This window comes from Pongo pygmaeus, chromosome 4 (genome assembly GCF_028885625.2).
Source record: "Pongo pygmaeus isolate AG05252 chromosome 4, NHGRI_mPonPyg2-v2.0_pri, whole genome shotgun sequence".
NCBI classification, from domain to species: domain Eukaryota; kingdom Metazoa; phylum Chordata; class Mammalia; order Primates; family Hominidae; genus Pongo; species Pongo pygmaeus.
In genome coordinates this window covers 156865800-156937888 of record NC_072377.2, presented here as the reverse complement: position 1 = coordinate 156937888, position 72089 = coordinate 156865800, and positions in this window count along the sequence as shown.

Here is a 72089-nt window from a genome sequence, read left to right as displayed (position 1 = left end):
AGTCTCACTCTGTCACCCAGGCTGGAGTGCAGTGGCACGATCTCAGCTCACTGCAACCTCCTCCTCCCAGGTTCAAGTGATCCTCTGAGTAGCTGAGACTACAGGTGCATGCCACCACACCCAGCTGATTTTTGTATTTTTAGTAGAGATGGGGCTTCACCATGTTGGCCAGGCTGGTCTCAAACTCCTGGCCTCAAGTGATTCACCTGCCTCAGCCTCCCAAAGTGTTGGGATTACAGGTGTGAACCACGGCGCCTGGCCCCTTATTTTATCTTTATAGTTTTGATTGCAATCTGTGTTAACTAACTTGCTTTTGTCAGCTTTCCTATGGAAAATAGGCTCAAGAAAGTAAGGGCCTATCTGTCTTGATCACTATTACCTTCCCCATGCCTGGCACAGAGCCTAACACCTAGCAGGGTTTGCAATAATCATATTTGTATAAACAAATAAATCATCATAATGCGGGCACTTACCTGTCAGCCTTCCTTGGGAAAAGCAGAAAAAAAAGTCAGCATTCACTCAGTATCTCCCTTAGTTAAGTCAACCACAAAGCAGGAGGAGAAGGGGCTAGGAAAAGAAATAGAGAGTTTGCTTCTATGAGAATTTTCAGATGCCTGTAGTGTGAAACCTTGTGCATGCTTCTGTGAGCAACAGAATCATCAGGTAACCCTCAGCAAGATGTAGCTCCTGTCTTCAAAGAGCTTCTCATCTGGCTGGAGAAAGTTAACATAAGGAGCAGTGGGGGCAGAGAGAAACCCGAGGAATGGCCACTCCAGAATTACACTGCCTGTTCGCAAACACTATCAGCATCTTATAGCAAAATAATTTGTGAACCTAATAGAGAACAAAGAGAGAAAAAGAACAGACGCATCTATACCATACCAAGGGAGAAAAGAAGCAATTAAACTGACATCCCTTATTCAACAGCCTGCAGGCTCTTCAGAGAGGCTTGGGGTTGGTGCTGGGTCTCTTTCTTCCTCGGTAACTTAGTCTCATTTTCCCCTTCTGGCATCTTATTGCAGTGATAGGTTTGTTATTATGGCTCTGAAGTCAGAGCGACACAAGAACAGGGGAAACGAGAGGAAGGAAAAAGAAAGCTGAACATGAAGAGATGGTTTCTTGCCCAAGAGCTCTTGCCACATTAAGATACAGAGGGAAAAATATTTCCTCTCACTCATATTTGCCTTTCTCCTTCTTTGGCATGCTCTGAAACGAGCTACAGGGTAACAGAAGAGGCTTTCTTTGAGAACATGTCTGTTCAGTTCCCTGAAAGAATTAAATTACATTCAAGAGGCACATACTTACTTTGCTATTAGGTGAGGGAAGGAGGAGGGAGCTTATATATATTAAGTGCCCATTTTCTGCCAGGTCCTGTCTAGGGGCCCGGAAAATGCTGGAAGAGGACACAGACATGCCCCTGTTCTCATGGTGCTTATATGCTAGTGGGAGAAAAGACGGCTATCAAATAAAATAAAATAGATCACACAGATAAATAAAAATATAAGACTCAGGAAAGTTTGAAGTTGCATCCTGCTTGGGAGATCTTTCACCTGGAAAATTGACCTTGCAGGAAACACTCCTCTGTGTCTGCAGATCAGTAAACAGGAGACTGGGGTGTATAAAGACCCTGAGAATGGATGAGTTGCAGCTGCTCGGGAGACTTAGGGGACCTCTACCTCAGTCAGCTGACACAACTAGCCACAGGGACTTGAAGGGCTGGGACTTCCAGTGAAAAAAATGCTGCTCTGCCCTCTGCTTTGTGTAGCTGTCTTCATGAACTTAAACTCTTACTTATTTTAATTGCATTAAAGAAACGCGCATTCTTTGCCTGGGTCTGTTAGTATCTCTTCAATCACAGCCACCCCTGAGACAATCCTATAAAGATAATTTCAAAGAGTGGCAAAGGCCCAAGAAGGGAACAAAACCAAGTGCAGTGACATTGAGTGCCTAGGAAGATGGGAGCAACATAAACAAGGATGCTCAGGGGAGGCCTCCCTAAAAACATGATGACAAGTGGCAGCCAGGCCAAGATCAGACAGAGGGTACACATCTGCTAAGTGCCTCAATGCAAATGCCTTGAGGTAGAAACAAGACTAACATTTGAACAACAAAGGGAAGGTCATGTGGCAAAGGAAGTGTCGCTCCAAGTGTAGTCCCACGCCATGCCATGAGAATTTAGTAGAGACGCACATTCTCACCTTCTTGCCCAAGAACCAGAAACTCCAGGAGTGGAGCTCAGCTATGAGTGTTTAACAAGTGCTCCAAGTTATTCTGAGGCACATTCAAATATGAGAACCACTAGGCTAGAATATAGTGACAAACAGGGACTTGTATAAAGGGTTGAGCCAACGCACCCTTTATAAGCCAGTTGCCAGATTGTAACAATAAGCAAGTTATGGCATCTCAGTTTTTCATCATTGAATCTTTGGCACTTACCATGCTGCCTACTACAGAGTAGATGCCCAATACTCATTTATTAAACAAATAAATTAATATATATAGAGAGAGCCTCTACTTGAATGATCTGATGCCAGTTACAACAATGATATGCAAGATCAATGGTACTTTATAATATGAAAATGAAGACGAGAAATAAGAGAAAAAATAGAAACCATTTCAGGCAGATGTACTGAGATTAGCAAGAAATGAGAGGCAATGATGTCTTGTAGCAAAGGGGGTCAGAAAAACTAAAAAACAGACAGAAGATCTCAACGGACACAAAAGTTTCAGCATTTAGTCTTGGGGTAAACTGTGTGGTTCATTAATCCCCTAGGGAACTACTATATTAATGACATAGAACAATAACTATCATTTGTTTATTGTCTCCAAGCAAACAAGAAATGTTATGTTATATTGATTCAATCCATCTAAAATACAAAAATAATAGCCTCTACTTAAATGGAAAAATCTTCAGTTTTATGGAAAATTCCACTATCCACAATGCTTCATTTCCTGAGGCCTCTTAGATAGCCAAGGTTTTTACTGTATTGCTATTATTTTTATGACCAGAGTTTTCACAACCCATAGTAGGTGATATTGGTACTAACCAGATGAATCTTAAAGCCAGTTTGAGGCCTCCCCTGAATGCCTTCTGAGCACAGGGCAGCTGGGAAACCCAAGCCAGCCAAACACCTCTAGCTGTCAAGAAGTCAGACAGGGCATGAGTCATTCTGAATACTGGCCTCTCTATTGAACTTCTCCTTAACAGAGTGGATTTTAATAGACTCTCCTCTCCTTCTCCTTCCTCTCCTTGCAATTAGTAAGTTCCTGGTATGAAAGCACCTCCTGGCACATCCAGGGAAGACATGTGAACAATCCGGAGAAGCCTGGACATCCCCTGATCACTTCCCAGGCAGGAAGCTCTTGAACGTCTAATCCAAATCCTGCCTATGGCATAAAATCCATTTCTTCTCATTGCATTTGTAAGTACCCTCAGCTAAGGGTAAGCTGGCAGGGAGGGGGAAGCTCATTATAGATGTGGTGGTTGTTCTCAATTGATTTTACTTACTTCTCTACATTTCCAAATCTTGAGTACATATCTTACTATTTTTTCTACCACTGTTCCCTTCTCAACAGTCAATGTTTTATTAAGGACTCACTTCTTGCATTAGTGAGAGTATCTGGAAGTAATTTTTTTGGGTGTGTTTTACACATACATGCACATACACACAAACAAAAAAGGAAGAGATCAGTAAGTAGATTTGCACTTTAATCTTCAAAGCTATCTATACATGGACTTGGCTGTCTATAGAGGTAGAGCATTTCCTATAACCAGGAGGTAAGATTCCTTCTGATGAGTAGTTGAAAGAACAGATAAAGTATTAGACTAGAGAAACCTCCTTGCTTAACTGCTATGATGTTCTGTGATGCAATGAGACACCCCCCTTGAATAGGAATTGAGGCAGGAGCTGGAAGGAAAAATGGGAGCAGCATAGTTTTGCTAGGTTTATGGGTATCAAAGGCACACTAGTATTCAGAGAGCCCATCATTGGCAGTGCAGGGCAGCATCATTCTCATCATTGCAAACATATATCCAGCAACAAGCGTGCCAGGCACTGTGTGAGTCCTCCTCACATCATACCTAATAGACGACTATTATTACGTTTGTGTTAACTGAGGAGGAAATTGAAGCACAATTGAAGTAAATAATGGAGACAAGACTCAAACCCAGGCTGCCTGACTCCAGAGCCAGTGCTCTTCACTGCCTCCATCATGCTGCTTCCCAAAAGGGCTATAATAACTAATTGCAGTTTTAGTATTTTACCTTTTAAAAAGAGAGCACAATCTCTTTCATCCTTACAGAAGACTCCTGAGGCCAGGAAGTTATCACTAAATGACAAATTGGGGACAGAGGGTCAGGAAGGGGGAGGACTTGTTTATCTCTAGCCAGTAGTCTGAAGCAGAGCCTCCTGGTGCTCTGCCCACACGTCCTCCTCTTGCTCCCACACTGCCTGGCTTCTCTACAACTCCTAAGCCAAGTATTTAGGCAGGAAGACAGCACCTTGTTAATCTTGTGCCTGCAAACTGGCCACTCATTCGTACACACCGAGGTCCCAGATATACCCTATTTATAGCCACCAACTTCCCAGGTTTTTTAAAAAAAAAAAAAAAAAAAAGCATCAGAAGGAAAAAGGGATTAAGAAAGATGATGCTCAGGCTGCAAACCTAATAAAAATTTCTGATGCATCCTTTCCTTTCATCGCCTAAGTCTACCATTCCTCAAACACTAGAAACAATAATAGATCCCCCATTTTACTGATGAGAAAACTGAGGATTGAGAGTCTACATCGTTGGTCTCCTTCCTGCCCCGCCTCCCCTAACATATCTATCTTTTTCTCCCCTGACTGTGGTGGTAACTTCTTCAGTGGCATCTTTTGCCCCTCCTCTGCTGCATTGATTTCATTGGCACGGATGCAGGACCATGCTTCCCGGATGGCTGTCTGATCATTCATGGCCCTCTCCTCCTCAAAGACTTTCAATAGCTTCCTGCTACTTACAGAATCAAATCCCCAACTCCCTAGCCTGCTCTTCAGTTTCTCCATGATTTGGCCACACCTATATTTTGACCTATTTTTATTACATCTACCTAAGCTCCAGTCACAGTAGTACCCAAGGAAAGAGCCCGAGTAAGTCCTAAGCACACCCTCTTCATGATGTTGATTCCTTTGTGTGGAACCCCTTGCCACATGCCACTGTGCTTGAAACTGTGCTCAAATGCCACCCATCATGAAAAGTTCTCATTCACTCTCAGTCTAAATCTCTCCTCCTATGCCACCCTCATCTCCCGAGAGTCCACTTTGTATTCTAATCACAGGTTTGAAAATGGCATGCTCCATTCTCTTAAGGAGTTTGTCACACATGGGGCTGACTTTTGCTTTCTTACACCCTCTTCCCTCCCACCACCACAGTAGGTGCTAATAAATGCTTGTTGAATTGAATTAAATTGAGAGGTCATCTGGGGAATAAGAGTTGGAAATTTATCATAACTTGGACTCTGAGACGATGGAGAAGTTGAAGGACCAATGACCTCTCTCTCTTCAGAACTCAATTATCTGCATAAGAACAAACGTCTCAGATATCTAGCTATTAATTTGCTCACAATCATCTCAGTCTCCAAAGTTCACAAATGTCCCTTTCAATTTCTCAGCCACATCATTCACAGGAAATGAGATTCTCTTTTCATTCACTGAATCATGGTGGCCCTTGTACCAATCTCCCTTCCCTCACTGTACCCCCCAAAGCTCCTATGTGTTCTTATTCTTTTCCAGTTTGCCACAATTAACCACCCGAGCATCAAAATGCCCAACACCACTACTTTCTTGGGGCCTGTTCTGGGACCCACACTTCCTGCTCAGCATCATAAATCAATAGCTGGAGACCACAGGTTTTATTGACATCTCAAGTCAAAGAAATCTATTCTAATTAATCCTCCACACCAAAATGATAGCCTTCAGCCATCTTACAGGCAGGAGTCAACAAACCTAGAGTGAAAGAAAAGATGCAGGCCCAGCTTCTCATGAAATCAATACGACCTCACTCTGAGCTCTGTTCTGGGTCACAAAGAAGAGGCAGCATTTGTGGCTGAGATCACTGCAGAAGTCCCTGCCATTAATCTGACAGCTAGGATGAGCAGAGCTCAGGAGCCCTGTTGCACCACAGACCAAGAGGACTAAGAGCCAGCCCCTTTAGAGGCCTTTAACCCTTTGATACACATTTATTCACTATTAACAGAGATTTATTAGAGTTGGTGTAAAAGTAATTGCAGTTTTTGCTATTAAAAGTAATGGAAAAAAAACCACAATTAATTTGCATCAACCTAATACATAAATCATGTGTTTCCGTGTGCTTAGCATGCACACATCAAGCAGGAAATGGAGAAATCTGGGACTGAATGAGACAATAGGAGAGAAGACACATTATTATCAATGCTGTTCTGCTACAGGGTAGTTGGACCGTCCAATGTTCAGTGATCAGCACATTGTGCAGCTTCAGGGATGGCTCAGCCAATCCCTGATGATGGAGTGGGGTGGGCCTCCTAGCAGGGCCTCCATCATTACGGCTGATGAAGAATTAGGAGACTGGCAATGCCCACAGTCAGTGGGGAAGTGATGCTGTTGTCTCAGGTGGCTCATCACATAGAAAGAGGTTGTGAAGCATGTGTTTGGAGCCTCACATACCTGGTTTTAAGTCACTCCTTTCTACCTAGATGACTGTAAGCAAGTTACTCAACTTCTGAGTTTGTTTCCTCTTCTGGATGATTGGGGAAACAGTGGCAGTACTTAGTTAGCCAGCTTGTGAAACTGTATTCCAGGTGGAACAGTGAGTAAAATACTGTGATGTGTTTTTCCCCTTCAATCCCCTAAGTCCAAGATCTAGGTCAAAACATTTGAAGACTCCTGAAAATGAGAAGTATAAAAACAACAACAACAAACTCAGAAAAAAATGACAGCAAGATTTCCTCACTTTTAGCCTTGTTTCAAGAACAATATAGGAAAGACTAGGAAGAATGCAAATCAGCACACACACCCTCCACCCTACCACTAAGCTCAATGTTCTCCCAGCTCAGTGGGGAGAAAACTGTTGAAAGAAAAAGAAAGACTTCAGACACTTATAATGGGCCCTATGCCCCTTTCCTTACCACCCTTCTCATCTCCCAATTTCTCTGGAGTTCTGGGAGGACAGAAAACCCCTCATATCAACCTCTATGCCATTCTGAGGGCAGCAGAAATGAGAAAGCCACATGCAGTGAAAGACAGACAGGACCAAGTGACAGCCCAGCATGGTCCCAGCAGCCAAGCACTACAGGTACTGACGACAAAGCCCAGGTCATGGCAAATATGCCTGTCTGAGGATGCCACCACCTTGCCACATCAACTCCAGGGGAAAGGAAGGAAAGAAGGAAAGAGGGAAATCCTGAATTTGTCTGAGTTTAAGCCTGTAAGTCCCAAATAACTGAAATGCCTGAGTTCCTCTGGCAGTAATGAGAATCCATGTTATGCCTTCTGGTGGAATAGACTTCAAGAAGGAAAGTAGATTCAGTTTTAGGAAAATAAAGTTATGTTCTTGTAACCTGAGTTCATGGCATATATGCCTACACATTTATATATACACATATATTTAAAATAATGGTAAAATAAAATAATAAATGTAATGAATTTATTTACATGCATTGAACATTTCCTGTGTGCCAGGCACTGTTCCCACTGCTTTATATAGGTCACATCATTTGTTTCTTACAGTTGAAGACCTGTGAGTTTGGTATGATTATCCTCCTTTGGGGAATGAATGAGCTGAAGCATAGAGAGGTTTGATCATCTGCCCAGGGCTGTATCACAGAAGTGGAGAGTTCAGAATATAAACTCAGCCCATCTGGTTGCAGAGCCCATGTCTTTCATCACTCTGGCTATCTCGCTTCAACCTATTATAGCATGTTGACTTGTAATTTATTGAGTGCTGACTGTGAGCTGGACACTATACTAAAAGCATTACTCTTATGACATTTTTACTCTTTATAATAACCCCAGGAGAAAAGTGTTATTGTCTTTTTTAAAATTTGTTTAGTCATCCAGAAACATTATCTTTAAAAAAAGAAAAAAAAAAAAAAAAGATAAGGAAGCTCACACTCTGAAACCGAATGTACCTGGCTCCAAAAAGTGAAATGTGCTCTCAACCCCTTCCTACACAACTTCAATACAAACACATGTAGAGGGCTGAGCTCACCATCAGGTTTACAGTAAGGGCACGACATGTGGAGCTGCCTATATGAGGGTCATGATGATACAAACATGATATGAGTTCTCAGAAATTCCACATCCAATGGCAAAGCCAGAGGGAAGGAATAGATAAGAATAAGGGTCAAGTCCCACGAAGAAGAGGCCTAGTAAGTATTAGCTGGGTATCCAGTCATGCATAGAGTGTTCCAAGACAGCCTCAGGCCCTGGAAGGCAGTCAGAGTGCTTTGCAGATGCAGTAAATCCTGGGTGAAGAGGAAACGTCAATATTCAGAGCTCACCTGAAGGTCTATAGCCAACAGGACTTGACTCAAGGAATCATGGCATGGTGGACCTGAGGTTTCTGGCTACAGCCCAATCCAGATAATTCAGGGCAGTGGCACCACTGAGGCTGAAAGCAGAGGACATCAGTGGGACTCATTTCACAGATAAGAAAATTGAGGTTCAGAGAATGTAAGTAATTAACATGGTCATGCAACTGGTAAATGGCAGACATAGAGACACAAACTTGGCTCTCTCTGACTCCAAACTCTATGCTTTTTCTTACCCCTGCATTTTTCCAAAGCAGAGTAAATGCCATTTGTGGCATGACTCAAAGAAAGGGGAGTAAAGGTACACTCTGCCATTCTCTTGTCACTCAGAAGGCCCATCTCTGTGATCAGCAAATATTTTAAGTAGTCTGGGCTCGCCTACCTCCAGATCATGCTGAAGTCAGATCTCAGATCTCCCTCCCCCTCCCCAACAAGGGATTAGCTAAAGAAATAAAGTCCCATTTCACAAGCTGCTAAATCCTGTTTTATCAGTCCTGCCAGGGTTTTCCTGGGTTTAATTACCTGCTAGCTCTGCATGGTGGGAAAGTTGTTGGGCTATGACTTTGTTTTGCCTGTCCTTCTCCCTGATGTGATTCCACTCCTGGGTATACTCCCCAAGGTTTGCACAAGAATGCTGACTGCTGCAGGGCTCATGGTGGAAAAAAAGAAAAAGAAAAACCCATCAATCAGAGATAGATGAATAAAACACTATATGGCAGATAAAATGAATATATACTAGATCTATACATACCAGTGTGAATAAATCTCAAAAATAATGTTCAATGCAAAAGGGAGACTGCAAAAGGATATGTATAGTAGGGCAGTATTTCTATAAAGTTTACAAATATGCAAAGCAATACTATGCATTGAATAGAGACTTGAACATGCAGAAAATTCATAAAGTCATACATGAAAATGATAACCTACATTTAGGATGGTGATGAACTCCAAGGAAGAAAAGGAGGGAATGAAATTGAGAAGAGGTCCCCAGAGTGATTTGAATCTATTTGTAATCCATTACTGTTTATTTAAAAAGCATTAAACAAATACAGCAAAATGTTAGATCTGTTAAAGCTCAATTGGGGGTACATATGTACTCATGTTATTATTCTTTAAGTTTGAAATATATTATTATAAAACAAATTTTTAAAAAAAGAATGGGGTTGGCCGGGTTCAGTGGCTCATGCCTGTAATCCCAGCACTTTGGGAGGCCGAGGTGGGCGGATCACGAAGTCAGGAGATCGAGACCATCCTGGCTAACATGGTGAAACCCCGTCTCTACTGAAAATACAAAAAAATTAGCCAGGTGTGGTGGCGGGCACCTGTAGTCCCAGCTACTCGGGAGGCTGAGGCAGGAGAATGGCATGAACCTGGGAGGCAGAAGTTGCAGTGAGCCGAGATCATGCCACTGGACACCAGCCTGGGCGACAGAGAGAGACTCCATCTCAAAAAAAAAAAAAAAAAAAAAAAAAAGAATGAGGTTAAATCTTTAGTGTTTATAATAAGGAGTGTGGACTCTAGTTTGAAAGTAATGAAGGTTTTTTGTGCAAGGAGAGATGTGATCAAACAGCCCTGTGTAGACAGGGAGATAATGCTAACATGGAATTATGAAGGCCTGGTCAGTGCCATAGCATAGTGTAAACAAACAAAAAAAAGGGCAGACTGCAAATCCCCCTGTAGTGCCTGATGATGAAAGTACCACCGAGATCAGGCCTTCCCATCTCCCAGCCCCACCTCTGAGAAATCTGTCCTCCTCTTTGCACCATTCCAATGGCATCCTTCCACCCAGGGCTGTAAACTTCCCGTGGCAGCAAGCTGGGCCAATCCTGACATTTCACCACCAAGCTCTATACTGATTGGTCCAAGAATGGGCAATAGCCCAAAGTTCAGCCAACCAGAGACAATCCTTTTCCTGGGCTGCCTTCTTTGAATAAGAACCAAAAGAAGGTGGTCCTTTTCTCTGGTGGTGGAACTTAAAAGAGATGGGTGCAAAGCTCTATGTGGCCCTTTCCCACCCAAAAGGAAAGCTAGTCAGGGGTGGTAGAGAATAAAGCCTCCCCACAGAGAGTAGCTGTGCTAAGAGATTCCTGGACCATGATGAGTTCCAGTTCTGGGTGCCCCCTACAACATTCTTGTCTTGTGTGAGTATGAGCTGCAGAGCCTGTGCCCAGCAGTGCTACCGTGGCATCCCTTCTGGACCAGTTCTGCTGTGTGACTTTGGCCACTGATCCACAGCCTCCTCGTTCTCTGGTGCTCTAGGACACTCTGTGAGCTACCCAACTCCATCTAATAAAATCCTTCGCTACTTTACTGCTTAAATTAACAAGCACTGGTTTCTGTTGTTTACAACTAAGAATGCTGATGCTAAGAGGTAATACCACCACTGTTCTCCCAGGAGACCCCAGAAAGAAAACATCTCAAAACAATGCTAAGCCAATCAGGGCTGAGAATAATCAGGATCTCACTGTTTCCAAGGAGGACTCTTGTTCCCTGAGACCAAGCCACCTCTTCCAAGAAATACCTTCACAAGGTCATCCCTCTACAGAACATGGAACATCTCACCACCATTTCTGCAGGCAGCTCTTTCATATTTACAAAGCCTGTTTATGTCTGCTATGTCATTTTATCCTCAGAGTAACTCTGGGCAATGAGCAGGGCAGGCCTGAGACTGTAAGTCTCATTTAATTGAAGAGGAAGCCAAATATTGGAGAAATGACATCTCTGAGTCGCACGGCAACTTGACAGCTGTGCCTGGAACAGAATCCAGGCCTCCTGATGCCATCCCAATATGCTTAAAAGGAAATAAGAATTAATAGCTAAGAAAATCAACATTACTAATACTTTCAGGGCACTTATTATATGCCAGACATTGCTCTAAGTGCTTTACATGCATTAACTCATTTAGTTCTTCTCACAGCCCTATGAGGTGGGTGCTACTGTGGCTTTCATTTTACAGATAAGGGAACTAAGGTACAGAGAGTTTAAGGTACTTGCCTGAGGTCACACAGCAGGTAAGTGGCAGAGCTATGGCTCAAACCAGAATTCATACTCTCAATCACTACACTAAATAGGGCAGGAGAAGCAGTCTTTCTGGGGTCCAGGTTCCTTGGCCTTTACACTCCTTGGAATGAGAGGAAGTTCTAGAAGTTTGGGCTGTGAGTGTACCCTGATCCCACACAGCTTAGGCTGATCTAAATGCAGGTGCCTCACGCTAAAAGCCTGGAAGGGAAGTGTGCTAACAGAGCAGGTGCTGAATTGCAGAAAAGTTAAATATGAAATGGGAGCATCGAAGGCTGCAATAAGAGCAAGGAGGGTAAAAACCAATTTCAAAACAGAGCCCTAGGCAATGATTTGGAGAGAAAAACTAATATATGTGGTATCACATAATAACTGTACAATGCCTTCCATTTACCTCACCCTTTCCTTTGGAGGAAGCCTAAGAAGTTCACAATTGCTATTACAATTCTTCCTTCTTGAAGTTCGTGACCTGCTGAGGTTGGCTGTGGCCTTTGTCCTTATATGCAGGGAAAAAAGAAAGCACCAAAAGGTCAATGCAGAAATCACGGAGTGGCAAAGTATCTATCAAAGCCAACTGTCTGGGCTCGAAAGCTGATAGGCAGAAGCTAGTACAGTGAAAATCAATTCAGCAAAGGATTGTTCACATAAAACTGTCAGACAAATACCCAAATTCACACTAGGAGAACCACCCACTGCCATTTTACCTCCAGGACAGATGCAGGAGAAGGAGATAGAGGAGAACAAGCAGGGTGAAGACAAGGGGCAGAAGATAAACAGCAAGAATGGGCCATATGTGACAAAATTAAGAGACAATAAAGTTCTGGTCAGACAAAGCCCATTCATTCACAGATAAAGCCATGAGCAAGCCAAGATAACATATCCTCAGGGAATTAATGACTCGCTCATCTGGCAAATCCGTCATTCGGCATACTGGCTGTCATCCAACTGGCCTGGAGGCCCCACCGGGGTCCCCTCTACAGTATAGAAAAAAGCAGAGGAACTGTCACTAACCCTCCCTCCTTTCTTTCTCCACCAGCTTTGCCTTGGACAACAAATAGTCCGTGCCTTCTTCCCACCAAACCAGCTCTCTGGAAATGATCTGTTCATTGTTATTACCCAGCCCTGGTATTATTTATTTTTCTCTTTTTACTCATTTTATACCCAGCCAAATAGGACTATCCACTCCTCTTCATATGATCTCTGTGTCCCCATCCTGCCACCTTTACTCATGTTGTTCCTTATATCTGCAATGACTTCTCTCATCCTCTTGGATAACTGATCCGTTTCAGCGTACAAACTAAGTTACCAAAGGAATTCAATTTAGGTGACAGTTGCACAATTCTGTAATATAATAATAATCATTGAATTTCATACTTAAAGTGGATGAATTTTATAAGTAAATTATATCTCAGTAAAGCTTTTCTTTTAAGTCACCTAAGGGTTGTAAATGTCCACCATGTAATTTTGAAGACCACACTATCTAATCTTGAAGATCCCACTATCTAAAGGCTATATGATGGAAATGTCATGAGAATTTCTAAGGGACACAAAAATTATTTTTTAAATGTTCAGATGACATGTGATGCTTCTTCAAAAGAAATAGCTTTATCCAAAGCAAATTATTTGCAAAGATAGAGCTTCTCATGCCTTGCTCCTGAAACAGAAATGATACCCACAACCCAGTTAGGTATACATTTTAAAAATAAAATGGGCTTGGAAAAGAATTGTTTTCAGTCCAGACCCCAAGATTTACTAGCTGTGTGACTTTGGACAAATGAATTACTTTTTCCTAACCTATAAAGTAGGCATAATAGCATCTACCTAAGTTAAGAGAATTACATCAAGCATGTTTATAAAGCACCCAGCCCAATGCTTGGCATAATGCAAGCCGAGAAACACTACAAAGGTATTCTATGTTTGCTCTCTTCCCTCCTTCCCTGGAAACCAGAGTCAGAATGAGCATGAAGTGAATGAAATAGGTAAAGGCAGTCCCCAGTTTTGCCACTTCCCATTTCTTTCCGGTCTATATCTTTAACAGTCTGTCTAGAGACACTTCCAGTTCTCTCTACCTTTCCCAAATCAGCTTTTTTATTCCAAAGTTTCTTCTGTGTCAAAACAGGCAAAAGCAAATGATATATGAAATTTTTATTTACCAAACATGTGTTGCACATCAAATTCACCAAATACCTGTCAAGCATCTATCCCTGTACATCCAGAGTGGTACTTGGAACCAGGCTAGGAACGCTCAGCACATGGCGGTTCAGGACTTCACTTTACCACAATCTCCTTTCAGACTCAGTCTCATGGAACGCATCATAACTTGAAAGCAAGGATCGTCACTTTTCTTGCTCAGTTGGGTTACTCTTGAGGGTAGAAATTCACAGAAACAAACCAAACTTAAATAATCAAACTAGATTATTTAAGTCTTTCCTGGGAAAGAGGAGCAGTCTTTATTTTAATGCTTCATTCAGATATACACCAGAAAAACACTAGACTGGCAGTCTGGAATTCTAAGTCCTATCTTGCACCTATTGTTAATAATCATGTAATTTTCAGCAAGTCCCTTTTTCTCTCTAAACCTCAGATTTCTCATCTGCAAAATAGGAATTTAGAATGGGATCTGGATAGCTCTGGGTCTTATACTGGGTTGAATAGTATACCTCCCAAAATTTCTGTTCACCTGGGATAAATGTGCAAATGTAATCAAGTTAAGATGAGGGTGGATTTCTGGAACACAAGGCTTGGGAAGAAAAGCAGGGATGCAGACCTTGCTGATCCTAGAGGCCTAGTGCTACTGAGAGTGGTCTGTGTTGAGGGGCTGTACTCCAGCTTTGAATTATTGATCTGTGGGGAGCTAGGCACAGTAATGGATTACAAATAGATGCAAATCACTCTGGGGACCTCTTCTCAATTTCAATCCCTCTTTTTCTTCCCTGGAGTTCATCACCATCCTAAATGTAGATTATCATTTTCATGTATGATTTTATGAATTTTTGGCATGTTCAAGTTTCTATTCAATTGAACTAGGATGGATTCTAATCCTGTAATTGGTATCCTAATAAAAGGAAGCAAATTTGGGCACAGACAAATAGGGAAAGAAGCCACATGAAGATAGAGGCAGAGCCTGGAGTAATGCACCTACAAGCCAAGGAACACCAAGGGTTGATGTCAACCAACAGAAACGCAGAGGCAAAAAAGAATTCTTTCCTAGACCTTTTGGAGAGGGCATGGCCCTGCTAACACCTCAATGTTGGACTTCTAGTTCCCAGCACTATGAAAGGAAAAGGGTTTGTTGCTTTAAGCCTTTCAGTTTGTGGTACTTTATTAAAGCAGTCCAAGGAAACTAATATAAGTCTCCTTAGATTACATGCTAACTCCAGCTGATCAGTAGTGTCTGCTTGGAGTGGTGTGTTGAGAAGTATTCTGAGGCTACATAGAATACGGGGATCAATTCTTGACATCTGCCTGAAAAAGAAAAGGAAGTAATGGCAAGGATGCCTTGTTTTTGCCGTTCCTAAGCTATAGATAATCATTAAGATGTCTTTATGCACTGATAATACATAATTCTATCATATTAAATCCACATGCCCTGACAGGAGTAAAGGCATTGTGAATAGGAGAAGTGTGGACAGAGGGTCATGCCTTCCACCTAACCACTGCCTCCAACTTCTACCAGATAGGACCAGCACCCTTCTATTGTGGCAATGGCCTGTGATTCTGTCACCATCTTGGCTTTGCCTTCAGCACAACAGATCTGAGATTAAATTGACAAGGACCTGAATCCATTTTCCAACTGCCACTAGGTAAAGAGTATGACCAGAGCAAATTTGATTTATTGCAGCAATGTGGCTGATAAATGAAATATCTCAAATGCAGCAAAATTCACAGAAGGACCAGTACTTAACCGAGAAATATTTAAAAGAAGCCAGTCTTCTAGAACCTTTTAGGGGCCCAGATAACACCAATAACAGCTCACTCAGGTGCACCCCACCATGTCTGCCTCTCCTCTGCTAAACTCTCCTTGATGCCTGGTTAGGCTACTGCTAGACAGCACCTGGGATCCAAAACAAAGGTCAAAATGGTGATGCTTTGTTGGCAAGGACTGGAGTAGAGTTCCCCCTTCACACAAAGTAACCTATTTTTTGGGACATGGTCTTCCCCTACTGTGGCAACTCAATCTACTGAGCTCTTCACTTGCCCACATGCCCCAGGAAGCACTAATCACATTATATATGAACCTGCAGGTTGTAGAGAGCTAGTGAGCACTGTCAAGGGTCAAACCTCCCCGATGCCCTTCTCTGGCCCAGCACCCAGCACTTGTGGATGAGTCATGGGTGGCAGCTCCCTGTTTCTTCCTCCACCCAGACAAGTGCTCCCAGCTCTCTTGCCCATTGAGGGAAAGAGAACCTTTCTTTCTCGGAAATGTTGGCCCCTCTGTACTGCCAGCAATAAAACTTTCTACTACCAACCCACCAGGCTCTCTCTAAATAAAGTCTTCTTTCCCGTTCTCTTTTGTCTGCCTTGACAAAAATTCCTGCCAAAGAAGTCAGTTCTGCCCAATCCTAAATCCATTCATGTTTCTCCATCCTTTCAGCCAGCTCCCTGGCCAGAGCTGCACCCTTCTCTCTCCAGACCCCCTAGGTTAGCCCCCTTGCTGCCTCCCGGCCTTCTGCTGTGCCCACAACAGCCTTGCAAAACTGAGCATATGATTCTGTCATGTCCCCTATTCAAAATCATTCCACGGCTTCTGAATAAAGACCAAATTCTAGAGTAAATGACCAGGTTTCCTCAACCCCAATCCATTGAAAACAATTGAAAAGTTGTAAAACAACAATGAATTGCTTGAAAATGAATTAAAAAGACATACAAAATACTAGTTTCAGCAGACATAAAGTTGCTCTGTCAAGTTGCACTACAAGCTTACTCTCCATTCTGTGCCTAGCTCTCCACAGGTCTATAATTCACAGTTGGAGTGCGGCCCCCGCACGGAGACCACTCTGAGTAGCACTGGGCCTCTAGGATCAGCAAGGTCGGCATCCTTGCTTGCCCTCCCAAGCCTTTTATTGCAGAAATTAACCCCCTCACTCCCTTACTTTCCTCTGTTTCCTGCTACCTGCTTCCTTCTGACTCATGGCTTTTTAACATGCTGTTCCCTCTACTTGGAACTCTTGCCTTTCCTCATGCCTTCATTCATCTAGTTAGCTTCAGCTCATCCTTTAGGTTTTAGCTCACGTTCTCAGGAAAGGTTGCTCACTCCTCACACACACACACACACACACACACCCCTACCCCTCCACTTTCCCCCTTGCACACAGTCTTGGGGAGTTTCCATATTACTTGTTCTCACAGGATCACATCCTATTCCTTTGGCACAATTATCAAAGTTTATATATTTTTTTACCACGATTATTTGCTTAATATTTGTCTCTCCCTCCCCTTTACAAGCACCATGAGAGGAGGGACTGCCATCTCTCTCTGCTCTGCCCAGACTCCAAGCATTGGCACAGGGCTTGGGCATCTGGGAACATTCAATAACAATTTGGGGAGTGCAAAAACAAACTGACCGAGCTGCCTCTGGTTCATCTATGCCATCCTTTTCCTCCATGCAGTACAGTGCCTGCAACTTGCAGCAACTCATTTTGCTTGCCAATGCTTCATTTCTACAAACATTTCCCTTTGGTTCTTTGTGTCTGTGTGACATCCCCTCTGCATCCAACTGAGTTCACATACCCTACGCCTCCTCTCTACCCATCAGTTAGCTATCCCTTATGTTTATAGCTCTCTTTACAGTGCTAGCATTCTTTAAACAAACATTCATGTTCATATGAATTTCACATTCCAAGCAGCAGATCACTTAGATACACGTTTTACCAAATGGGGTTTTGGCTACCTCTCCCAATCACACACGCCTTCTCAAACAGGCAGTTGTAGAGGACAAAACTGAATGAATATGATGCTTCCCTAATGGCAGGGTGCCAAGCATTGACAGCAGGCCAGGAGAAAGGAATTTCCAAGGGTGGCTACTCTGCTTGCCTGAGTCCTAATACAGAGGCACAGACTTATACTTTAAGAGACAATCCTAAGAGCTTATCTCACTTCAGATAAAACAGCTATAGCTATGAAGAAAACAACCATGAACTAAGAGAACAATAACACAGTGAGCCAGTGACTCAGTGTGTGGCTTGGTCAGGTTGCCTCCCCTCTCTGGGTCTTTTTTCCTCATGCATAAGATAAGGTTGATTCGGTGGCCTCTAAATCCCCAAATTAAACATTTCCCAAATCTGCAGAATAATATAATTTTCCAAACCACATATTAGATCTCAGTGTCCTCTCTAATCACTTTATTGATTCATTCAATAAATATTTATCGAGCATCTACTCAGTTATAGTCAGGGCTGGGGTTACACAGATGAAGACAGATACAACCCCCATCCTTCTAGCTTTAGAGAGAAAGCAGATGCTAAATATATAATTAACTAATAACTACAATTAAGGCGATAAAGGATAAGTTTAGGATTTCATGAGGGTCAGTTCTCATTAGATTGTGTAAGAAAAGGGGCTACTACCTTTGGAAAGTGACTTTTGAGAAGCAGTTTTTACATGTGTCTGAAGCCAAAGAGTTCTCAAATTATCTCACTTAGCCACACAATCAATACCTGTTAGGTTAAAAGGGATAGTGTCATTGCCCCCTGTTTATACTGTTAGGATAGACTATTCCTCAGCACTCAAGGTCTGCCCCCACACCCACCCTTGCCACACCACACCTCTCTCAGGACAGCAAAACTCTCCTTCACTCATTTTGTCATAGGCTTAGTTTTCATGACTATGTCTCCCTCACCTGAGTAAGCCCCATGACCCCAATGTCCGTTTTGTGCATTACAGTATGCCCAGCATAGTCTTGGTACATATCTGGTGTTAAGAGTGTAGTTGAATGAATGAATGAATCCCCACAGATGAGGAACCCAAAGTCAAGACTTGGGCAATGTTTTCCCCAAGTCCTAAGTTAGCATATATCAAAGATGAGTCTCAAATGCAGGCCTAAGGTTGAGGAGGGCAGGTGGACAAGGATATAAACCACAGTCTGTGTTCTACCCTCCTAGCCAAGCCTCACCCCCTCTGAGAAGCATCCCTTTATCTGTTGTATAAAGAGTTCATTAAAAAAGAAAGGGTTATTCTGTTAAGTAAGAGTTAAAGATTTCTGCCCTACCCCAAGAAGGTTCTCATACAGAATACATCACCCCCAACTCTATGGATATCCAAGTCAGGCTATACAGGAGTTGTTCCCACAAAGGAAGATTCAATCCCATATTCTCAAAGCTAGTTCTCATCAGTGGACAATCAAGAGGCCCACGGACCTCTTGATTAGTGGGCCTGAGCTGGAGACAGCAGGTTTTGTGTTTTGCCCAGCCAAGAAGTCAGCACTCCTAGCATCCACTCAGTGCTGCCCAACCTGGGGAGTGAAAGCTACAAAGTCAACATGAGCTGCTTGGTTAAAATCCCATGTACCAGAAGATAAGACTGACAAAGAACCAAAGTTAATCTTGGAGCTCTCAGCATGGTCAGTGAACCAGCCTTTGCCTAGGAGCTTCTGTGAGCAGAGCTGTGTATTGAGTGTGATACAAGATAGAGGAACCAGTAAGCAAAAGGCTACCACCAGCCCTGTGGGAAACTCAGGTAGAGGCAGGTAACCTGGGCAGGGGTCCAGGCACAGGGCACCAGGCAGAGAAAAGTTTCAGAACCAAGTCTCCAAAGCAGGTGTGGGAATAGGTGCCATACCACGTCACTTTAGGGCCTGGGTTCATGTCATTTGAGCCTAAGAGTAGGTTTGGCCCTCACCATGAAGATGAAGCTGAGATCCAAAAGGATGTTCCAGGGTTGAGGGTAGGGCCACCTTATTTATTGATGTATCTCCAACATCTGGCAGAGTACCTGGCTAGTGTGTACAGACTGAGTTTTTTTGAAAAAACAGAAGGAAGCAGGTCCTGGAATTCAACCCAGGAGTTGATCATTATGGTAATTTTGGCCATTATTAATTGAGCATTTACTAAGTGTCAGCATGGTGCTAAGTACTTCACACCCAGAATGATTCTGAGAGGAATGTATTATAATCCTCACCTGGCATTTGAGCAAGTTATGGCTTAGCAATGTGAATAACTTGCATAAAGACACCAGGCCAAGAGATGGTGGAGCTGGGTTTTGACTTCAATTCTCTGATTTAAGCATCTGAGCTTTTAACTGTCATATTTTTCAGTCAACTCACTGAAATAAATTACAACTAAGGAATGAGTAGCTTTTGTGTAGAAAGAGGGAAGAAAGGCTGCTTTTCCTAGGGATTCAAAAAGCACAGGACTAGATAGGAAATGGGAATGAATATAAGGCATTATCTCTGATTCAACTTCACCATTTCCTCACAAAGAAGACTTCCCTGATTCTCCTTACAAAGTAAGGTTCCCCTGTAACACACTTTGAGCACCCCTCCATTCTTTGTAGCCCTTGCTACCATTTTAATCAAACAAGCAATGGTGAACGGAGTTGTTTAAATGTTTGTCTCCCCTTATGGATCATAGGTCCATGAGGGAAGGTGCTGTGACTATCTTGTTCCTGCTGTACCCTAGTGTGCAATACAGTGCCTAGCACATAGTAGGGCTCAGTAAGTATTTGAACATGTGAGTTATATAACTGGTTGATAGATAATGGGAGAAAAAACATTCTAATGGCATATACTAAGGAGTAATAGGAGATGAAGACAAATGGAAAAAGATTAAGACGTTACTTGAAGACCCTGGAGAAAAGTCTCATGTTGATGTTGCAGGTAACAGGGAACTACTGTAGTCCCTTGAGCTTCTCTGCATAAGGAAGACTAATAATATTGAGATGAGAAATAAATCAGTTCAGGGAGAACTGATGCTCTACCCCAAATATTATGAATACTCCAAACAGGACCAGTGCTTGAGGTGGCAAAGATCTCGTGATGGTAGCAGTGAGAACGCAGTGGAAGACATAAATCAAGGGAACATACGGATGCAGGTTCTTCCCGGAACGTTTCTCATCAAAAGTTAATAAGCAGGTAGGGACATACATCTGGGTTGGTGGAAGAGACAGGTGGTGATCAGACTTTGCCGGCTCTATAAACTCTCTTCCACCCATAGAAGATTACATTTTACTGAAACTCAGGTGATGTCAAAGAGGGACAGAAAATATATTCTGCTATCATTCGTTTCTAAGTCCTATGCATGACCAGCCAGGAGTAAAAAAGAATATGTTTCCTAAGGTTCTCAGAAGGCTCAGAGCCATTTCCCAATGAATCATTTACTTATCCATATCTCTAAACCTCTACAGTTCTAGATCAGACTTTGGAGCAGGAGTACTCCTAGGGCAAGCCTCTGATCACCATACCCCTTTCACTCTTGAATCAAGAGGGAGCCATTTAAGCAGTAAGCCTTCCAGTTAGACTCTTAAGTTGCTTGCTTGTCATACAGAAGACCTGGGTTCAAGTCCCAGCTTTGACATTTATTAGCAGTTAATCACCATGCACATTAGCTAATGATATACAAAACACCACTTAGAGATCAATGAACTAGAGCAATGGTACAGAAACATGAATCGGGCCAGGCACAGTGGCTCACGCCTGTAGTCCCAGCATTTTAGGAGCCTAAGGCAGGAGAATCACTTGAATCCTGGAGGTTGAGACCAGAAACATGAATTCTCCTTGAGGATTCTCATTCATTGGACAAATATTCATTGACCATCTATTATGTGCCAGGTACTGTGCTGGGTGCTGGAAAACAGTGATGAGCAAAACAGAGAAAGACTAATCAGGAAAGACTGACATAAAATAAAAATCTTGTATGTATATGTAAAATTGCAACTCCACCATGTGCCATGAAGGAGAGGTTCAGGATAATGTGGAAGCCTATAAAAGAAGGATTTGAACTAGTTGTGGAGGTCAAGGAAGGCTTAATCTAAGATCTGAAGGAGGAGTAGGTGCAGTTTAGGTAGAAGATGGGATGGAAAAACCACTCCAGGCAGAGATACAACCATGGACAAAGCGCCTATGATTGAAACATAGTGAGCAGGAAGTACAATAAGATGGTCAGTAAGTCTGAGCAGAGAAAACACAAGAGACAGCATAATGGAAAATGAGCTTGAGGGAGAGCCAAGGCCCGGATCCTGATAGGTCTTATAGACCAGGTCCTTGATCACGTTTTAATCCTAAAATGAAGGAGAAACCACTAAAGCAATATTCAGGTGTAAGACTGGGTAGTAGGGGCTGGACACAGGATCATTACCTACCCCAAAAAAATCCCTCTGACTGGCCTGAAAGAGGCTAGAGTAGCTGTAGGGTAACTAGCTTGGAGACTGTTGTAGCAGTCTAGCCAAGAGATAGTGCCAGATTTGACCAGAGAGGTGCTGGGCATGGCAAGAAATGGATACATTCAGTGTATATCAAAGAGGCCAAACCTACAGAACTTTCTAATGGGCCACATCAGAAAAGGTGTTTAAGAATAGCCTCAGGCTTCTGGCCTGCACAACTGGCCAGAGAGAGGGGACATTCACTCCAAGATAGAACCCTGAACATGATCAGGTTTGGGAGTTGATTATAACTCCTGCTTTTCAACACAACAATTTGCAGTGCCTTTGAAGCACCGAAGAAAAATGTTAATTAGGCAGTTATATACGCATATCTGGGGCTCAAAATACACACTTGGAAATTATTAGTGTATAATGAATTGAATTGAATCTAAAGGCAATAACAAGATTATACAAGAAGTGAGAAGTGAGGGCCTATGATTGGGTTTGCAGAACGCAAACCAATTCCTCTATTCAACTCTCATGCTTCAAGGGCTCTCCTTTTTAAAATAATAAAAGCAGTGATGATGATCAGCTTTATTTATCTGTCCTTACTATTAACTTACTCTTCCCTGTAATATGAAGATATGCCCAAGCACTCTTGTCTCCACTTTACAAATGTGGATATTAAGGCTTAGAAAATATTATATTTGCCCAAGCTCATACAGCTAGTAAATGGCTGATTTCAAGCCTAGATATATCTTATTTCAAAAATATTCCTCTTAGTTTGGCTTCTCTATATCCATCACAGTACTGACACAGAGAAATAACAAGCACTACTAAACCTGACAAATACAAGGCAGTGAGTTGAGCCAGTGGAAGGACCATTGAGGGTAATGGTAAAAGATACCAACTAAACTCCTACAACTAATGTTGGTGCAGCCCACATGCTCAGCCTCTGGTGAATGTTAGTGTCTCTGCCTTGTTTTCTCCTTACATTAGTCCCCTGGGCAATATGAAGAATGGCTGTAATGACTTCACCCCCATGCTGACCTATTATAAGAGACAACTTACACCAAACCCCATGAGAGCCCTTGTGATACAGCAGAGCAAATTTCCATCCAAATAGGGAACACTTACTCCTCTTTGGCACTGGGCAAGTTAATTAACCCATCTCTGAAAAACAGGGACAGTAACATGCTTGCACCCTGGACTATTTTTAGGATTAAATCATAGAATGCTTGAGAGGATGCCCTGAAAACTTACGTCAATGATGAAATCAAACTTATATGTGGGAAATCTTGTCTCTCTAATGGATGACGTTGAGCCACTCAGATATATTTCAAGCACCAAACCAGATTAGTGAAGAGGAAATGATTGGAAGCAGCAGGTAACAAACAGGATCTATGAGAAAAGTTGTTTTGTTTTTTAAAGATTGACATTCATTCACCTTAAAAAGAGGGATGAGAAGAAATTGACCTAATAAATTATTTCACCTGCCAGGAAAAAAAAAAAAGATGATAAATGTGAATAAAGCTTAGCCTTTTGTAAAAACTGGGAAGTGTGCCTTGGTGGCCCCAGATATCCCTCATCATCATCATTCTCACTCTCATTGCTATCACCGTGCTGGGTACTTGATAATAATTCCAGGAGTGGTCGTAAGAGTAATATCAGTAGCTAACATTTTATTGATTAGTTACCATGTGCCAGCCACTGTGGACTAAATGCTATATGTGCATTATTTCATCAAGTCTTTGTTGAGTGACTGGTATCAATCAGAGGAGGAATCTATTCCACTGAAGGATCGGAAGATATCAGGGTTAGTCAATGAATTCAAGGGAGCATGTACAAGTCACTGAGATTGTATGATAAAATAAAGGGGTACTGTGGCAGAAACTGCACTAAATGTCTGCATTTTAGAGACTCCAAAGAGAGTTGGACAGAGTGGGATTTGGGCCAAGTAAAGTTATTCTTTCAACAAACCCACACTGTACACACTCCACTCCGAATCCCCACATATCTTGAATGAATTACACAGTATTTCAAGCTCTCTTCCAGTGTTACCTAAAACAACCACCACTACCACCCAGCTAACATATAAATTCAGCCCTTAAAATCTCCCAGGCAGTGTGCTCAGTACTTTTAAGCATTCATTTAATTACCTCAACTGTGTAATAAGATAGACTGATATGAATCTGTTCATTTTAAATATAATGAATCTGAGGCTCAACAAAGTTTAATAATTTGGTCAAAGTCACACAACTGATAAATGTTAGAGCCTAAATTCACAGGCAAGGATATTTGAGTCTATCATTCAGGATCTTAATCAGGACACTTATTCCAGTTTCTCATCCAATGTGGCTGGTTTGCCCTCATTCAGGAGGAGATGCTCCATCATAAGACATACGTGTGAGATGCTTATTTTATTTTTTTTATTTTTTACTTTAATTTTTATTCTACTTTAAATTCTGGGATACATGCGCAAAACGTGCAGGTTTGTTACTGGATAAAGCGATGCTTCTGAAGAAGACGTTTTCTTCCTGAGGTTTGGATGAAAGTGAATCTGGGGGTATATGGAGTCCAGCAGAGACTGAGTTTATCAAAGAACCAAGAGAGCTATCCATGGTCTTAAGTTCTTTGTGGGCAAAGTGACTCATGGGTGATTGTCACCCACACACCATCTTCCAAAGGACCCTCACTTCTCAGAGAGATTTTTAAACTCAAGAATTAGCAAAGTGAAATATGGGCCAAGATAATCTCCCACAGGAAACTAAACAGATTCTTTTTGTAGGAAAAAAGTGAAAAGACAGCTCATATGTGAAGCAAATTCACCCAGGGAAGCAATTAAGAAACTCAACATACTATTCATAGGAACAAAGCCACAGGCCTGGATTCAAGACCTTTCTCCAGACTCATTGCTCCAGGCCTCAGTTTTCTCATCTGAATAGAGAACCAGTTCGGACTGAAAAATTTCTGAGTTGCCTTCCAGCTCTGACAATCTATGACACTGTGATAAAATGCTTTCTAAGGAAACTGACAAGTGTTTGGAAGATTTAGGAAATGTCTGCTTTGGAGAAGAGCTGAGTAAAACCACCTCAGTGCCGTTTACCTCCATCTTCCCCCAACATGCACAAAAAGCCAAACTACCCAATTCCTGGTTTCAAAAGTTTCTGTACCTGGCTTAATGTCCATATGACCCAGGTTTGAAGCCACAGTAATATGGAAAGCATTGCTTCTGCCTTCTGTGCATTGTCAGACTGTACACATCCCCGTTCTGACCACCTCTGGGGAATCAATGAGTGAAGGGAGATGCAGGGTTTATCTGTTTGGCAGATGAGATTCTGAACTGGAATTCATGGGGCCCCTGTTGGGTCTGTCATTCTTGCCTCCCCAGTATGTATTATAGCTTCCAGCAACAGCAGCTCCATTTTCCTTGGGAATCATCTATTTTCTATTCATATGGTTTAAATAGGGGCGATCCCTCTTACCAGCCAGACCTTGAGCCATCCATATAGTTCACCCACTGACCTCTGAGAGTGGTTTAGGGATGAGCATGCAATCCAGGCCAGGTCAAAAAGAACCTACCCCTGGACTTAATGTTGTAACTATTGGGAAACAGGTGCTTACTTTCTGTTGCAGCTGCTCACATACCACCCTGAAGTAAGGGTTTCCATCTTAGCTACCCCCTCAGGAAAATTTGTCTGAGAAAAGCCAACACAAAGGAAGGAAGATCCTGTACACAGAGGAATCAGATGATGGATAACAGTACAGGAGCAACTAGATTTCACCAAGCCTGAAGTTTAGCCCTTCATCTTTTCATGATAATGGTAAATAATTTTTCTTCTTTTTTGACCAGTTCAAGCTGCATTTCTTTTCCTTGTAACCCCAAAAGTCTTGAATAATACATATTTTAGTAAGAAAAGGTCTTTATTCAATTTCTACTAACTAGGTATTGTGGGTATAAGCTGAAGAAATACATGTCACTGTCGTTTTCCTTGAGCAACTGACACTATTGGCAGTTCAGGTTTCTTCAGGTTGTGACATTTTATAATTCTTGGTGGAGAAGCAATTTAAGCCACTCCACAGATGCCCAACAGCATTCGCCATCTTCTCTTCCCTGCCCTGGGTTTATCCCACCTAGGTCTTCAGTCTTCTCCCAGGGTCTCACGTCATGCCCCAGTCAATCCTCAGATTCAGAAAGGATAAGAATCTTTCCCAAGACAATGTAACTAACAAATTTCTCAAGCCAGACTTCAGAGATAGCCTTAAATCTCTTTCCCTTGCCCTGGTCCCTAAATTTGTCTTGAAACTTTCCATGTCTCCATTTCCATTCCACCGTCATAGGCCAAGCAACCATCATCTCTTGCCTAGACGACTGTGACAGCCTCCAAATGCATTCTTTCTTTCTTTCAGATTTGCTCCCCTTAAACTATCCCACTGAATGGTATTCCTAAAATATAATTATGCCTCCCTTGTTAAATTCCTCATTGGCTTCCCAGCTATACTTAGAATATTCCAAACTCCCTAGTTTTGCCCTAAAGGCTGCAGGTGATCTGACCTTGCTTCAACTGCAGCCACCCATCCCATTACTCTCCCTACCACCACCGCTGCTCTTTAGACAACAAATCTTGGTTTTCTCCGGTATTTCAAACACACTAAGCCAGCTCCTGCCTCAGAGCCTTTGCGTGTGCTATAATGCTCCACTCCCCACCTGGCTGGTTTCTTCTTTTCCTTTGGGATTCAACTTGAATGTCATTTCCTCAATAAAGATGTGGCCATCACCACCGAGTTAGTCTTATTTCTATAACCCTAGTAATTTTATTGCACCGCCCTCATCACAATTTGATGTTATCTTGTGTATTTATTTACTTGTTTATAGTAGTCAGCCCTACTAGAATATAAGCTCCATGAAATCTGAGACTTGGCCTGTTCTGTGCCCCAGGGTATTCTCAGCATCTATCAGGGTGCCAGGGTTGTGGAAGATACATACAGATAAGAAATATTTGTTGAATGGATGGATGAAAGCAGAGATGATATGATTCTAATTTAGATCTGCTTAGATTTTAAGAGACTAAATATCACTTGTGACAAGATTCCCAAACTTATAGTCAGTAATTCTATTCTTCATTGTGTTACATGAGAAACATCTCACCCATTTTGCTCTATAAAATGGGATTACTATGGTGCACTGTAAAGCTCAATTAGAAGACTGGTGGTCACAACTGAAACATCTGGAGAGGAAAAAAAAAACCCATAACATATATCAGGTATTACAACTTATTGCATGCATATCCAGGAAGCCCCTAGACTGTTGCAATCTTCAACAAACTTTGGCTGAAATATAAACAAAATAGACTTTCTAATCTCTAGTTTTTAATAAAAAAATTGAGGAAAGATGATGAATGTTAAGGCAATTGCAGTAGAAGATGTATTACCTTCCATTGTTCTCTGCTCAGATCTGTAGCTATTTCAGAAAGAGAGACTTGGTTACAAGGTAAATTTCATTTGTTTGGGATAAAGAACAATGTGACATTTTTGACAATGTACTGTAAAATATGCCACATTTTTCAAACAAAGTGAGATATAATAAAAATGAAATATAAGATTTCAGAGAAAAGCTAAGATTAGAAAAGAGCTCATAGCTCTTTTTAGACTGCACATAACATTTAGGGGAAAAAAATGTCCATACCCTCATATACAAATACAAATTAAATAATGACAAGGGTAATTAACTAATTATTTTGTGGCTTATTTAACATTTGTCTTGCACTAGACTATAAGCTTCATAAAAGCAGGGACTATGTCTGTCTATGACTCCAGTGCCTAGCAGAGAGAGTTTGTACTCGAATGAATGGAATAGTAATGTGTAATATAAGACTTTTGGGTTCTTTACAGGAGGAAATAATGCTTGGTAGAATCATTAAATTTCAAAATCATTGTGAAACTCAGTACAAGAACAATAGAGTTCACCCATGGACAAAAGATCCCTGCGGTGGGATGAGAAGGGGTTGAATGTCATCTCTCTGTTTAACCCAGCACTTAACAGTGGAGGTAGCTAAGTGCCAGACCCAGATAATTCCTAGAAAAATGTGGCCTGGGAACCCCAAGAGCAAGGGTGGAGATTATGGGAAGAAGCCAGTCCAGACTTTGCCTGTGAAGGCAGGATGAGTTGATGAAATCCTGGTTCCAAACCTGCCCCTAAATCTGGGTCACCTTAAATAAGTCACTTGCCCTCCTTGAAACTTCAGTCTCTGTAGTCTCAAAGAAGAGGAAGGTAGATCAGAGATTCAAAGCCCCCCTCAGAACATTAACAATTAGTGGTTTTACAATGTGCCAGAAACAGGAAAGCTCTGAAACCAAGCCAAACCCTGCTTTAACAGAGCCTCCTGGGCCCTTTCTGTAATGCCAGGACCCAGTAACACCCTTCCCTGCATATGGTCAGCCCAGAGCAGAGACACTGTCTAGGGGAAACAACTACTCACATCCCAGCCTTCTACTGCAGTGGTTAAAATACAGAGTCTAGAGTCAGACAACCTGGATTCAAACCCCACAACTGCCATTTACCAACTATGTGACCTTGAGCACAGCTCCAATTTCTTTATCTGCAAACTGGTGATAAATAGTGGTTATCTTCATCATGATGATATTATGAAGATTTCATGCCTAGCATATGATAAGTGCTCAATAAGTGTTTGCTAGCACCATCATCACCATCAACACTGCCACTGGGTCATAGTTTCCTCCTCTTCCTGTCGAGTGCAGCCAACCCTGAAACTTCCTCTTATTTTATTCTCAGCTCCTTCAGAACTGCATAAGCCCGAGCACATCATGCCTCTGGTATAAATCAAAAGCACATGATCTCCCTTCACTGACTGGTCCCCATAAATCAGCATCACTCCCCAAACAGAGACAGATTCAGATTTCAAATGCGTTTTCCAGTCTATCCTCTCTCTGGTGAAAGATGACTTCTCAAAGCAGAGTTTAGAGCAGAAAAGAAATTTTTAGAGATGACCCAAGTCAGCCCCCTCAGTTTACAGTTAGGAGCACTGAGGCCCAGAGAGGAAATGAGAGTTGCCCAATTAGAAACTGAGAATTGCAAAGATAAGTCTAGGACCCAGAAATCCTGATTCTCAGCCCTGCATACTGTTTACTCAGTGGCATAACAGGAGCCAAAAAAGGGATGCAATCTGTCCCAGATATATGGGCAATAAGGACATGCATTGTCTGTAGAGGATTTTGAATTTATTTATTATTTATTTATTTATTTATTTATTTTTCATTTTTGAGACAGAATCTTGCTCAGTCTTGCCCAGGCTGGAGTACAATGGCACAATCTCAGCTCACTGCAACCTCTGCCTCCCAGGTTCAGGCAATTCTCATGCCTCAGCCTCCCAAGTAGCTGGGATTGCAGATGTGAGCCACCACACCTGGCTAATTTTTGTATTTTTAGTAGAGACGGGGTTTCACCATCTTGGCCAGTCTGGTCTCAAACTCCTGACTCAGGTGATCCACCCACCTTGGCCTCCCAAAGTGCTGGGATTATAGGCATGAGCCACCACGCCCAGCCAGTAATTTTTAAAATGATCAAAAAGCATCTGCTTTCTATTATTACCAGATACCTGAAATCCTAAACAATGCCAGTGATAAAATATGCCTCCTTCCTCCCCAAAAATCTTGATTGGTCTAAGTTCAAAATAATTGCTGAGGTTACTATGGAACTTTGATAATATATAACTAAGTTTGAAATGTTTAGGCTCAGCCCCACACATTAATTTCAAAAGAAAGTTTGTGACAGTTTGAAATTTGGGCCTTGTTCCTGCCTCTAGCCCCTGTTGCACTACATATTCCAGCATTTAAACAGTAGATTTGGAATAAACAAGGATAGCACAGTGATTATAAAGCAGGGAAAACAGAAGTTGAGATCATTCAGTTCTGTCATTCTATGGAATCACTTAATGATTCTATTTTGGTTTAAAATGTAAAACACTGAGACAGGAACAAAATGTAAAGTATAATATCTTTGTTTAGTAAGTGAAAAATTTAGTGCAGATGTCAACTATTACTGAGTTTGAATAACACCTTTAAAAATAAAATGAATTCTAACCAGGCATGGTGGTGAGTAACCTGTAATCCCAGCTTCTCAGGAAGCTGAGGCTGGACGCTTGAGCTCAGGAGCTCAAGCCTGCAGTGAGCTGAGATTACAGCACTGAACTCCAGCCTAGATGACAGAGTGAGATCTCCTGTCTCTAAAAAATAAGTAAATCCTCTCCCTTTCCCTCTCCCTCTCCCTCCCTCTCCCCTTTCTTCGTTCTCCCTCTCCTTCTTTTTTCGGTCTCCCTCTGTTGCCAAAGCTGGACTGTACTGCCGTGATCTCGGCTCGCTGCAACTTCCCTGCCTCGGGCTCCTGTGATTCTCCTGCCTCGGCCTGCCAAGTGCCTGGGATTGCAGGCGCGCGCCGCCACGCCTGACTGGTTTTTGTATTTTTGGTGGAGACGGGGTTTCGCCGTGCTGACCGGGCTGGTCTGCAGCTCCTGGCCTCAAACGATCTGCCCGCCTCGGCCTCCCGAGGTGCTGAGATTGCAGACGGAGTCTCGCTCACTCAATGCTCAATGTTGCTCAGGCTGGAGTGCAGTGGCGTGATCTCGGCTCGCTACAACCTCCACCTCCCAGCCGCCTGCCTTGGCCTCCTAAAGTGCTAAGATTACAGCCTCTGCCCCGCCGCCACCCCGTCTAGGAAGTGAGGAGCGTCTCTGCCTGGCCGCCCATCCTCTGGGATGTGAGGAGCCCCTCTGCCTGGCCGCCCCATCTGGGAAGTGAGGAGCGCCTCTGCCTGGCCGCCATCCCATATAGGAAGTGAGGAGCGTCTCTGCCCGGCCGCCCATCGTCTGGGATGTGAGGAGCGCCTCTGCCCGGTCGCCCTGTCTGGGAAGTGAGGAGCGCCTCTGCCCGGCCGCCCCGTCTGGGAGGTGAGGAGCGCCTCTGCCTGGCTGCCACCCTGTTTGGGAGGAAGTGAGGAGCACCTCTGCCCGGCCGCCCCCTCTGGGAGGTGAGGAGCGCCTCTGCCCGGCCGCCCTGTCTGGGAGGTGAGGAGCACCTCTGCCTGGCTGCCCTGTCTGGGAGGTGTACCCAACAGCTCCGAAGAGACAGTGACCATCGGGAGCAGGCCATGAGGACGATGACGGTTTTGTTGAAAAGAAGCGGGGGAAGTGTGGGTAAAGGAAGGAGAGATAAGATTGTTGCTGTGTCTGTGTAGAAAGAGGTGGGCATAGGAGACTCCATTTTGTACTGACTAGGAGAAATTCTTCTGCCTTGGGATGCTGTTGATCTATGGCCTTTCCCCCAGCCCCCTGCTCTCGAAACATGTGCTGTGTCAACTCAGGGTTAAATGGATTAAGGGCGGTGCAAGATGTGCTTTGTTAAACAGATGCTTGAAGGCAGCATGCTCTTTAAGAGTCATTGCCACTCCCTAATCTCAAGTACCCAGGGACACAAACACTGCAGAAGGCCACAGGGTCCTCTGCCTAGGAAAACCAGAGACCTTTGTTCATGTGTTTATCTCCTGACCTTCTCTCCACTATTATCCTATGACCCTCCCATATCCCCCTCTCCGAGAAACACCCAAGAATCATCAATAAATACTCAATAAAAAAAAAATAAGTAAATAAGTAAAATGAATGATTCTGATGTGTCGATTGTTTTAAAACCAAAGGTTGTTTCTGATTGTTATATAGTTATTACTGAAAATAATTCTGTTGTCTAATTGAGGGAGGCAATGTTAAATGATCTTCTCCAAATATCAAATATGCTAAGTACGCCACTGTTTTTGTTACATAGTAACATATGAAGGTTAGAAGAAGCTCTTCCTGCTCACTCCTGATATTTCCTTTTACTTGGAGCAGTCTTCCTTGTTATAAAATCTAAACCTTTCACCAGCCTCTTTTGCCCCATCTCACCCCTCCCCACTCCCCTGATCTCTGCACTCCTTGCAGAGAGGAGCTTATAAATAAGGATTTGAGGACAGGTACACAAAGCTCTACAATTATTTCTCTTCCTTATTGGGCCAGGTGACCTACAGAGAACTCACGCCCATCGTCTTGGCAGTGAATTGTACAGAAGTAGGTTTTCCCAAGAAAGGGACTTGTGCCGGCCAGGATGGAGTAGCAGGGCTTTGTTATTCTGTCCATTCAGGCTACATCCTCCAGTGTTAGCTTTCCAGTAATAAAAGTGGCATTTTGATCTCACTTCTGATTTATTTCTTTGTCTTATTTCTTAATGCAGATTTCCGACACAGAACTCAAGCCAAAGAGTTACAATTTATTAGACCCCTCATACCCTAACAATCAGGATGATGATAATGATGCTAACAATAATAACTTTGTTCAAAGCCATCAATGTTTTGAATATTTACTGTGTCAGGCACTGTGATGAATTTAAATGCATGATCTGACTGAATCTCCCTGACACATCTTTGAGGCAGGTTCCATTGTTGTCTCTATGTTACAGATGAGAAAATTGAGGTTTAAAGACTAATAAACATGCCCACTTTCACGCAACTAGCAAATGGTGGCAGAGGACTTGAACTGGCTTGATCAATTCAGAGCCCAAACACCCACTACACTGTTTTGCTTAATGGTGGGAGAAAACTTCTTTATGGACCCTACTGGTTAAACTTAGAACTAATGTTCTCTGGATTCCTTGGGCCTCCAGCTATTGAGATTAGGAAAAGGGCTCATGTTCCCTTGCTTCTGTGTTCTGTTGATTTGCTCTCCCTCACCTTTCTCCAACTGACAAGTCCAGATTTAATTTGGAGATGGGCTCCGTGCTATAAACACGGAGCACAGCAGTCTGGTCGAGCCCAGCTCTGTGGCCCCACCTTTGCTGGTTATCCTGTCTAAAAGTCTTGCCTTCCAACTTGACTTGGCACTTCCCCACACTAGGACTGCCAGCTACAATATCTTCAGCCTGAAAGGGGCCAGGGCAGCACATACTGCTACAAGGTGACAAACTCAGCTCATGCCATGCCTTCTTGGCAGAACCTGACACCACTTTCTGGCACAATTTCAGGAGCACTGGAATGTGCCAATCGGCTTCTACCCAAAAAGTACATTTCCTTCCCCCCATTCAACTGGCTTATCTTGGGGCTTGAATTTCCACCATTATAACTGTAACCCTTTGATGTAAGACATCATCCCACATTAAAAAGCAAGATGTTCAGTGAAAAGTCACAGTCTAAGCCTCAGTTTCTTCCCGTACAGTGGAAGTACACACAATACCCACTTCAGAGGGTTGATGTGAGAACTAAAAGAGATCATACATGTTACAAACTTTATGTTTTGTTCCTGGCACAATATACATATACGATAGATATTAGCAGTTACCACATCACCATCACTAAATTTGGATGTGTTCATTTATATGATTTCCTTTTTCAAGTGTTTAGGTATGGAATTTGGAACTAATCCCAAGACACAGTCAATCCACCCAGGAGTTGGGAAATTTGAATTCTGACTCTGATTTGGCCATTAATTCTCTATGTTCTAGGAATGCCACAGATATTCTTTGAGCCTGTTTAATTGTCTTCATTCTCCTCATCACTGTTACATAAAAAACTTTTTATTTCTACAACCTATTTTGGTCCACAGATCTGTTTGATATTCCCTATCTTATTTAGGCTTCCCAGTAAACCTAGAGAGGGGGTAGACATGGTATTTGAGGCTCCAAGGATGTAAGAGACTTTCCCAAAGGTCACAGAGCTAGCTAAGGGCAGAACCAACACAACTTCCAGAAGGCATCACCCAGCCTCCAGCCCAAGAGTAGTTTGCCAGCATGAAAGTTAGAGAATTTCAGAGCTGGGAGAGCTTTCTAGGTAGTCTCGTTCAGTGATGGTAACTACCTAGCCCATAAGAGCATATTCTCCATTCCAAATCTATGGCAGGTATCACTAATTGAACATGAAAATAATTCCATCAATATTTCTCAGCACAGTGATCTAAGAATTTACCACTGAATCAAAGCTGCACGTGGGACAAACTCATCATTCTTTTCCCATCCAGACCAGAGGTTGGCAATCTACAGTCCAGACATATATTGCCAGCCTATGAGTTTCTATCATCTCTTAGTTTGTGGTTCTCAAGCTTTAACATGCCTACAAATCACATCTGTATCTTGTTAAAATGCAGATTCACATTCGGTAGGTCCAGGTTGTAGCCCAAGATGCTGCATTTCTACCAAGCTCCCAGGTGCCGCAGCTGCCATAGGTTCAAAGACCACATGTTGGGTGGCAAATTCCTAGGCGATGTGGTGAAGATGCTCCACCTCTCTGTATACACAAGCCTCAAACTGATACTCTTTAGGAATGTCGATCCTGTCCCAAAGCTGACCCTTGAGCACACATGTGTTGGAAAGAAGAAGAGGAGAGGGCACACAGTATGATAGTCTTCTCCCTTTCCTGTACCCCTCCGCACATACCTGCATGCACGCACTCACTCATGCACACATTCAGAGACTCTTTTCAGGCTTTTAGGGGTATTTGTATGGTTTGGCAGATAGCACAATAACCTAACCTGGGAATTAAGAAACCTGATTTCTAGCCTTGCCTCTTCAACTTTCTGTGTGATCTTGGCCAAGACACTCCAGTTTGTTTACTTCCTCCTAAAAGGATCCTACCCTGAAGCGAGCATAGTCTAAAAGCTTCTCACAAAAGCCAGCTTGCCACCTTGCGCCAAGATCCACTTTCTTCCTTGGAAGGTTAGGGGAATACAAATCTATAAGGCATAGAGGTATGGCTTGGGTACTTAGCCAATTTCCCACCAGGTTTGTGGTGGGCAGTAATGGATGAGCAGTAAGACTCAAAGTGTCTGTGCTTAAAGGACCACAGCACCCAGCCAGTCCAACCTCTTCATTGATTATCATGTTCCTCCTTGTTTATTCATCTTGTTTAAAACAAAGTACCCCAAACACCTTTGCCCTAGAGCCTCAAGCAAGGTTTAGCAATTAAAATATACTTAGAAACTCCAACAAATCTTACAAACCATAGCAGCGTTTTAATGATCCTGAAGTAAATCCTGATTTGGGAAAAAATAAATAAATAAATAAGGCTTATTTTCCCTGTCAACTTAAAAGTATCTTCACCCCAGTGGCACTGTCCTTACTGTGAGGGGAGATGCAATGATGCTGATTCCATGGGCTGGAACAGCCAGAGCCAGCTGGAAGTCAGGAGATCCGGGCTCCAGTCCAGCTCTGGCAGCATCAGACAAGTCTGATTCTCAGTTTTTTCATCCATCAAATGGAGATAATAATAGCAAACATGTATTGAGTATTTAATGTACGGCAGGCACTATTGTTTTTGTTGCTATTTAATCTTCACAAATGCCCTAATCTATTTGTACCATTTTACCTAATTTACAGATGAGAAAACCACAGCTTTGGGAGGTTTAACACCATGGCAAAGCCCCATAACAAATTGGCCATCTTTTTTTTTTTTTTTTGAGATGGGGGTCTCACTATGCTGTCCAGGCTGGTCTCAAACTCCTAGGTTCAAGCAATCCTCCCACCTCAGCCTCCTGAGTAGCTGGGATTGCAGGCATGTGCCACCATGCCTGGCTGTCAAGTTGGTCTTCTCAACTCCAAACTTTTGCTCAAATCCCTTGCATTAAACCACCTTTTCTTACTCTGCAGCATTCACAGACTTTCTGTTATGATTCAAATAATAAGGTAGATGTGAAAATCACTTCATATTCCTAAGTGCTGTATACATATTGCTGTGGTTGTTATGGTAAAGCAATCAATGCCAAGCAGAGAAATCTCACGCACAAGAGTAGGGGGGTTAAACAAGGAGGAATTGGGGTTCTTCTCAGGGAGACTTAGACATAAACATCTCTTGATTCCACTTCTCTGTAATCTCATGGCCCTAACTAATCCCTCACTCCCACCTCCCTGCCCCAACACTCCACCATCACGTACACACATATACACAGCCTCCATTACCCGCTGCTTACCTTCTGCCCTGAATATCCCCAGCTAAAGTCCACAGCAATCTCTGGCTCACCCAGAACCATGTAGGTCACACTGAAGTTTTCTCCTAGTTGGACTGATGTTGCCGAAGCTTGGATGGTGGGTTTGGGGGAAGAAGATAGGTCTGCCATGGATTAGAGGGTAGAGAAGTTAGAGACAAATATGTTGACTTGATTGTTAGAATTGTTGAATTGATGGTAGGTAGAGAGATGGAGAGATGGATGAATAGTAATACCCATCTCTTTTTATAGAGACCCTACCAAACAGGATATACTTCCACATGTCTAATTAACCCCATCACTTTAGAAATTCCCTGGGGTCACTCAGAGCTGACCTCACTTCACAATTTTACCTTTGGTTTTCATCCTTCTTCTCATAGGTGGGTAATAAGAGGCAAAAGGAAGGAAAAGTTGAAGTTTCCTTCTTTGCAAAGCAAGCTGCCTTTTAATCCAATTCTCCTGTCTCCCATTCTCTCATTATAGTTATGGATTTGGGCAGCTTCTTGCCATGGTTACACAATCTTCTGATTATATTCTGCCAGCCAGCCAGCTCCAGTTTCAGAAAGTGAATGAATAAACAAACTGCTGCACTAAACCAAAGGAGAAGACACACCCTTGGGTACAAGGAGAGTTCCCTGAAGGCCCAGTCAATTGAAACCATATTAAAAGGAGTATAGAGGCCTAAATATAGGAGGAGAAAGGGATGGCCTTATTCTAGTTGAACTGCATTCAAGAAACAAAAACTGATAGAAGTAGAATGTGGCTAGCACTTGGAAGTAGAGCAGATGATTAGGTATAAGACACTGGATAAGCCCCTTTGCTTCTGTAAGACTCAGTTTCTTTAGCTGCCACATAGCAGAATCATATTCACTAGCAATTGTAAAGGACTGACTGTGTGCCAGGTACTATGCCAAGCATTGTAACAGTTAATATGTAACACATAGATTATTTGAAAGAACTGAAGTTGTTTAGCCCAAGGAAAAGCAGACTGGGAAGGAAAAGTAAGATGAATTTAAGTATGTACTATAATGTGAAATAAATACTAAGTTTATTTTGTGTTCCTTTAGGCTTTAGAGGTGAAAGAGCATGAAATTACATCAGACCTCAGGGTGAGTACTGGATCTGCCAGTGCCTCACTTTTTGACATTAGAACATTTATTAACCCTCCTCGGCCTCAGTTTTCCGGCCTGCAAAATAGGGGTAATGCCACCTACCTCATACATTACAAGGAGGGCTCAATTAATGTAGGTAAATGGTATTAAGTACATAACACACACTAAGAGCTCAATAAATGTTTATTTCTTCTTTATCCACAGAGAATTAGAAGTAACGGACAATTGCTCCATACCATGACCTCGACCAAAGGGAGACCTGGATAGCTCAAGGATTTTGTACCATTTACTTGAATGCAACCCTCACCCTGGCTATAATTATTGTATATTCACATGCATCTATGCCAAGTTAAATTTGCGACCCACTCCAAACTTAATAATTAGGATTCTCAAACACAGGAGGGTGGGAAAAAATCCACTCATTCTATCAAAATAAATGATAGAGCTTTCTTGTCCCTTATAATCCTATTAGCTTTTGTAATAGAAGTAGACTGCTTTATAACTGGTAAGTTCCCTCAGGGGAAGGATTGCACTCATCTTTTTTACCCCAGGAATACCAGCACCAAGCACAGTGCATACATTGTGAGTGCTCTATAGATAGGTCCCTGATTAATAATGCCACTTCTCTGTCACTTTTTTACTTGGGTATCCTTTGCCCCCATTCCTCCACCTTTACTCCTAAGAACATAAACTCCAGAGCAGAGGATGATATACTCATCTAATTTCGTTTATTTTAGACATGTTAATATTACCAAATTTATATTTGCAGCCCAGACCTCACCCATGAGCTCTAGATTTACATATCCAACTTTTTGCCTAGTCTAGGTGTTTAATCCAAAATAAATAAATACTTCAAAGGACCCTGAATATGCCCCCAAAGAAATCTTAAATCTACCTTCAAACAAATGAATAAATAAAAGCCAGCCCATCCCCCATTTTCCTCATCTCAAATAATGGTACCATCATCTGTCTAATTGTTTAGATTAAAAAATCAAAAATTCATTCTTGATTCCTCATTATCAATCTACATTTAATCCATCAGCCAGTCTTGTCAGCTCTGTCAAAATAGAGCCTTCCCTCAGTATCCACAGGGGATTGGTTCTAGGACCTTCCCCAGATACAAAATCCAATCCACAGATGCTCAAGGCCTTGATATAAAATGGCAGAGAGGTCGGGTGAGGTGGCTCAAGCCTGTAACCCTAGCACTTTGGGAGGCTGAGGTGGGCAGGTGACTTGAGCTCAGGAGTTTGGGACCAGCCTGGGCAACATGGCAAAACCAAGCCAAGCATTATCGTGCACTCCTCTAGTCCCAGCTACTCGAGAGATTGAAGTAGGAGGATCACTTGACCCTGGAAGGCCAAGGCTGTAGTGAGCTGTGATTATGCCACTGCACTCCAGCCTGGGTGACACAGCAAGACACTGTTTCAAAAAAATAAAAATAAAAATAGCAGACAAAAGGCAGGACTAACTTGAAGCTCCCACTCAGACAGACAGAACAGTGTGCGTAGACTCACATTGTAAACTTTTGCTCCAAGAACTACTGTGGGAACATACCAGGAAAGCTGAGAGAATCCACAGACCCTCTGAAGGAAGGGGTGTGCCACTGCAAGCTCGGTGAGACAGCCAAAAAACTGTGAGTGCCCAGAGTGTGAGAGGAGGAATGTCTGCCCTTGAACACACATCCTCAATGGGGAACCTGAAGGTCCAGATGACAGGAGAAGCATTTGACCTTATGTGGAGGTGAGATGAATTTAGAGAACTGAGCAAAATATAGGGGTAGAGGAAGCAGCAGGAAGAGCCTTGTGGGCACTCTCAGTCCCCAGAAAAGCCATTCCTGACTTTGTCTCTCACAGTTCCTTGGGGAAGGCTGCCAGTGGAATTGCGGAAAGACCACAGGCAGAAGAAAACTTCCAGCTGAACTTTGTAACAATTTTGACCAAATGCAAAGTTTCCCCAGACAGAATCCAGGGCAGGAGGCAAACCAGAAGTGCAGATACCAGCACAGAAGCTACCACAGGCAGGGAGGCATAAAATCTGAAAGCCCTGCTTGCTTTCTCAGCAGGGACGCTTGTAGCTTGAGGGCAAGTTCTCAGCCCTGCTCACTGACTGCCTGGAAATAAACTCAGTGCTGTTGTTAGGGGTGGAAATCAGTGCTGTTGGGGCAGGGGCAGGGAGCGGCGGGTTGGTGGGCGGGGGGCAGGGGGTTGTGGCACAGTGTGAGTAAGACTAGCCTTTTAGGCTGCATGGGAGCTGGGTGAGGCCTGTCACTGCCGGCTTTCCCCTACTTCCCTGGTGACCTGTGTGACGCAGCCATAATCCCCCTGGGAATGTAACTCCATTAGCCTGAGAACTACCTTCCGATCCACAACAGCAGCCACAGCAAGTGCCGCCCAAGGAAAGTCTGAGCTCAGACATGCCTAACCTTGCTTCTACCTGATGGTCTTTCCCTACCAGCCCCAAGTAGCCAAAGACAAAGGACACAATCTCTTGTGAGCTCTATGGTCCCACCTACCACCTAAGAAACCAAAGTACTTATTCAGGCAAAAGCATCAGGTAACCTACAAAGGAAAATCTATCAAATTAACAGCAGATTTCTCAGCAGAAACTCTACAAGCTAGAAGGGATTGGTGTCCTATATTTAGCCTCTTTAAACAAAATGATTATCAGCCAAGAATTTTGTATCCAGCAAAATTAAGCTTCATAAATAAAGGAAAGATACAGTCCTTTTCAGACAAACAAATGCTGAGAGAATTCACCAACTACCACACCAGTACTACAGGCACTGCTAAAAGGAACTCTAAATCTTGAAACAAATCCTTGAAATACACCAAAATAAAATCTCCTTAAAGCACATATCTTACAGGACCTATAAAACAATAACAAAATGAAAAAAAAAAGACCCAAGTTATTCAGGCAACAGCTAACATGATAAACAGAATAGTACCTCATATCTCAATACTAACAATGAGGGTAAATGGCCTTAAAAGATACAGAATGGAAGAATGCATAAGAATTCACCTACCAAGTATCTGCTGTCTTCAATAAACTCACCTGACACATAAGGACTCACATAAACTTAAGGTAAAGGGGTAGAAAAAGATATTCCATGTAAATGAACACCAAAAGCAAGCAGGAGTATCTATCGTTAGACAAAACAGACTTTAAAGCAACAACAGTTAAAAAAGACAAAGAGGGACTTTATATAATGTTACAAGGACTAGTCCAACAGGAAAATATAACAATCCTAAATATATATGCACCTAACACTGGTGCTCACAAGTTTATAAAACAATTACTACTACACCTAAGAAATGAGATAGATGGCAACACAATAGTGAGGGACTTCAATACTCCACTGACAGCACTAGACAGGTAATCAAGACGGAAACTCAACAAAGAAACAATGGACTTAAACTATACCCTAGAACAAACAGACTTACCAGATATTTACAGAACATTCTACCCAACAACTGCAGAATATAGAATCTATTCATTAGCACTTAGAACATTCTCCAAGATAGACCATATGATAGGCCACAAAACAAGTCTCAATAAATTTAAGAAAATCAAAATTATATCAAGTACTCTCTGAGACCACAGTGGAATAAAATTGGAAATAAACTCCAAAAGGAACCCTCAAAACCATGCAAATACATAGAAATTAAATATCTTTCTCCTGAATGATCATTGGGTCAATAAAATCAAGGTGGAAATTTAACAATTATTTGAACTAAGCAATAATAGTGATACAACCTATCAAAACCTCTGAGATACAGCAAAAGCAGTGCTAAGAGGAAAGTTCATAGCATTGAATGCCTACATAAAAAATTTTGAAAAAGCACAAATGAACAATCTAAGGTCACACCTCAAGAAACTAGAGAAATAAGAACAAAGCAAACCCAAACCCAGAAGAAGAAAAGAAATAACAAAGAACAGAGCAGGACTAAATGAAATTGAAACAAAATACAAAAGATAAATGAAACAAAAAGCTGGTTCTTTGAAAAGATAAAATTGATAGACTATTAGTGAAATTAACCAAGAAAAGGAGAAGATCCAAATAAGCTCAAATTAGAAATGAAACAGGAAATATTACAACTGATAGCACAGAATACAAAAGATCATTCAAGACTACTATGAATACCTTTATGCACACAAACTAGAAAACCTAGAGGAGATGAATAAATTTCTGGAGATATACAACCCTCCTAGATTAAACCAGGAAGAAAAAGAAACTCTGAACAGACCAATAACAAGCAGCAAAATTGAATGGTAATAAAAATAATTACCAAGAAAAAAAAGTCCAAGACCAGATGTCTTCACAGGTGAATTCTATCAGACATTCATAGAAGAATCTGTACCAATCCTATTGACACTATTTCTAAAGGTAGAGAAAGAGAATCCTCCCTAAATCATTCTGTGAAGCCAGTATCACCCTAATAGCAAAACCAGAAATGGGCATAACAAGAAAGAAAACTACAGATCAATATCCCTGATGAACATAGATGTAAAAATCCTCAACAAAAATACTAGCTTACTGAACCCAACAGTATATCAAAAAGATAATCCACCATGATCAAGTGGGTTTCATACCAAGAATGCAGGGATGGTTTAACATAAGCAAATTAATAAATGTCATACACTATGTAAACAGAATTAAAAATAAAAATCACATGATCATCTCAATAGATGCAGGAAAAGCATTTGACAAAATCCAGCATCCCTTTATGATTAAAACTCAGCAAAATTGGCATACAAGGGACATACCATAAATAATGAAAGCCATTTATGACAATCCCACAGGCAACACTATACTGAATGGGGAACAGTTGAAAGCATTCTCCCTGAGAATGGGAACAAGATAAAGATGCCCACTTTTACCACTTCTATTCAACATAGTACTGGAAGTCCTAACCAGAGCAATCAGACACGAGAAAGAAATAAAGGGCATTCAAATTGGTAAAGAGGAAGTCAACCTGTCACTGTTTGCCAATGCTATGATCATATACCTAGAAAATCCTAAAGACTCATCCAAGAAGCTTCCATTAATAGATCTGATAAATGAATTCAGTAAAGTTTCTGGATACAAAATTAACGTACACAAATCAGTAGCACTGCTATCCACCAACAGAGACCAAGCTGAGAATCTAATCAAGAACTCAACTCCTTTCACAATAACTGCAAAAAAAAATAAATAAAACACTTAGGAATATATCTAATCAAGGAGGTAAAAGTCCTCTACAAAGAAAACTACAAAACACTGTTGAAAGAAACCATCGATGACACAAACAAATGGAAAGACATCCTATGCTCATGGATGGGTAGAATCAATATTGTGAAAATGACCATATTGCCAAAAACAGTACACAAATTCAATGCAATTATCATCAAAATACCACCATCATTCTTCACAGAACTAGAAAAAACAATCCTACAATTCTTATGAAACAAAAGCAGAGCCCACATAGCCAAAGCAAGACTAAGCAAAAAGAACAAATCTGGAGCCATCACATTACCTGACTTCAAACTATACTATAAGGCTATAGTCACCAAAACAGCATGGCACTGGTATAAAAAAATAGGTACACAGACCCATGGAACAGAATACAGAACCCAGAAATAAACTCAAATACTTACAGCTAACTGATCTTTGACAAAGCAAACAAAAACATAAATTGGGGAAAGGAAAACCTATTTACCAAACGGTGCTGGGATAATTGGCTAGCCACATGTAGAAGAATGAAACTGGATCCTCATCTCTCACCTTATATAAAAAAAAGTCAACTCAAGATGGATCAAACACTAAAATCTAAGACCTGAAACCATAAAAATCCTAGAAGACAACATTGGAAAAACCCTTCTAGATAACAGCTTACGCAAAGACTTCTTGACCCAGAACCCGAAAGCAAATGCAACAAAAAAAAAGATAAATAGGTGGGACTTAATTAAACTAAAGAGCTTTTGCACAGCAAAAGGAACAGTCAGCAGAGTAAACAGACACCCCACAGAGTGGGAGTAAACCTTCACAAACTATGCGTCTGAGAAAGGACTATTATCCAGAACCTACAAAGAACTCAAACAAAACAGCAAGAAAAAACAAATAATCCCATCGAAAAGTGGGCTAAGGACATGAATAAACAATTTGCAAAAGAAGATATACAAATGACCAACATACATATGAAAAAATGCTCAACATTGCTAATGATCAGGGAACTGCAAATCAAACCACAATGTGATATCACCCTACTCCTGCAAGAATGGCCATAATCAAAAAATCAAAAAATAATAGATGTGGACGTGGATGTGGTGAAAAGGGAACACTTTTACACTGTTGAAGAGAATGCAAACTGGTAGACCACTATAGAAAACAGTGTGGAGATTTCTTAAAGAACTAAAAGTAGATATACCATTTTTTCCAGCATCCCACTACTGAGTATCTAACCAAAGGCAAAGAAGTCATTGCACGAAAAAGATACTTGCATACGTATGTTTATAGTTGCATAATTTGTAATTCCAAAACTATGAAACCAGCTCATATGTCTATCAATCAACAAGTGGATAAGGAAAATGTGATATATATATATATATATATATATATACACACACACACACACACATACACATACACATACACATACACACACATACACATATACATACACACACACACCATGGAATACTACTCAGCCATAAAAAGGAACAAAATAATGGCATTTGCAGCAACGTAGATGGAGTTGGAAACCATTATTCTAAGTGAAGTAACTCAAGAATGGAAAATCAAACATCATATGTTCTCACTCATAAGTGGGAGCTAAGCTATGAGGATGCAAAGGCATAAGAATGATACAATGAATGGATTTTGGGGATGTGGGGGAAAGGGTGGGTGGAGAGTGAGGAGTAAAAGACTACACATTGGGTACAGTACACACTGCTTAGGTGATAGGTGCATCAAAATCTTGGAAATTACCACTGAAGAACTTAGCCATGTAACCAAACACCACCTGTTCCCCAAAAACCTATTAAAATAATAAAAATAAAATAGTATTTGCATATAACCTAAGCACATCCTCCCAGATACTTTAAATTACCTCTAGACTACTTCTAATACTTAGTGCAATGTAGATGCCATGTAAATAGTTGTTATACTATGTTTAGAGAATAATGACCAAAAAATAACAATAAGTTTGTCAGTAGAGACACAATTTTTTTCTGAATATTTTCAATGTGTGATTGGTTGAATCCGCGGATGCAGAACCCATGGATACAGGGGGCCAACTGTATATTCCAAACCTAGCTATTTCTCAGCAGCTTCCCCATAACATCTTAGAATATGCTACTATCATCTCACTCCTTAACTACCACAACAGCCATTAAGGGATGTCCTTGCTCCCTCCCATTCTCCCCTACAGTCCACACATCATATATAGCCAAACAATCTTCATAAAATATATCATATCATTCTCCTGTTTGAAACCTTCTCATTTGTCAACATTCGGCATTTATGGAGCTGCCTTATGTGCTAGGCACTGTTCTAGCTGTTAGAAATACAGCAGTGAAGAAACCAAACAAAAATGCCTGACCTTGGGGAGTATACGTCCTACTTACGGATGCTGACAATAAACAAAGTGGCTAGTGCCGGGGGTGCAATTTTTATATGGGCAGTCAGGAACAGTCTCAAGCAGAAGGTTGTATTTGAGCAATGAATTGAGCAAGTAAGGAAATGAGCCATGTGAATATCTGGGGAAAGCTCTTTAGACTGAGGAAACAGCCCGGGCAAGGGCCTGGAAGCAGAAGCATACCCGGCACGTTCAAGAAACAGCAAGGAAATGCCGGGTAAGACATTGTGAGGGCTTGGCCTTTGCTCTGAGTGAGATGAGAAGACCTTGGACTGTATTGATTAAAACATAGATTAAAAGCCAGCATGATCTGACTTACATTTGTAAAGGAACACTCTGGTTGCTATGCTGATAATAGAGTGAAGGAAGTTAAAGCAGGAAGATAAGGTGAGAGGTTAGTGCAATAATCCAAACAAGAGATGATGGGGTTTGAACTAAGGAATTACTTCATGGCAAGTGATGAGTAATCAGACCCCAGACATAATTTGAAGACAGAACCCACAGAGTTTGCAGACAGAGTGGATGTCTGGGAACTGAGGCATCAAGAATGACTCCAGGTATTTTGGCTCAAAAAAACTAAATAGATGGACTCATCCTTCCCAAAGACAGGGGAGACTGTTGGTGAGATAGATTTGTAGGGACAGAAGGAGGTTCAGTTTTGCATGTAAAGTTTGAGTTTCCTTTTAGACATGAAGTAAAAGCATTGAGTAGGCAGTTGTATACACAGGTCTAGAATGCAGAAATTGCTCTATGGGTATAAATCTGGGAATTATCAGCATATAGATGGTATTTAAAGTCAGGGGACTGGATGAGATCACCTGGGGTGCGATCTTTGGTAGAAATAAGAAGAGAGGGATCCACAGACCCTGGGATACTCCAAAGTTAAGAGATATAGGTTAAAAGGAGTAATCAATTAGCAAGAAAAGATGGATTAACTTCCCATTGCACTAGAAAACAATTCAGATACCTTGTCTGCAGGCTTTACATGATCTGGCCCAGTCAACTTTATCTCCTGCTTTCTCTTCTGTTCACTAAGCAACAGCCAGCCATACTGGACTTCATTTTGGTCCTCAAATCAATGAAACTCATTCTTCTTTCAAAGCTTTGAACTTGCCTGGAAAGATCTTCTTTCAATTCTTGTAACTAACTATGTATCACTCAAGTCTCTGAATTTTTATGTTGCTTCCAAAGAGAGGAATTCCCCATTCTGCTCAGTTCACATATTCCTTTACCTTTGTGTGCCTGTCTAGCTCTTTTTATTCTATTGCACTTATCACTATTGTAATTTTCTTACCTTAGTTTTCATTTTTACTGTCTATTCCACCCACCCCCAACTCTGGCCAGGTAAACTTAATGAGGGTAAAGACTCCAGGTTGTTTTGTTGACTCCACACAGATGTATCTCCATTACCTAGATTGGCAACCATTACCTAGTAAGTGCTCAACTGATAGCTGAGGAATGAACATAAACCAAAATCTAGAGATGTAGAGCAACCTTCTCAAGGTCATCCAAGAGTAACAGAGCCAGGGCTAGAGCCCCAATTCTAACTCTAAAGTCAGGGTTGGTTGGTTTGTACTCCCAGTTATTGCAGAGAAGGAAAGGGTAGTCTAAATAAAACCATTCATACTTATTTTTAAATTAATAGTTGACCAGTTTAACCCTCTTTTCCCTCACCACTCTCTGTAACCATTCATAACTCCACACAGATGTATCCTGGCCACTTGTAACTTTAAGCATGAAAAATAATTGACTAGGATTAGAAGGGAGCTTTAAGAAAACAAATTACAGTGTATTGAAGCTTAGATGGGCAGTGGAGGGAGTGCATAGTCATTTTTAATCCAACTTTCCTTTTCGCTTATAATATCATGATCTTGAAAGGTGTTTGGTCAGTGGCCAAAGAAAAAGAACAAAACTAATTTACATCTCTGCTAGTTGCCTGGTGCTTTTCAGATGTCCCTAAGAGAAAGGATTTTTTCATTCATTCATTTGACAAATATGTATCAAATCAACTATTCTAGAAGCTGATGATCCAACAGTGAACAAAAAATGTAAGGTTCTTATTCTCAGATGCTTAAGTCTGGTCAGTGAGACAGACAGTAAATAAGTAAATGAATAAATGAACAAAATAATGTCCAGTGAGGTTAGGTGATGTGATGACAGTAAAATGGAACAATGTGATACAGAGCATGCAGCTGTCTGAAATGACCGCAGACATTGGATGAATTTTGGATACCTGGCTTCCACTCTGGTTTCTGACTTAGCATTAAATCCAGACAGATCTTATGGTTCTCCCCTTGGAATAGTGCTCAATGCCTCCTCATGGGAAATCCTGGGAGTCCCTTGCCCACTCAACTCCCATTTCACAGACCAGAAATCAAGCCTGAGGTGCAGCTTCTGTTTGTGACCCAGCATGTCCCCAACTCCATTTAACACCAAATCCCACTGCTCAGGGCGCAATATCTATGAGGACTGGGCCCACATATTTGAACTAGTTATGTTGCCCCATTGAGCTATTGACTTACTCTTTACACACCTAACTGAACATTGGGTTAGTCTGCCAAATGCCTCTGGCAGCACATGTGGCTGTAGCTCAGATTAGCCAGGAGAACAGGAGGAGGCATTGATGTCTTTGCTGTGTGGAACAGAATCACACATGCGTGTCCCTCCACCTGCTTTGCCCACAGAAGAAGAGTTGAAGTATATTGGGTCAGAACAGGGTGAGTTCCAAGGAGAATAAACACTATATATATATTGTTCCACCCCTGAACAGCTTAGACAATCTCGATCCAGAGTTCTTCACATCTTTGTCAGGCAAGTCTTTGGAGAAACTGTATCCATGGATTTCAGCATCATGCAAATCTAGATTTGAAACAACCTTGCCACTAAACTTCTATGTGATCTCAGGCAAGTCATTTAATTTCCTTAAATCTCAGTTCACCTATTAAAGGTGAATAGTACATACACTTACCTATAAAGTCTACAGTGAGAATGGAATAAAATATCTAGAATACTTAGAGTGTCATGTTACATGTGTCACCAAGGAGCTTAAACTTTCGGAGCTGGAAAGAAATTTAGAGATCACACCTCCAACGAACAGATAGGGAAACTGAGGCCTAGAGATGGAAAGGAATTTATCCAGAGCTAACCAGCAGAAAAGCCAGAAAGAGACCCTCAGCCCCTGGTTCCTACATTTAATGTTGCCTTCCTGGGGCTCATCCAAAAAGACAGAGAAGTCTCAGCCTTGTGGCTCCTTGCTCCAGCAGCACAGGTTGAGCCAAGCAATCTGAGTTTAAAAAATCAGGTTCCAGCTGTTCCATCAACTTGCTGTGTATCTTTAGGCAGAAAATGACATTCCTATGAACCCAGGTTCTCTACCTCATGTAGAAATGGCTAGGGATTATGGTGAGATTTGTACAGAGACTGTGAGGTCTAGTTGTATATGCTCTGTAAATCCAATTCGGCCACACCAATCTGCTGCACACCACCAGGATCACTCTGACCCCTCTTCATCCAGGTGTTCATGTGCCTGCAGGCTTACAGCCAACTACACAGGTAGTTGAATTCCCTCTATAGTAGAGGTTTATGAAAAATCCCATTTTACTAGAGTTTATCTCAGGATTTCTGAGACACTGAATGCCAACTTCCTGGGGCTTCTGTGTGGTCCTCAGCCTTAATATTGGCCCTCTAAATCATTTTCTAACTTTTAGTTGTTGTGTACATACCTGTCCTATCTGTGTTCTCAGATCAGATGTTCTCCAACAAACAGAGCCTTCAAGAAAGATGCCTAAAAAGTAGTTAATCACATGGGTGGATGATGACGATGATGGTGATGGTGGTGGTAGTGGCGGTAGTGGTGGTTGCTGCAGTGGCAGCAGCAGCAATTAACAGATAGTGATACTTTTTCTGTAATAGGCAGAGTATTCCCACCAAACATTACCTCATTTAGACTTGTGGTAAGGATTAAATGAGGTAACGTTTGGTGGGAATACCAATACAGATTGGTTAAAATAAATTACCCAAAGTCATATAGCAATTAAGTGGCATGGCTGGGATTCAAACTCATTATGCCTAAATCCAGACCTGAATTTCTTAATTGCTACTCTACATTTCTGGAAGAGCCTCAGGGAATGTAGTTAGATCAACCTCCTTCTTTTCTAGAAAAGACAACTGAGCCCAAGGAAAAGGCAGACTATTCTTCTATCCATTCACTCATCAAATACTTACTGAGCACCTAATGTGCACTAGGAGCTACGTAGATGTCAGAGAAATATCAGTAAGGAAAATGTAGTCCTTGCCCTCAAGAAGTTCATAGACTGTTTGAGTTCACCTTACTGGTTAATGGGAAAACCAGAACAACTCCAATTCCCCAGTACTCTTTCACTTCATGAGGCAAGAATATCAGTGAGGGATCTCCAGAGAAACTGAACCAATAGGGGGCATAAGTATGTATGTACACATATATATGTATGTATGTTAACATATGTGTGAATGTTTGTATAAGTGATACATACATAAAGAGATTTATTTTCAGGAACTGGCTCATGCAATTGTTGGGGCTGGTGGGTCTTAAATTAAATGTAGGGCAGGTCAGCAGACTGAAAACTCAGGCAGGAGTTGATGTCATTGTTAAGCAAAGGTTCTTCCTTTCCAGAAAAATTCAGGATTTGTTCCTAAGGTCCTTTAACTGATTGAATAACACCCATCCACATTGTTAAGGGTAATCTCTTGTACTTAAAGTCAACTGATTGTAGCTATTAACCACATCTGCAAAATACATTCACAGTAACACCTAGATTAGTATTAGATTAATAAGTGAGTACTATAGCCTAATCAAGCTGACGTATTAAACTGTCCATTCCATCCAGTCAGTCCGTCAGCCTTCCCATAATTAAATATAGCTGTATCCGGTACTATGGTCTGAATGTTTGTGTCTCTGCCAAATTCATGTGTTGAAATCCTAACCCCCAAGATGATAGTATTAGGAGATGGGGCCTTTGGGAGGTTATTAGTGCTCTTACAAAAGGGGCCTCAGAGAGGCCCTCATCTCTTCCACCATGTGAGGTTATAATCAAAAGCCATCTGGAAAGCAGGCCCTCACCAGACAATCTGCTGATGCCTTGATTTTGGATTTCCCAGCCTCCAGAACTGTGAGAACATGTTCTGTTTATAAGCGACCCAATTCATGGTATTTTGTTATAGCAGCCTAAATGGGACTAAGACACCCAGGCTACACCAAAAATCTTCTTTCATTGCCTGCTTTGGTTACAAAATGAGAAAATTATTACTTGGATTTTTTCCCAGTGAATGTAAACCTGACTCCTCCCCTCCCATTCTGATGAAACCAAGAAAAAATAGATAAACTATGAAAACACTGCAACACAAAATTTGACATACTTTGACCTTGTCTTTTTTAGGAGATGACTATTATGTTTTAATAAATATAATGAAGAAAAGGTAAAAACATAATCTTTTTTTTTTCTTTGTATTTTAGTAGAGACGGGGTTTCTCCATGTTGGTCAGGCTGGTCTCAAATTTCTGACCTCAGGTGATCCGCCCGCTTTGGCCTCCCAAAGTGCTGGGATTACAGGCATGAGCCACTGTGCCTGGCCGGTAAAAACATAATCTCTAAGGAACATTTGTACTCCTAAATTTTACCACCAGCTTTACAATATGGTTGGGGGTGAAGGGGCATAAATATGGGCCCTATCATATTTGATAGTGTTGGTATTGAAACTTTCAAATAAGTAATTTATCTGTGTGTGTGTGTGTGTGTGTGTGTGCGTGTGTGTGTGTGTGCGTATGTGTGTGTACAGAGAGAGAGAGAGAGAAGGAATTGATAAACTCCAATTATACCTTTAGAGATATACTGGAATTTGATGTCTCAGAAAGTACACTTATAAATAAATGTTTTATCTATTGCAGATAAATACATAGAATTCATAGGGCCTAATTGTACAATGGTACCTCAGTAATTTAGAATTTGATTAATATGAAAAACAAAGATATCAGACAAGGAGTAATACATTGTATGTTCTTGTCCTGGTTTGGTTGCATCCTCTTGCCACATAAATTCTCTTATCCTTAGTTTTCTCCCCTTTAAAAATCAATGAGTATAATTAGAGGATTAGGACACTGCCAACTCCAAATGTCAGTCATTCTACACCATTTGAGATAGACAAAGTAAGCACAAGCTCTGCTGATGGGAAAGCAACAAAGATAAACCTACCTAACCTCATAATTAGCTAAAGGTCAGTTTACCTGCCACAACTTAGATAGCAGAGTACCTAGGTTGAACAATACTTATCAGGGTTGAGTTTGTTTGCTGGACCTTAAATGTATAGAATTCAACTAATAATAATTTTTGGCCTCCTCATTGGCCCTAGCATGACCTGTTTTATGTATTTGGTTAACTTTAAGAATGTGTTTAGTATCCCCAACCCACCACTCAAAACAGAAGATACACCCTTGATAATAACTAACCATATGAAACCAATCTCATTCTGCTATCTTTCTCCAGCTAAGATAAGCATCATCCTAAATCTTGTGTTCATAAGTCTCTTGTTTTCCTTTTTACATAGTTTAACTATATTTATAAGAATCTTCATATGGCTAGCCAGTTTTCCCAGCACCATTTATTAAATAGGGAATCCTTTCCCCATTGCTTGTTTTTCTCAGGTTTGTCAAAGATCAGATAGTTGTAGATATGTGGCGTTATTTCTGAGGGCTCTGTTCTGTTCCATTGATCTATAGCTCTGTTTTGGTACCAGTACCATGCTGTTTTGGTTACTGTAGCCTTGTAGTATAGTTTGAAGTCAGGTAGCGTGATGCCTCCTGCTTTGTTCTTTTGGCTTAGGATTGACTTGGCAATGCGGGCTCTTTTTTGGTTCCATATGAACTTTAAAGTAGAGTTTTCCAATTCTGTGAAGAAAGTCATTGGTAGCTTGATGAGGATGGCATTGAAACTATAAGTTACCTTGGGCAGTATGGCCATTTTCATGATATTGATTCTTCCTACCCATGAGCATGGAATGTTCTTCCATTTCTTTGTATCCTCTTTTATTTCATTGAGCAGTGGTTTGTAGTTCTGCTTGAAGAGGTCCTTCACGTCCCTTGTAAGCTGGATTCCTAAGTATTTTATTCTCTTTGAAGCAATTATGAATGGGAGTTCACTCATGATTTGGCTCTCTGTTTGTCTGTTATTGGTGTATAAGAATGCTTGTGATTTTTGTACATTGATTTTGTATCCTGAGACTTTGCTGAAGTTGCTTATCAGCTTAAGGAGATTTTGGGCTGAGACAATGGGGTTTTCTAGATATACAATCATGTCGTCTGCAAACAGGGACAATTTGACTTCCTCTTTTCCTAATTGAATACCCTTTATTTCCTTCTCCTGCCTAATTGCCCCGGCCAGAACTTCCAACACTATGTTGAATAGGAGTGGTGAGAGAGGGCATCCCTACAGGATCCCTTCCTTACACCTTATACAAAAATTAATTCAAGATGGATTAAAGACTTAAACGTCAGACCTAAAACCATAAAAATCCTAGAAGAAAACTTGGACAGTACCATTCAGGACATAGGCATGGGCAAGGACTTCATGTCTAAAACACCAAAAGCAATGGCAACAAAAGCCAAAATTGACAAATGGGATCTAATTAAACTCAAGAGCTTTTGCACAGCAAAAGAAACTACCATCAGAGTGAACAGGCAACCTAAAAAATGGGAGAAAATTTTTGCAACCTACTCATCTGACAAAGGGCTAATATCCGGAATCTACAATGAACTCAAACAAATTTACAAGAAAAAAACAAACAACCCCATCAAAAAGTGGGTGAAGGATATGAACAGACACTTCTCAAAAGAAGACATTTATGCAGCCAAAAGACACATGAAAAAATGCTCATCATCACTGGCCATCAGAGAAATGCAAATCAAAACCACAATGAGATACCATCTCACACCAGTTAGAATGGCAATCATTAAAAAGTCAGGAAACAACAGGTGCTGGAGAGGATGTGGAGAAATAGGAACACTTTTACACTGTTGTTGGGACTGTAAACTAGTTCAACCATTGTGGAAGTCAGTGTGGCGATTCCTCAGGGATCTAGAACTAGAAATACCATTTGACCCAGCCATCCCATTACTGGGTATATACCCGAAGGATTATAAATCATGCTGCTATAAAGACACATGCACACGTATGTTTATTGCAGCACTATTCGCAATAGCAAAGACTTGGAACCAACCCAAATGTCCAACAATGATAGAGTGGATTAAGAAAATGTGGCACATATACACCATGGAATACTATGCAGCCATAAAAATTGATGCAGCCATAAAATACTATGCATAAAATACTATGCATAAAATACTATGCAGCCATAAAAAATGATGAGTTCATTTCATCCATAGAGACATGGATGAAATTGGAAATCATCATTCTCAGTAAACTACCACAAGGACAAAAAACCAAACACCGCATGTTCTCACTCATAGATGGGAATTGAACAATGAGAACACATGGACACAGGAAGGGGAACATCACACTCTGGGGACTGTTTGGGGTGGGGGAAGGTGGGAGGGATAGCATTAGGAGATATACCTAATGCTAAATGACAAGTTAATGGGTGCAGCACACCAGCATGGCACATGTATACATATGTAACTAACCTGCACATTGTGCACATGTACCCTAAAACTTAAAGTATAATAATAATAAAAAAGAATCTTCTAAAAGTATTATAGTTATTTTACAAAATGGTTATCCAGTTGAATTAAAATGTGAACACTTACTTTTTCCCTTAATATTAACTTGCTAAGATTCATCTATACTGTCACATTTCTCTGTACTTCATGGCTTTGACCACTGTATAAACAATGACTTATATTCATTCAGTTCTATGAACATACCACCATTTATTCATATACATTCCATCATAGGGGCACTTGGGCCATTTCCAGGTTTTTGCCATTGTTAACAGTGTAAAACATTGTTTTGCATATCTTTCTGCTCTTCTACAGAAATGTCCTGGCAATTCTTGTCCCTTTACTCTCTCATGTTGGTGTTAGAATTATCTTAATCAAGTTCTGAGTGGGAAAAAATGGCTAGAATTTTTATTGGAAATTCTTTGAATCTACAAAACAGGTTTAGAAGAATCAACAATGATATTAAGAATTCCTATCCATGAATGTGGTATATCTCAGCATTTATTTAAGTCTTCTTTAATAGCCATTTCCTACATTTTGTATTTTCTCTTTAGAGGTCTTACATATATTTTGCTAGATTTGTTTCTAGGCCTCTGATATTCACTGATAAAATTATAAATGATGTTCTCTCATTACCTATTAGGTATTGGATCTAGTTACTTTTTTTAATCTAAATTCAAGCCAATCATAATGACATTTTCAATACAAAGCCTGCTTGATCTACAGTCAGTGGAGTGAGATTTTTAATTTTCAGTACTAAGTGGAAGAATTTGATATTGAGACTTTCTTAGAAAGTGGATTTCATTTTTTACAATTTTGGCTTAAATCTTGGCTCTGCTATTTTTGGCCCTGGGGTCTAGGGATAAGTCCTTACATTCTCTGGACTTACTATTACCTGAGGTAGCTTTTCTCAAAATGACTGCCATCAATACCTATCCTCTCTGTACATTTCCCCATTGAGAGGTAGAACCTATTTTTCCATCCTCTTGAATTTGGACTGTTTATGAGTTCTTTGACAAGCAGAAATGGTGAAATTAATATTGAGTGATATACAGGGATAGGTCACTAGAAGCCTGGAAGCCTCCATCTAAGTCTCTTGGAATGCTCACTATGGAGAGAGGCAGCTACCCTTTAAGATGAGAACACCATGCTATGAGGAAGCTCAAGCTAGCCACATGGAGAGGCCAGGTCAAAGCCCACAATGACCCATCAAATCCCCAGTTCCTCCAGCCATCCTAGTTCAGTCAGAAACTATAGGAGTGAGGAAGTCTCTAGATGACTCTAACCTCAGATGCAACCTTGAGAGACCTCAAGAAAGAACTATTCAGCTGAATCCAGTCAATACACAAAAATACGAGATAATAATAAATTACTATTTTAAGCCACTAAAACTCGGATGGCTATGTAACAATGAGGACAATAAGCAACAGATAACTGAAACCTACATTTTTCAGATTGTGTTTGATAGAACCATAGAATTCCCAGGAAAATTCCCCTATTGGAGAATAGAGATCAATTAATAGGCCCTACATTTCTTGCTCACCCCTATCAGTCCAGGGGCCATTCTTAAGTCTTAAACTTGGAGTCCTGAAAAGAACTCCTTTAAAAAGAAAAAAAAAAAATGGATTGCTGGCAAGATGGCTGAATAGGAACAGCTCTGGTCTGCAGCTCCCAGTAAGATCGATGCAGAAAGTGGGTGATTTCTGCATTTCCAACTGAGGTACCCGGTTCATCTCATTGGGACTGGTTGGACAGTGGGTGCAGCCCACAGAGGGTGAGCCGAAGCAGGGCAGGGCATCACCTCACCCAGGAAGCACAAGGGGTCGAGGAATTTTCTCCCCTACCCAAGGGAAGCTGTGAGGGACTGAGCCTGAGGAACTGTGCACAGTCTGGCTCAGATACTGCGCTGGTCCCATGGTCTTTGTAACCCAAGACCAGGAAATTCCCTACAGTGCCTACCCCACCAGGGCCCTGGGTTTCAAGCACAAAACTGGGCGGCCATTTGGGCAGACACCAAACTAGTTGCAGGAGTTTATTTGTTTGTTTTTTTTTCCATAACCCAGTGGCACCTGGAATGCCAGAGAGACAGAACCGTTCACTCCCCTGGAAAGGGGTGCTCAAGCCAGGGAGCCAAGTGGTCTGGCTTGGCAGGTTCCACCACCACAGAGCCCAGCAAACTAAGATCCACTGGCTTGAAATTCTCACTGCCAGCACAGCAGCAGTCTGAGATCCACCTGGGACGCTTGAGCTTGGTGTGGGGAGGGGCATCCACCATTGCTGAGGCTTGAGTAGGTGGTTTTACACTCACAGTGTAAACAAAGCAGCCAGGAAGTTCGAACTGGGCAGAGCCCACTGCACCTCAGCAAGGCTGCTGTGGGCAGACTGCCAGTTTTCTACACTCTGGGCAAAGCATCTCTGAAAAAAGGCAGCCGCCTCAGTAAGGGACTTATAGATAAAACCCCCACATACCTGGGACAGAGCACCTGGGGGAAGGGGCGGCTGTGGGTGCAGCTTCAGCAGACTTAAATGTCCCTGCCTGATGACCCTGAAGACAGAAGCAGACCTCCCAGCACAGCGTTCGAGCTCAGCTAAGGGTTGCTGACCCTCATGTATCCTGACTGGGAGATACCTCCCAGTAGGGGCTGACAGACACCTCATACAAGAGAGCTCTGGCTGGCATCTGGCAGTTGCCCCTCTGGGACAAAGCTTCCAGAGGAAAGAACAGGCAGCAGTCTTTGCTGTTCTGCAGCTTCCCCTGGTGATACCCAGGCAAACAGGGTCAGGAGTGGACCTCCAGCAAAGTCCAGCATACCTGAGGCAGAGGGGCCTGACTATTAGAAGGAAAACTAACAAATAGAAGGCATAGCATGTCCACAAAGAAACCTCATTCAAACGTCACCAACATCAAAGACCAAAGGTAGATAAATCCACAAAGATGGAGAGAAACTGGCGCAAAAAGGCTGAAAATTCCAAAAACTAGAATGCCTCTTCTGCTCCAAAGGATCACAACTCCTCACCAACAAGGGAACAAACTGGATGGAGAATGAGTTTGATGAATTGACAGAAGTAGGCTTCAGAAGGTGGGTCATAACAAATTCCTCAGAGCTAAAGGAGCATGTTCTAACCCAATGAAAGGAAGCTAAGAAACTTGAAAAAAGGTTAGATGAACTTCCAACTAGAATAACCAGTTTAGAGAAGAATATAAATGACCTGATGGAGCTGAAAAACATAGCACAGGAACTTCACGAAGAATACATAAGTGCCAATAGCCAAATCAATCAAGCAGAAGAAAGGATATCAGTGATTGAAGATAATGAAATAAAGCGAGAAGACAAGATTAGATAAAAAAGAATGAAAAGCAACAAACAAAGCCTCCAAGAAATACAGGAATATGTGAAAAGACCAAATCTACGTTTGACTGGTGTACCTGAAAGTGATGGGGAAAATGGAACCAAGTTGGAAAAAACTCTTCAGGATATTATCCAAGAGAACTTCCCCAACCTAACAAGACAGGCCAACATTCAAATTCAGGAAATACACAGAACACCACAAAGATACTCCTGGAGAAGAGCAACCCCAAGACACAGAATTGTCAAGATTCACCAAGGTTTAAATGAAGGAAAAAATGTTAAGGTCAGCTAGAGAGAAAGGTTGGGTTATACACAAACAGAAGCCCATCAGACTAACAGCAGATATCTCTGCAGAAACCCTACAAGCCAGAAGAGAGTGGGAGCCAATATTCAACAGTCTTAAAGAAAAGAATTTTCAACCCAGAATTTCATATCCAGCCAAACTAAGCTACATAAGCAAAGGAGAAATAAAAGCCTTTACAGACAAGCAAATACTGAGAGATTTTGTCACACCAGGCCTGTCTTACAAGAGCTCCTGAAGGAAGCACTAAACATGGACAGGAACAACCAGTACCAGCCAACTGCAAAAACATGCCATATTGTAAGGAGCATCAACACTATGAAGAAACTGCATCAACTAACAGGCAAAACAGCCAGCTAGCATCATAATGACAGAATCAAATTCACACATAACAATATTAACCTTAAATGTAAATGGGATAAAGCCCCAATTAAAAGACACAGACTGGCAAACTGGATAAAGAGTCAAGATCCATCATCATCCTGTATTCAGGAGACCCATCTCACGTGCAGAGACACACACAGACTCAAAATAAAGGGATGGAGGAATAATTATGAAGGAAACAAAAAGCAAAAAAAAAAAAAAAAAAAAAAAAAAAAAAAAAAAAAACAGGGGTTGCAATCCTAATCACTGATAAAACAGACTGTAAACCAACAAAGATCAACAAAGACAAAGAAGGGCATTACATAATGGTAAAGGGATCAATGCAACAAGAATAGCTAACTATCTTAAATATATATGCACCCAATACAGGAACACCCAGATTTATAAAGCAAGTTCTTAGAGACCTACAAAGACTTACACTTCCACAAAATAGTAGTGAGAGACTTTAACACCTCACTGTCAATATTAGACAGATCAACAAAACAGAAAATTAACAAGTATATTTAGGACTTGAACTCAGCTCTAGACTAAGCAGACCTACTAGATATCTACAGCACTCTCCACCCCAAATCAACAACAGAATATACATTCTTCTCAGCACCTCATCGCACTTACTCGAAAATTGACCACATAATTGAAAGTAAAACACTCCTCAGCAAACGCAAAAGAACAGAAATCATAACAAACGTTCTCTCAGACCACAGCATAATCAAATTAGAACTCAAGATTAAGAAATTCACTCAAAACCGCACAACTACATGGAAACTGAAAACTCTGCTCCTGAATGACTACTGGGTAAATAACGAAATTAAGGCAGAAATAAAGACGTTCTTTGAAACCAGTGAGAATGAAGACACAATGTACCAGAACCTCTGGGACACATTTAAACCAGTGTGTAGAGGGAAATTTATAGCACTAAATGCCCACAAGAGAAAGCAGAGAAGATCTAAAATCGACATTCAAACAGCACAATTAAAAGAACTAGAGAAGGAACAGCAAACAAATTCAAAGGCTAGCAGAAGACAAGAAATTACTAAGATCAGAGCAGAACTGAAGGTGACAGAGACACGAAAAACCCTTCAAAAAAATCAATGAATCCAGGAGCTGGTTTTTTGAAAAGATCAACAAAATAGATAGACTACTAGCCAGACTAATAAAGAAGAAAAGAGAGAAGAATCAAATAGAAGCAATAAAAAATGATAAAGGGGATATCACCACTGATCCCAAAGAAATAAAAAATACCATCAGAGAATACTATAAACACCTCTAGGCAAATAAACTAGAAAATCTAGAAGAAATGGATAAATTCCTGGATATATACACCCTCTCAAGTCCAAACCAGGAAGAAGTCGAATCCCTGAATAGACTAATTACAAGTGCTGAAATTGAGGCAGTAATTAATAGCCTACCAACAAAAAAAGCCCAGGACCAGAGGGATTCACAGCCGAATTCTACCAGAGGTACAAAGAGGAGCTGGTACCATTCCTTCTGAAACTATTCCAAACAATGGAAAAAGAGGGAATCCTCCCTAACACATTTTAAGAGGCCAGCATCATTCTGATACCAAAATCTGGCAGAAACACAACAAAAAAGGAAAATTTCAGGCCAATATCCCTGATGAACATCAATGCAAAAATCCCCAGTAAAATACTGGCAAACTGAATCCAGCAGCACATCAAAAAGTTTATCTACCACAGTCAAGTCGGCTTCATCCCTGGGATGCAAGGCTGGTTCAACATACACAAATCAATAAACATAATGCATCACATAAACAGAACCAATGACAAAAACCACATGATTATCTCAATAGATGCGGAAAAGGCCTTCGACAAAATTCAACACCCCTACATGCTAAAAACTCTCAATAGACTAGGTATGGATGGAATGTATCTCAAAATAATAAGAGCTGTTTATGACAAACCCACAGCCAATATCATACTGAATGGGCAAAAACTGGAAGCATTCCCTTTTAAAACTGGCCCAAGACAAGAATGCCATCTCTCACCACTCCTATTCAACATAGTACTGGAAGTTCTGGCCAGGGCAATCAGGCAAGAGAAAGAAATAAAGGGTATTCAAATAGGAAGAGAGGAAGTCAAAATGTCTGTTTGCACATGACAGGATTGTATATTTAGAAAACCCCATTGTCTCAGCCCAAAATCTCTTTAACCTGACAAGCAACTTCAGCAAAGTCTCAGGATACAAAATCAATGTGCAAAAATCACAAGCATTCCTATACACCAATAATAGACAAACAGAGAGCCAAATCATGAGTGAATTCCCATTCACAATTGCTACTAAGAGAATAAAATACCTAGGAATACAACTTACAAGGGATGTGAAGGACCTCTTCAAGGAGAACTACAAACCACTGCTCAAGGAAATAATAGAGGACACAAACAAATGGAAAAACATTCCATGCTCATGGATAGGAAGAATCAATATCGTGAAAATGGCCATTCTGCCCAAAGTAATTTATAGATTCAATGCTATCTCCATCAAGCTACCATTGACTTTCTTCACAGAACTAGAAAAAAATACTTTAAACTTCATATGGTACCAGAAAAGAGCCTGTATAGCCAAGACAATACTAACCAAAAAGAACAAAGGTGGAGGCATCACGCTACCTGACTTCAAACTATACTACAAGGCTACAGTAACCAAAACAACATGGTACTGGTACCAAAACAGATATATAGACCAATGCAACAGAACAGAGGCCTCAGAAATAATGCCACACATCTACAACCATCTGATCTTTGAGAAACCTGACAAAAACAAACAATGAGGAAAGGATTCCCTATTTAATAAATGGTGTTGGAAAACTGGCTAGCCATATGCAGGAAACTGAAACCGGACTCCCTTCCTTATACCTTATACAAAAATCAACTAAAGATAGATTAAAGACTTAAATGTAAGACCTAAAACCATAAAAATCCTAGAAGAAAACTTGGACAGTACCATTCAGGACATAGGCATGGGCAAAGACTTCATGACTAAACCACCAAAAGCAATGGCAACAAAAGCCAAAATTGACAAATGGGATCTAATTAAACTAAAGAGCTTCTGCACAGCAAAAGAAACTATCATCAGAGTGAACAGGCAACCTACAGAATGGGAGAAAATTATTCCAATCTATCCATCTGACAAAGGGTTAATATCCAGAATCTACAAGAAACTTAAATTTAGAAGAAAAAAAAACCCCATCAAAAAGTGGGTAAAGGATATGAATAGACACTTTTTAAAAGAAGACATTTATGCAGCCAACAAACATATGAAAAAAGCTCATCATCACTGGTCATTAGAGAAATGCAAATCAAAACCACAATGAGATACCATCTCATGCTAGTTAGAATGGTGATCATTAAAAAGTCAGGAAGCAACGGATGCTGGAGAGGATGTGGAGAAATAGGAATGCTTTTATACTATTGGTGGAAGTGTAAATTAGTTCAACCATTGTGGAAGACAGTGTGACAATTCCTCAAGGATCTAGAAGAAGAAATACCATTTGACCCACCAATCCCATTACTGGATATATACCCAAAGGATTATAAATCATTCTACTATTAAGACACATGCACACGTATGTTTATTTCAGCACTGTTCACAATAGCAAAGACTTGGAACCAACCCAAATGTCCATCAGTGATAGACTGGAAAAAGAAAATGTGGCACATATACACCATGGAATACTATGCAGCCATAAAAAAGGATGAGTTCACATCCTTTGCAGAGACATGGATGAAGCTGGAAACCGTCATTCTCAGTAAACTATCACAAGAACAGAAAACCAAACACTGCATGTTCTCACTCATAAGTGGGAGTTGAACAAGGAACACACATGAACACAGGGAGGGGAACACCACACACTGGGGCCTTTCAGGGGATGGGGGGCTAGGATAGGGATAGCATTAGGAGAAATACCTAATGTAGGTGACAGGTTGATGAGTGCAGCAAACCACCATAGCACGTGTATACCTATGTAACAAAACCGCACACTCTGCACACGTACCCCAGAACAAAGTATAATTAAAAAAAAAAAAAAGAAAGAAAAAAGAAAATAGGAAGGAGGAGGAAGATGATAAGAAAGAGTTCTGGTGCTGTCAGTCTGATAAACACCAGGCCAGATGATCTCTATGTTTCCTTCTATCATTATTTTTCTCTAATGGTATCACTAGACGTAACCCAAAGACAAAGCAATTAATGGCCGGGCACAGTGGCTCATGCCTGTAATCCCAGCACTTTGGGAGGCCGAGGCAGGCAGATCACCTGAGGTCAGGAGTTCAAGACCAGCCTGGCAAACATAGTGAAACCCTGTCTCTACTAAAAATACAAAAATTAGCCGGGCATGGTGGCAGGTGCCTGTACTCCCAGCTACTTGGGAGGCTGAGATAGGAGAATTGCTTGAAACCGGGAGGCAGAGGTTGCAGTGAGCCAAGAAGGCACACCACTGCACTCCAGCCTGGGCAACAGAGCAAGACTCTGTCTCAAAAAAGAAAAGAAAGAAAAAGGAAGAAAATTAAGACAACATCAAATAAGGAATCGTAGTGAGAATTAGGAATGTGTGACCTAAGAGAAAAAAATGTAACTCTGATACTGTAACAAGGACTGGACTTGTATAATAATGAGATAATCTACAATGAGGAGATGAGCCCTCACCCACCCATACCACGTCACTTGCTGCTTACTATTCTCCTACACTGAACCCGATTTTGGTCTAGATCAGATTTTTTACATGCAATTCAAGACCCACTTGTAAAATTTTCCTAGTACCATTATTCCAATGTATTCCAATATATTCCTCTACATTAATTACTTTTTCACATAAATGAATTTAGAGTTTATTATTTCCCTTCCTAATACACTCCAAAATATAAACACAATTATTAAAATGATATTCAACCATAGACTAACTAAAATCACATTCATCAACTGACTGGGCTAGACAACTCTTCCAAATCTAAGTATCAACGGTCAACTAGTCTTCAACATATATGAACTTGCTAAAAATTACATTCATTCCAAAAGCCTCACTTTCCCCACTTATTTCATGGTTTGCTCATGAAGCCTAAATAATAATTTTTAATGCAAAATATAAGGAAACACTTCTTTTAGCTTAGCTTCTCGTGTTTAGTTTCTGTGCCTGTTTCTTTTGCTCTTGGTCAAGTAATTACAAAGAATGATATTTCATTACTTGATGTTGTAAATAAGATGCCTGTGAAGATTCCTGTTTTGGAAAAATGTCAACTCTATATTGCCAACAGCTAGCAACATGGCAGTCTTGTAATAAGGAACGGAAAAATTTCCCAGCTTAGCATTTCCAGAATGAAATTAATTATGAGAATTCAACTTTTTCTAAGTCTCTGGGTATTCAAGCCTTTCTCTCTGAAAGTTAGTTATAAATGATTTTGCACTTTCTATGCTGGGTAATGTTGGAAAATTTCATAACCTGAAGAGGAGTTGAAGCATTGAAATACGATTTAACTGCTTTACTCCAGCTTCCAGGGACCCTTTCAGTGCTACCTGGGCTGGCTCCTTCTGCTCCAAGAATCATTGATATTCTCTGTGCCCATCATTTCCTAGCCTTGACCACCGCTTGAGCTCAGCTTTGTTATTTTTATAACAAAGTGCCTGTACCACTGAGACACTGTTAAAATTGCCTATGCAGGCATCCTGTCAGCCAAATAGGCCTGAAATCTTACCTGGTTGTGATTACTTCCCTCTTGCTTCTCACTTGTAAGCATTGTCTTTCCACAGTCCAGCTAATAAGACATTCATTTTGGATTCATTAATTCAACAGACATTTATTAGCTTCCATTTTGTGCCATACATTATATGAGATTTTTTGGAGGATATACCAGTGAATAAAACACTCTAACTTCAATAAGCAAAAATGTATAGAACCAATAGTTAAGACAGATGATAGGACAATTCCTCCCTACCTCCAATCACTGTAACGGTAGTACCATGAAGACAGAAATCATATTTTATAAATTATATTCTCAGCACCTAGAAATGTGCCTGGTCCTTAATAGCAGTTAATAAAATATATTTTCTATGACTGGAAAGATTATGTAAAAACTCAGTGAAAAGAAAAGTTCTTTTTGGCTAGGGATATCAGAGAAGTTTCTTGGAAGAAGTGGCAATTGAAGTAGACCTTAAAGAAGAGATCAAAACTGAAATTTGTAAAATGTTGCTTTGCTTATAAAAGTAATATAAACATATTCTGAAAATACTGGACACATAAATGTGTTTTTAATGTTTAAATTATTCATATGTATAACAACCAAGAAGTCTAAATGGATGTGGCAGAAAAGGAGCTTACAGACTCTCTCCCTTAATACCTAATAAGTACCTCCAAATTACAAAAAAATTAGTATAATTTTTTTAGTTAACAAAAATGGAAAAACTAGGAGTAGCATCCCGGCATGTACGGTGGTAAGAAGGGGGAAAAAATGCTAATCCCTTTTGCTTGGTGCCTAATCCACCTCGGCCCAAGGAGATATAATGGTAAATTATTATAATAATATTCCTACAATTCTCATGAATATCCACAAATTTGAAAAGCAGTAAACTGTGGAAGGGTTTTTAAAATTTTCTCCTTCTGATGTAAACAATGTTGAGAGGACTGATGTAAATGATTGATGGAAAGTGAAAGTGAAAACTGAGTGGACTTCTTTTTCCAGAAGGAAATACTCAAATTTCTATGAGGAAATGGGGAAACAATTCCAGCTTCAAGAGTATCTTCTAACATCTCCATTCCACCATGAGATTAAGAAACACTACCATAAATAGGATTAACAAAATTGTAGAAAAGAGCTCAAGATCCAGTTTTATTTTCTGGAAATCAGTAGTAGTCATATTATCACATTTTGTATATCAGGTATTTGTATTATCCAGTCTTATGGCATTATTATTTTGTACTTTCATCTTCAAATGCCCTATTTTTATTGATTGGCAACATAAAATCTAAGTATGAGCAACTTTCTTAGTCCCAGCTTTCACTCTTCCGTCACACCTAAGCCAATTCAATTTAAAAATATTAGACCCATCATTACTCAGATAAAACAGATTATTAAGAGTAACAGAAAATTCACTCATATTACATCAACCAACCAAAAGACTAAGACATTTTACACTAAGTGTAAGCAATTTTTTAAAGAGAGAGAGAAAGTCAGGCAAGTCTGCAAAAATGCTATAGTAAAACATTGAAAGACTGAAAGGTGGCATGCAAAAGGCATTCTGAAGAACCTCAACTGGAAGAAAACATATGCAATGAAACAAAGGACAATTCTCCACAATAGCTTCATGTTACTCAAAATCCAATACCATTTAATAAAACAAGAAATCAGATGCCAAATGGTGAAAGAACAGAATGAAATTAAATGGCTGATTGCATAGCTAAGGAAACAAATTAAGAGCCAAGATATCATAATTATAAAACTGATAAATTAAAAACAAAAGAAATTGGACAGACACAGCTGTAAAGTGGATGACTGACATAAAGCAAAGATTTAATAGAATCACAATGAAAGACTAAAGAACAAAATCAAAACAATTATAGATAATCAATATGGAGGACAAAGATGATCTAAATTGTACATATCTGGTATCCCTGAAAAGATATTCAACCATAAAAACAGGTAAAAAATAGAAATTATCCCAGAAATGAAGCAAGAACCAAATCTGCATACTGAAAAAGCACACCATAGTAAAATAAAACTTGAGGTACAGGTATCAAAACCCGAGTGTTACTGTATATGTGTATATACATATATAGAGAATGTAATATGTATTATACAATACATATATTTTCTATCTTTTTCTATGTAAGGCAAAAATAAAGCTGGCCTAATAATTCTCCTCAGCAATATCCATTATCAAAAGATAATAAAGGGATATATGTACAAAGTTCTAAGAGAAACAAAATACGACTAAATAACATTATATCCTACCAAACTGTCTTTCAAGTACAAAGGTAAAATTTTTTAACATGAAAGAGCTCAGGAAGTACAAATCTTGCAAGTCCTTCTTGGGGAAAAACCAAAAAGCTAATAAAAAATTAAATCCAGTCAATGAACACATGAATGTAAAGTCTGAGCCTATTAGGACCAATATACCATCCAAAGTCAAAAGATATTACAGCAAAGTTCACAACGTTATGAGGCAATTGAATTTAATACACACTTGTTGACTGACTGAATAACTCCATTCAGGTTAAAAGCAAATAAACAATAATAGCAGAAAACTTACCAAGTCTTGGGAGAGAGATGGACATCGAGATCCAGGAAGCTCAAAGAACTCCAAACAGATTCAACCCAAAATGATTCTCTCTGAGGCACATTAGAGTCAAATTGTCAAAAGTCAAAAATGAAGAACTGTAAAAACAGCAGTAGAAAAGCATCAAGTCACATACAAGAAAATCTCCATTGGACTAACAGCAGAGTTCTCAGCAGAAACTTAAAAGGCCAGTAGAGAACAGATGACACATTCAAACTACTGAAAGGAAAAAAAAAATGGCCGGGCACAGGGGCTCATACCTGTAATCCCAGCACTTTAGGAGGCCAAGGTGGGCAGATCACCTGTCAGAAGTTCGAGACCAGCCTGAACAACATGGTGAAACCCCATCTCTACTAAAAATACAAAACTTAGCTGGGCATGGTGGCAGGTGCTTGTATTCCCAGCTACTTGGGAGGCTGAGGTGGGAGAATTGCTTGAACTCAGGAGGTGGAGGTTGTGGTGAGCTGAGATCTTGCCACTGCACTCCAGCCTGGGAGACATGGCGAGACTCTGCCTCAAAAAAAAAAAAAAAAAAGCTGGTAAGGATGCAGAGAAAAAAGAACTCTTCTGCTCTGATGGTGGAAGAGTTCTGCCACAGTGCAGTACAGTACAGAGGATCCTCAAAAAACTACAAATAGAACTGTAATATCCAGCAATCCCACTACTGGGGATCTATCCAAAGGAAAGGAAATTATATCAAAGAGACATCCATAACCCCATGTTTATTGCTGCACTATTCACAATAGCCAAGATATGGAATCAACCTAAGTGTCCAACAACTTATGAATGGGTAAAGAAACATGATATGTATAGTGGAATACTATTCCACCATGAAAAAGATGAAATCCTGTCATTCACAGAAACATGGATCTAACTGGAAGACATTAAGTAAAATAAGCAAGGAACAGAAAGTTAAACACCACATGTTCAAACTCATATGTAGAAGCTGAAAAATGTGGATATTACAGAAGTTAAAATTATAACAGAGGACACTAGAGGCTAGGAAGGGTAAGGAGAAGGGAGAGATAAGGGAAGATTTGGTAAAGTATGCACAATTACAGCTAGATAACAGGCGTAAGATCTAGTGTTCTACACCACTGTAAGCTGACCACAGTTAACAATAACATATAATTTCACATAGCTAGAAGGAAGATATTGAATGTTCTCATCACAAATAAATGATAAATGTTTGCAATAATAAATATGCTAATTACATCATTATGTACCCCATGAATTTGTACAATTAGTATGTCAATTTTTAAAAAATTTAAAAGTTATGTACTATTTGACTTGCTCCTAGGGGCTGCCAAGATATCATTGACCTGTCCCTTAGGAATACATGACTCTATTCTGCTATCAAAATTTTATTTCCCAAAAAATATAATTAGGCAGATAGAATTGATCCCCAAGTAAGTCCTATTCTTTTTAACTCCCATTGTATTGCTCACCTGATTTTGCTTCTGCACAAAGAGCTGTTATCTCTATTTCCAGGCCCTCCCTACATATTACCATTATGGACAATCTAGTAATATATTTCAAAAACTTTAAGTATCTTCATGCCTTTGACACAATAAATTCTCTTCCAGAAATTTGTATTAAAAAATAGAGGCATGGTGGCTAGCAAAATGGCCCAATAGGAACAGCTCTGGTCTGCAGCACCCAGCAAGATCAACCCAAAAGGTGGGTGATTTCTGCATTTCTAACTGAGGTACCTGGCTCATCTCACTTGTACAGGTTAGACAGTGGGTGCAGCCCACAGAGGGTGAGCCAAAGCAAGGTGGGGTGTCACCTCACCTGGGAAGTGCAAGGGGTCAGGGAACTCCCTCCTCTAGCCAAGAAAAACCATGAGGGACTGTGCTGTGAGGAATGGTCCACTCTGGCACAGATACTACATTTTTCCCATGGTCTTTGCAACCCACAGACCAGGGGATTCCCTCGGGTGCCTACACTACCAGGGCCCTGGGTTTCAAGCACAAAACTGGGTGGCCATTTGGGCAGACACCGAGCTAGCTGCAGGAGATTTTTTTCATACCTCAGGGGTGCCTGGAATGCCAGCGAGACAAAACTGTTCACTCCCCTGAAAAAAGGGCTGAAGCCAGGGAGCCAAGTGGTCCAGCTTAGCAGATCACAATCACACAGAGCCTAGCAAGCTAAGATCCACTAGCGTGAAAATCTCGCTGTGAGCATAGAAGTCTGAAGTCGACCTGGGACACTTGAGCTTGGTAGGGGGAAGGACATCTGCCATTACTGAGGCTTGAGTAGGTGGTTTCCCCTCACAGTGTAAACAAAGCCACCAGGAAGTTCAAACTGGGTGGAGCCCACTGCAGCTCAGCAAAGCTGCTGTAGCCAGACTGCCTCTCTAGATTCCTCCTCTCTGGGCAGGGCATCTCTGAAAGAAAGGCAGCAGCCCCAGTCAGAGGCTTACAGATAAAACTCCCATCTTCTAGGGACAGAGCACCTAGGGGAAGAGGTGGCTGTGGGTGCAGCTTCAGCAGACTTAAACTTTCCTGCCTGCTGGCTCTGAAAAAAGCAGCAGATCTCCGAGCACAGTGCTCAAGCTCTGCTAAGGGACAGACTGCCTCCTCAAGTGGGTCCCTGACCTCTGTGCCTCCTGACTGGGAGACACATCCCAGCAGGGGTGGACAGACACCTCATACAGGAGAGCTCTGGCTGGCATCTGGTGGGTGCCCCTCTGGGATGAAGCTTCCAGAGGAAGGAACAAGCAGCAATCTTTGCTGTTCTGCAGCCTCTGCTGGTGATACCCAGGCAAACAGGGTCTGGAGTGGACCTCCAGCAAACTCCAGCAGACCTACACAGGAGGGACCTGACTGTTAGGAAAAAAAACAAACAAACAGAAAGGAAGAGCATCAACATCAACAAAAAGGATATCCACACAGAAACCCCACCAGAAGGTCACCAACATCAAAAACCAAAGGTAGATTAATCCATGAAGATGAGGAAATACCAGCGTAAAAAGGCTGAAATTTCCAAAAACCAGAACACCTCTTCTCCTCCAAAGGATCACAACTCCTCACCAGCAAGGAAACAAAACTGAATAGAGAATGAGTTTGACGAATTGACAGAAGGAGGCTTCAGAAAGTGGGTAAAAACAAACTCCTCTAAGCTAAAGAAGCATGTTCTAACCCAATGCAAGGAAGCTAAGAACTGTGAAAAAACGTTAGAAGAGGCTGAGCACAGTGGCTCATGCCTATAATCCCAGCACTTTGGGAGGCCAGGCGGGCAGATCACAAGGTCAGGAGTTCAAGATCAGCCTGACCAACATAGGAAGTCTCTGTCTCTACTAAAAATACAAAAATTAGCCAGGCGTGGTGGCACGCAGGAGTAATCCCAGCTACTCGGGAGGCTGAGGCAGGAGAATCATTTGAACCCGGGAGGCAAAGGTTGAAGTGAGCCGAGATCACACCATTGCACTCCAGCCTGAGTGACACAGCGAGACTCCATCTCAAAAAAAAAATGGGGGGGTTAAAGAAATTGCTAACTCGAATAACCAGTTTAGAGAAGAACATAAATGACCTCATGGAGCTGAAAAACACAGCAAAAGAACATCGTGAAACATACATAAGTATCAACAGCCGAATCAGTCAAGCAGAAAAAAGGATATCAGAGATTGAAGATCAACTTAATGAAATAAAGCATGAAAACAAGATAAGAGAAAAAAGAATGAAAAGGAACAAACAAAGCCCTCAAGAAATATGGGACTATGTGAAAAGACCAAACCTACAATTGATGGGTGTACCTGAAAGTGACAGAGAGAATAGAACCAAGTTGGAAAACACACTTCAGGATATTATCCAGGAGAACTTCTCCAACCTTGCAATACAGGCAAACATTCAAATTCAGGAAATACAGAGAACACCACAAAGATACTCCTTGAGAACAGCAACCCCAAGACACATAATTGTCAAATTCACCAAGGCTGTAATGAAGGAAAAAAAATGTTAAGGGCAGCCAGAGAGAAAGGTCAGGTTGCCCACAAAGGGAAGCCCATCAGATTAACAGCGGATCTCTCAGCAGAAACTCTACAAGCCAGAAGAGAGTGGGGGCCAATATTCAACATTTTTAAAGAAAAAAATTTTCAACCCAGAATTTCGTATCCAGCCAAATTAAGCTTCATAAGTGAAGGAGAAATAAAATCCTTTACAGACAAGCAAATACTGAGAGATTTTTGACACCACCAGGCCTACCTTACAAGAGCTCCTGAAGGAAGCACTAAACATGGAAAGGAACAACCACTACCAGCCACTGCAAAAACATAACAAATTGTAAAGACCATTGATACTATGAAGAAACTGCATCAACTAATGGGCCAAATAACCACTTAGCATCATAATGACAGGATCAAATTCACACATAACAATATTAACCTTAAATGTAAATGGGATAAATGCCCCCAGTTAAAGAACACAGACTGGCAAACTGGATAAAGAGTCAAGACCCATCAGTGTGCTGTATTCAGGAGACCCATCTCACGTGCAAAGACACACATAGACTCAAAATAAAGGGATGGAGGAATATTTACCAAGCAAATGAAAAGCAAAAAAAGCAGGGGTTGCAATCCTAGTCTCTGATAAAACAGACTTTAAACCAACAAAGATCAAAAAAGACAAAGAAGGGCATTCCATAATGGTAAAGGGATCAATGCAACAAGAAGATCTAACTATCCTAAATATATATGCACCCAATACAGGAGCACCCAGATTCATAAAGCAAGTTCTTAGAGACCTACAAATAGACTTAGACTCCCACACAATAGTGGGAGACTTTAACACCCCACTGTCAATATTAGAAATATCAATGAGACAGAAAATTAACATGGATCTTCAGGACTTGAACTCAGCTCTGGACCAAGCAGACCTAATAGACATCTACAGAACTCTCCACCCCAAATCAACACAATATACATTCTTCTCAGCACCACATCGCACTTATTCAAAAATTGACCACATGATTGCAAGTAAAACACTCCTCAGCAAATGTGAAAGAACAGAAATTCATAACAGTCTCTCAGACCACACTGTAATCAAATTAGAACTCAGAATTAAGAGGACTCACTCAAAACTGCACAACTACATGGAAACCGAACAACCTGCTCCTGAATGACTACTGGGTAAATAACGAAATTAAGGCAGAAATAAAGATGTTCTTTGAAACCAATGAGAATGAAGACACAATGTACCAGAATCTCTGGTACACATTTAAAGCAGTGTGTAGAGGGAAATTTGTAGCACTAAATGCCAACAGGAGAAAGCAGAAAAGATCTAAAATTGACATCCAAACAGCACAATTAAAAGAACTAGAGAAGCAAGAGCAAACAAATTCAAAAGCTAGCAGAAGACAAGAAATAACTAAGATCAGAGCAGAACTGAAGAAGACAGAGACATGAAAAACCCCGCAAAAAAATCAATGAATCCGGGAGCTGTTTTTTTTTTTTTTAAGATTACAAAATAGATAGACCACTAGCCAGAACAATAAGGAAGAAAGGAGAGAAGAATCAAAAAGAAGCAATAAAAAATGATAAAGGGGCTATCACCACTGATCCCATACAAATACAAACTAACATCAGAGAGTACTATAAACACCTCTATGCAAATAAAGTAGAAAATCTAGAAGAAATGGATAAATTCCTGGACACACACACCCTCCCAAGTCTAAACCAGGAAGAAGTCGAATCCCTGAATAGACCAATAACGAATTCTGAAATTGAGACAGTACCTACCTTGCCTCCCAGTACCAGGCTATTGCCTACCAACCAAAATAAGCCCAGGACCAGACAGATTCACAGCTGAATTCTATCAGAGGTACAAAGAGGAGCTGGTACCATTCCTTCTGAAACTATTCCAAACAAAAAAAAAGAGGGACTTCTCCCTATCTCATTTTATGAGGCCAGCATCATCCTGATACCAAAACCTGGCAGATACACAACAAAAAAGGAAAATTTCAGGCCAATATCCCTGATGAATATTGATGCAAAAATCCTCAATAAAATACTGGCAAACCAAATCTAGCAGCACATCAAAAAGCTTATCTACCACAATCAAGTCAACTTTAGCCCTGGGGTGCAATTCTGGTTCAACATATACAAATCAATAAATGTAATACATCACATAAACAGAACCAAGGATAAAAACCACATGATTATCTCAATAGATGCAGAAAAGGCCTTTGATAAATTTCAACACCCCTTCATGCTAAAAAGTCTGAATAAACGAGAGACTGATGGAACATATCTCAAAATAATAAGAGTTATTTATGACAAACTCACAGCCAATGTCATACCGAACTGGCAAAAGCTGAAAGCATTCCCTTTGAAAACTGGCCCAAGACAAGAATGCCCTCTCTCACCACTCCTATTCAACATAGTATTGGAAGTTCTGGCCACGGCAATTAGGCAAGAGAAAGAAATAAAGGGTATTCAAATAGGAAGAGAGGAAGTCAAATTGTCTGCTTGCATATGACATGA